Raw genomic sequence first — 72089 nt, forward strand, 5'->3', positions numbered from 1 at the left:
AAACTCATCCGAAGAGGGACGCTCCTAGGGTGCCACGAAGGAGTACAGAATGATCTCACGGTGTGAACCAATGACAGAGACCATAGAACATGTTGACACACACCCTTCACCCACTTACTATAAACACTTTTTCCGTCCACCTTGATATTGACTCATGCAAACACCGTCCGAAGGGGGATGCTCCCAGGGAACCACAAGGCTAAGCATGAATCTCACAGTGTGAATATATAAGGAGAAACATGAGTGGAATTATAGACATATCAGATACATCTCTTCCTCCCACTAAGTATTTTATAACCTAGGGTTTAGCTTACCTAGAAAAAACACGGCTAAGAATTTTAACTAAGTGACTTTTAGGTTCGCCCAAGAGTAACTTTTACCTTGGTTAGTTAAACAAATTTTGATCATCATCCATTAAATTCTTTAAGGAGTCTTTAACCAAAATTTCGCATGCTTGTTAAAAATCTATCTAATTCACCTTTCCAAGTAGGTTCCCAGGTAGGGGTGTTACGTTTCCGTCAACTTAAGAACCCCAGCCTAGCCAGAACCCGTCTTAGATAAAAGGTCCTTTATAGATAGATTTAAAAAAAAAGTTAATCTTTTATGCCAATCAATTTAATCCTATTAAACTGATTTTAAAAGATTAATCTAGGTTACTAAACTCTTTAGAACCATTTGAACTTAGGTCTATCTTAATCCAATTTTAAAACCCTTTTAAAAAAAAATTGAATTCACCCTAAGTCTGCATTCAACTCTTTCTTATTGATTTTAGGTCTAATTTTCTTTATAACACTTATAAACGGAAACAACCAAAACCACAATGGAAAGCTAAGACATGCAAGGCATTCATAACGATTATAAACAGCCTAAGTGTCATGTTCAATGCATTGTTCATACATTGCTACTTCTTTTATATAAACTTATACAAAAACAACAACGAAACAAGCACAACATGCTTCCATTCACCCTTAGACTATAACACTTATAATAAAAGGATGATGCATGATAATGCTCACTGCATGCAAAATATAACTCTTATATTTCATGATGCATGCGTATGCTTTCATGTAATTTCTTCATGCTAAATTATAACATTTATAATACATGATGCATGAATAATTGCACAACTCAATGGAATATGGAGGTAATGAATTAGTCACGGTAGGTAATGGTGATAAATTAGAAACAAACTCAGTTGGTAGCTTTGCTCTTTTTTAAGGAAACTGTCTACTGAAACTAAATAATGTCTTATATGTGAAGGAACTCTTAAATAAGAGAACATTAAACGGAAGCAAGATCATTCCAAACCCATTGTGAAATAATAAAAAATTTACAAACATAGAACTATAGTTATACATTATCGAGTAAATTACAACATGTTTTTCATTTAAAACAAAGGGAATTGAGTAACGTACCTTTAAAGAACTCTTCTTCAAATATTTCCTCGATGTACACCAGTCAGGCGTCCCAGCAAACTCGATCACGAGCATGAACGCAACGAACAACCAGTGATTTCACAAACTGTCCGATCCTCGAACCCAATCGAATAAGACTCGATCCTTGACCCTCAAACAGCAACACTCGACACTATCACTCGGTTGCCTTGGTATTCTCGGTGTGAGAATCCAGGAGATGTGGGCTTTGTGTGGATTTGGTAGAGGGAATGAGGAAGTATACGATCGAGTAAGTGGGAGAAAGGCTTAAGTCTATCGTATAAACTGGGTACTCGATACCCGATCGTTTAGTAAATGAGAAGTTGTCGTCTAGTAAACTTGCTCGTCGTTCACTCTTTCAAAGGCTATCATATAGCTTTTCTTTTCTCTCGATCGAATGTTTTGCGATACTCAAAAAATGAAAACATTTTTCCTTTTATTCATCCGTTATTAAAACTGATCAAAGCTTCCCACTTGTAGTCGGTTAAATGAGAGAATAACCAACTAAACAATTATCTCATAATTGTTTTTATTATAAATAAATATAATAACTAATTTATCATATTATATTTATAACCTATAGTTTTAATATCATATCATATGTAATATTTAAACCATAATTATTTTCTCTTTTATTTAATATAAAACATATTTATATTAATTCCTCCAATTAATGTATCAAATATATCAAATCAATTATATCACATATAATTTAATTAATTTAATTATATAATATATAATCAAATTCCCTCTTGTTAATTTGAACACTTCAAACTAACCCAAAAACTTATTCTCAACTTGAATCCATTGAGCTACTAAGAAGACCTTATGAACCTGTAGCTTGAAGCTCTAATGGTACGTTAATAACTGACTAAACCCTTTAATCACGATATCTACCATCCATTAACTGTCGGACATTCCGATAAAGATCGACAACTGCACTCTTCGCACTACAGATATATTTTTGTGTCCATTGGATACAATCAATCAATAGTACGATGACCCTTCACAAATCATTCGTAAGTACAGCTGGGTCAATTTATCGTTTTGCCCCTGTAGTTACATCTAACTCCTTAAGTACCACTGAATCCTCTAATGAACAATACATCATAGTCCTACTATGAGTGAACACTTCTTGGGCCATGAGAAGGTGTGGCGCCACATTGTTCAAGCCCCAGAATCAGTTCTTAAGGGAGCAATCTATCTACTTACCCCTGCTTTGGGGAATGGGTGATTTTCGTCTTGTGTAGTTGAGTTTCCAGCTCCCCAATCAGACGAATCCCCAAAGTGGTAGGTTTGAGTCGACGATCTGGCCACTCACACCCATGTAAATCAAAGGATTGCCCTCATAGGCAGGAGTTTCTAACTCACTCAAGATTAAGGTCATGTTACCTATGGTCATCCTAGTGAAATGAAAGTCTCTTTCATGAACGGCGTTATATAACGAGACTAAACATTTCGTGGTCTGGTCTTATGCAAACTCCTTTGTATAGGATATCCCCGCTCACATATCTCCACATGAATGATTAGGATCAAACCATCTGTAGTACTTTACAACATTTGTAATATCTATAAAGCGGGTTGTATCCGTAGTGTCACTAGGATAAGGTTTCCCTCCTTTATCCATATACTACAGACCATTTAGGTAATCACTTAAGGCATGATCCACTTGTATGTCTCCACATACATGCTTAAATTACAACGATAACTAGGGATATTAGTTTATTGGCTTGTGGTTAATGCAACTAAAATATCTCATATTTCATAGACAATAGTGAAGAAAATATATCAGTACATCACAAATGTTTGTTCATACACGTGTTTACAAATTACAGAACCCTATGAGATTTAGGGCATCAACCCCAACAATATGTTCCTAACATTACTAAGAACCTAGTAAGTGGTTCTAAATTAGCACAAGACAATAATATTTTCGTTGAATTTCATGACCATTATTGTCTTGTAAACGACAAGGATTCAGGTCGAACAATTTTGAGGGGGACACTTAAAGAAGGACTTTATCATCTAGAGGTCGCAGCCATGAAGTCTTCATGTGAGCTTAGCCCTCCCAACCTTGAGGTTCAGAAGGATGTGAACATAAATAATGAGGTCCATCAGCCTTTCCATGAGCTAATATATCTATCAATAGTGTTGTGTCCAAGAATACATGGCACCGGCGTTTAGGTCATCCATCGTCGCGAGTTCTTGACTTAGTAACCAAAAGTTGTAATATGTCATTTAAACGTGAACCTACTGAATATTATCAATCGTGTCAATGGGTAAATCTCATTCTCTTCCTTTCTCACTGTTTGAATCTCAAGCAACAAGAGCTTTTAACTTAGTTCATACGATGTGTGGGGACCTGCCCCTGTGTTATCATTAGATGGTTTTCATTACTATAAACTATTTGTTAATGACTTTAGTTGATATGTATGGATCTATCCTCTGCGTTTGAAGAGTGATGCAGCTGCAACCTTTGATCACTTTATGACACTGATTAACTTAATAACAGTATAAAGGTCCTTCAATATGACAATGGGGGGGAATATAGAAAAATTCATCAGTTGTGTGGAAAGTTGGGAATAATCATCCGAATGTCTTGACCCTACACCTTAGCCCAAAATGGATGTGTCGAACGAAAACATCGTCATGTTGTCGAAATAGGGTTAACAATGATGGCTTAGGCTTCTCTCCCATTAAAATTTTGGTAGGATGCGTTTTGTACAGCAACTCAACTTATAAATGGATTGCCAACACTTGTTCTTGAAGGCAAGTATCCAATGGAAGTATTGTAGAATAAGAAACTTGATTTTCATGCTCTTAAAATATTTGGTTGTGCATGTTATCCCTATTTACAATCATACCAAACTAACAAGTTTTATTTTCATTCAAAGAAGTGCATTTATTTAGGCCCAAGCTTACACCACAAAGGTCATAAGTGTTTAAATGCAACCAGATGACTTTACATCTCAAGACATGTTAAAATTGATGAAAATGAGCTCCCATTCTCCAGACAGATTGACACAAGATTCCTCAATACCCGTTCAAATAACCAAAATTCTTGTACATCTATAGTCCAACCACTAATTCAAATAAGTTGTGATTCACTTCAGCCCAATACTAGCCCAACATGTTCTCCTTCACCTAGTCTAACCCAAATTCCATCAATTTCTCTACGATCTAATGAGCAAATGGATCTCTATCCTTCAACTATGAACTGAACCCTACCAACCCATTCAGCCCAAAACCCAACTCGGTTTTCACATTCTAGCCCATCTCAAGCCCAATCGGAGGTATGAAGAAACTCTTATTCAAGAGTATCTACGAGCGAAAGCAGATCTTTCCAATTCATTGTGATAGAATTACCACATATACATTCAAACATAATTTCATAATGCTAAAGGGATCAAGAAATCCTACCAAATGAAGATTTCTTCTTCACAGCGAGTCTGAAGTCCAACCGTCTATCTCGAACGGTCACCACTCGGACAGAAGGAAACAGAGAAGACAACACCACTCAGAGCCTTCAGTATTCTTGGAGTGAGAATCCAAAGTGTGGGCTTTGTTAGGATTTGGTAGAGGGAAGGAGGAAGAGAGACCGTACACAATGATCAAGCAAGTTGAAGATACGGTCGTCTATCGCATAGACAATATGCTTGATCGTTTAGGTGAAGTATACGATCGTGTAGTAAAAATAAGCGATCGTCTAAACAATCGTGTAGGAAAAGGTAAATGATCGTGTAAGAAAAGGGTGAGCGATTGTCCAAATGATCGCTTAGGAAAAACTAAGCGATCGTCTATACGATTGTTTAGTAAATACCGGGAGCTAAACGATCACTTAGGAAAAAGGTAAACGATTGTTTAGATAATAGCGCGAGACGGTGTAATTAGTATGCGATCGCTTAGTAATATCGTATATTTAAGCGATTGTACAGTCACTATCGTATAAGCACTGATTTTCTAAACGATGACACTATCTTTTTCACAATATCTGCGCACGCCAAGATCAACATATCGTCTGCTATTTATAATGCACTCATCTGTTATTCAGAACGAAGATGCGCCTTCCCATTTCCTTTATAACCGTCCAATGAATGTGATCTTATCACATTCATAACTTATAAATTAATATCATATATTAATTATAATATTTTTTCTCTACTGGATATAAATCATATTTATATCCAATTTCCTCCAAATTAATGTATCTTATACATAAGTTAATTATATCGTATTTAATTAACTCGATCAATTATATCATATATAATCGAACTCCCTCTTGTCAATTTGAACATTTCAAATTGACCCAAAAACTGACTTTCAACTTGTATCCAAGCTACCAAGGGGACCTTATGGACCTATGGCTCGAAGCTCCAACGGTACATGAATAACTGAATAAACTTTTTAGTCACGGTATCCACCATCCGTTAACTGCCAGGCACTCCACTAAAGACCGACAATTGAACTCTCCTTGCCATAGATATATTTCTATGCCCATTGGATATAACCAATCATCAATACGATGACCCTTCACAAATGCTCGTAATTACAGCAGGCCAATTTACCGTTTTACCCCTGTAATTACATCTTCCTCCTTAAGTACCACTGATCCCTCTAATGAACAATACAACATATTCCTACTATATGTGAACACCTCTCGGGCCGTTGTCCTATAAAAAGGCAATGGAGGATGTTGACCAGGATGAATAGGTCAAAGTCATGAATCTCGAGATTGATTCCAGGGCTTGAACGATGTGGCGCCACGCACCTTCTCATGGCCCGAGAATAACAAGGCAACCGAGTGATATTGTCGAGTGTTGTTGTTCGAGGGTCGAGGATCAAGTCTTATTCGATTGGGTTCGAGAATCAGACAGTTCGTGAAATCACTGGTTGTTCGTTGCGTTCGTGCTGGTGATCAAGTTTGTTGGGACGCCTAACTAGTGTACATCGAGGAAATACTTGAAGAAGAGTTCTTCAAAGGTATGTTACTCAATTCCCTTTCTTTTAAATGAAAAGCATGTTGTAATTTACTCGATAATGCATAACTATAGTTTTATGTTTATAAATGTTTTATTATTTCACAATGAGTTTGGAATGATCTGGCTTCTGCTCAATGTTCTCTTATTTAAGAGTTCCTTCACATATAAGATATTATTTAGTTTCAGTAGACAGTTTCCATCAAAAAGAGCAAAGCTACAAACTGAGTTTATTTCTAATTTATCACCATTACCTACCGTGACCAATTCATTACCTCCATATTCCACTGAGTTTATGAGATTGTTGTAATCACAGGTCACATGATTGGATGCCCCACTGTCGACATAGCAATTTGAATCGTTCATGTTTTCAGAATTGGGGACAAATGAGTTTCCACTTTGCGTAGTCATCAGTGTTATAAGGGACTTACCATTGTTGTTCTTTGAGTTGTTCCCTTTATTAGAGTTGTGATTAAGGCCAAATTCCTTATTCTACTTGTTGTAGCACACATCTATTGTATGTCTGATTTTTCCACAGACTTGACATATAGGTCGAAATCATCCTCTGTCACAGCCTCAAGTTCCATTCTGATTACCACAACGACCGTGGGGTTGTACCTAATGATTTGATGTAGGTCTACTACTGACCATGTTAACTGATGGGGCATTGTTCGCAGCTCCTGCTCTTTGAGCATTTTGAGCTTCCAGGCGCTTTACATATGGCAGTAACTCATAATGCATTTGCAACTAGGTGATGTCTGGCTTGCCTTAAAGAGTAGCTACAATGGCATTGTAATCTTCATCAAGTTCGAGGAGAACTTGTGAGATTAAAGCTCTTGTTGGAACATGACTTCCAACTTGACCTAGATTATCATAATGAAGTTTCATTTGTCGTAAATACTAAAACATACTAGCATTACCTTTTCTTGTCTGCTGAAAAGTTTGGCAAAGGTAGTCTTCCTCTGCCCGAGATTGAATCCCAAAGAGTTCTTGGATTGCATCCCACAAGTCTTTTGATCATGCATATCCCATGACTATGTAGTTACTTCCAGTGTCATTGAATTATAGTGTCATCCCAGGAGTAGCTGATCAACAATAAGTCAGGTTTCATAGGCAGGATTTAAAACTTCTTCTGCTAGTAAATTTGTGGTGTTGCTTCCTTCGGTTTGAGATTTGAGGCTTCAGTGGTGGTTGTTCCACTTGCGCTGGTTGTGTTACGTCTGAGGAACATAGGAGGACAAACAATTTTTCCTAGGAGGTAGCCTTCAATTCTGTATCCACGAAGGATAGGGAGGGTCAAATTCTTCCAGAGGAGAAAGTTCCCTCGATCTAATTTGATTGTGGTGATCTGATTCAATAGTTGGTTGAGTGGAGGGCTGCTGAAATTGGGTGTCCCAGATGATGAGTTGCGAGAGGCATTAGCCATGATTCTCTAATACCAAAATAAGAAAAATGGACAAGCAATTTTGTATTTCTTTCTCACAGAGATAATAGCCTTACGACTAATTTATACAAAGGGCGCCTTAAATTAAGGCAAACAATTGAAGGAAAAGAATAACAAATATTACCCCTCTCATACAATAATTGGTACACAAAAATATTCATAAAAATAGAATATTAATAATCAGAATCTTCTGGAATTAGTCTAACATGGCTCCTGTTGTATAACTGGTTGAACACTTGGACTTATTTTTGCTAATTGTGTTGTTGACTTGTCTTTGGGCTGACTTTTTTCTTAAATAACATGGTCAATGGACTAGCATCTAATGAATATTTATTATCATAATATTTATAATACATTTAAACTTTTCAAATAGAAAAATGGAAAATTTCACCCAAAAATGACACACGAAAACCACGTGCTGATCACGTGACGGAGAAAAATGATGGCGAATTCCGCGTTTCCTCCTCGCTCGACAAAGCAAGCAGTCAACTAATTTATCGCCGTTGTATTTCAATTACTCGGCTCCTTTCCCTTTCCTCCAATCGGCCGTCACTTTCTTCCCGGAGTCCCGGCGGCCGGAATCTCATCCTTCCAACTTCGGACCTTCCGATGATACTAAACTTCTATTTCAGATCTTCTCCTTCTTACTAATTCTGTCTCCCCAGGTACTCTCACTGTTGAACTCTTCAACGCATTACTCTCTCTCAGCAACTTTTTATAAATATTGTTTTCAGTAGTCTTTGGAAGCTTAATTCTCATGGAATTCTGTTTCTATGAAGCTAATTTTTGGAATAATTCATTGTCTTAGCTGTTTCTAAAGATGGTAGTAATTAGCATGAGTTGATAAATTAAAGCTTAGTTGCATGTTTTAATTTAGAGCTTACCGTAAGCAAATGAGTTGTAGTTGAAGTCACTTTCAGATTCTGAATCTGTCAGAAAATGGGAAAGGGATGAGAAATGGAAAAGGGATGAGAACATTAACTTAAGTAAATGGTGTTTACACAAACAAACTGGATTTGTGAATAGTGGATAGATGTTGTTTGCTGTGTGGATTTTGGTATTTCTAATGTTTTATGAATAGAATTAGTAACTGCAGAAGTTCTGATGTGAGAACATAGTAGTTATGTGGTATTTTCAGTACATGAATGGATTGGGATGCTTTGGATTTGGAACATTTCCTTCATACTAGATTCACTTTTTCACCTGAAAGAATGAGGATTTCATTTTTCTACTTTTTCTGTGCTTATTCTTTGTGTTTTTAGTGTCAAATGATTGATCTGCCTTAGAAAGTAAAAGTGAAAAAACTTTTCCCGTTAATCATAACAGCTCAGGTTTGTTTTAGGCTCTTTGGGCTGCATCAGTGTAGGGGCATGTCATTGTTGAAATGTATATGCTGGATTTTCTACATTGTAAGGTAATGTGGAGGCTCAACACAAACTGAAGTGTAAGACTGTTCTCAGACAAGTTTGTGATAACTTGAATGCAAAACTTTGAAAACTCAAGAACACAGTTGTACAAGATCTCTTGTTCAAATTAACTATTAACTTGAATGATTTTTTTTTTTTAAAAAAAAAGGGACTTTTGGAATCTTTAGATGTAGGTGATGCCTACTTTAGAAAACCTGAACAAAAGTAAGTAGTAGGAAAGAGTTGGAAAGACTCTTCACAAAAGATAAGAATATAATATTTAAAAGAGAGATGGAAAAGAGCCTTGAGTGAGAATAACATCTGAATGTATTTTGAGTGAATGAGGATGAGGACCTTAAGACCTTTATATTGGCTTGCCATGAAGAAGAATTAGATGAAGTCTTGAAAGTTTAGAAAATCAAGGTTAGATTCTTTCTGCTGTGTCCATTAAGAATGTTCACCATTTGTCAACTGCCTGCAACATGGAAATGTTATAGTTGTGGACCTTGGTCTTCAGTTGATTTAAAGTCATCAGGTAGTCCATAGATGGTCTTTGATCAAGTATGTTCATCATAATAAACAATAGAGTTACTTTGATTCTGGCTCTGCAGTCGTCAAATAGTCTGTCTTCCCACCTGAAGGTGCATCTGATATGCTTCAAAATTTCTAGAAGTTAAGTACTAGTAGAACTTTGAGTTGATCTTCATTGTATTTATTTTGATCAACTGACTATTCAAGTGACTCTCTTTAGTCATTGCGATTTTTTTGGTTCTGTAAAGGCTAAAGATTTTAGCAATGGATCTCTCATCAGCTATCTTGAAGATGTATCAATCACCACTGTCTAATGAATGATGGAATCTAAAAAAAAAAAAAACATGATTTTTTTAATAAAAAATTTAAGTAGAAAATTTTCAGATTTTTGGATTCCAGAAATTTTGTAACTCTGGAAGGCAGGCTTTTTTTAAGTTCCTGTTTAGAGTGACTTTCCAAGTCTTTAAAACCACTGTCTAACACTTAAAACCCTTTTTAAAACACTGGGTAAGTCATTCAAATAAGCTTTAAGTCTAGATCACTTTGAACTTTGAAGTCCAAAGACAGCTTTTCTAGTTCTTGCTAGGTCTTATCTTATTCTTTTCAACCATATCTTCCTCTTTCAATCTCATTTTCCTTCAATCCTGGGATAGAAGGGCAGAGGTCTTTGATATTTTCTCCAGTCAAGTTTTGGTCGTTCTTGAAAATTTGTTAGACCTCCCATTATAAATACTTATTATGCAAGGAAATGCAATAGTGAAGCTTTAGTTGGATAAGAGAGATTGTTCTATTTAGAGTAAGGGAGGGGTTGTAAAGAGAGAACTATTGTGAATTAGAAAGGGAGATAGTTGTATATGGAGTAGTGATTGAGGTCATCTTCTCTATTTGTATCCGTTGAAAGTCCTGCTTGTACATGACAATGATATTGAATGGGAAGAGATAGAGCTTGAAATTGAAACTGATGCCGTGAACGAAGTAAAGATGTCCCTCAATTTTGTCATTGTTCTTATGACACAGTAATATAGCAAAGTGAGGCACTGGTCCTAATCCGTCGTGAAGTAGCTAAAATTTTAACCCATGGCTGGATTTTCTTATCTAGAAGAAATTGTGAAGCAGCACGATTTTTATCTCCCAGCCATGGGATAAAAAATTAAATATTGAAGTCTCTGAGGTTTCAAGTTATGGAAATTTTTGTGGAAGGAAAATGAATTTGTAAAGGAATGGTTCTGTTACTTCAAGGTTCTACCTTTGTCCCTTGCTGATGAATTTTATCATTGGATTTAGGGGACATTGATATCATTTTAGGGATACTGCAGCTTAAAATATCAGGCACCAATGATGAAGATTATCTTGTGAAGTGAGGCAAGCTTACCCTTTCTTCTGAAGAGGAAGAGCAAGTCATTTTTATACCCAAGGTTTGCCACCCTAGAAAGAGAAGCATAGATCACCAAATTTAACTATTTGCAGGCACACTTCTTGTTTACCTCTTTTTGTTGGATAAGTCTTTTTGTATGCCTTCTTTCTTTCATTCTTAACTTATAACGGAAGCTTGACTTTCTATCTGGAAAAATTTAAAAAAAAAAAAACAATCACAGACACATCCCCAATTAGCATCCGACCGACTATATAGGGATGCTAAATTACCAACATGCTAGTCCCTTTTCCGCTCCTATTTCACTAGTTAAAAAAGTTGGAATTTGGCTTTTCGCATTAATTTTCAGCATGTCAGGATATTGGTCCTTCAAAGTTCAAAATTTTCTATCATCGTAATCAAGGAGCTCTTAGATGAATTAAAGGGAGCCACAATTCTTTCCTTGCTTGACTTAACTTCTGGATATAACCAAATAACTAAGGGCCAGAGAAGATGATTGTAAGACTACCTTTTGTGTGCACGAGTATCACTCTTAGTGAGCTTTGGGCTTAAAACTGCCTAGCTTACGTACCACTTATTAATTTCCTCCTCTCTCTCTCTCTCTCCCCATTAAATTTTAAATGTCTTCTCATCTATCTCTTCTATGTGTTATTTTTCCTCATTTTACTGTTATCATACTTCTGACCTACTGCAGTATTTATATTCTAGGGGCACAGAATATTGTATACCTTCTGCAATGGTAAAGGCATTCTACTAAATCATAGCTTAACAGATTGTGATACTTCCTACAGACAATGGTTCGAGGAAGGGATGCTTGCTGGGAACATTGTGTCCTTGTTGATGCAACACGACAGAAGGTTCGCTGTAATTATTGTCAGCGGGAATTCAGTGGAGGTGTATACAGGATGAAATTTCATTTGGCTCAAATTAAAAACAAAGATATAGTTCCATGTGCTGAAGTTCCGACCGATGTTCGAGACCATATTCAAGGTATATTAAGCACTCCTAAGAAACAGAAAGCACCTAAGAAACCAAAGGTGGATATGGAAACTGCAACAAATGGACAGCAACATAGCTCCTCAGCTAGTGGTGGTATCCATCATGGATCCAGTGGTCAGAATGAAAGCAACTGCCCATCGACGTTTCCGTGCCCTTCACCAAGTGCACAACCGCCAATTGATGATGTGCAAAAGCAGAAGAAGGATGAGACTGATAAAAAAGTTGCCATCTTTTTCTTCCATAATTCTATTCCTTTCAGTGCTGCTAAGTCCTTGTATTATCAGGAAATGGTGAATGCAATAGCAGAATATGGAGTAGGATACAAAGCACCAAGTTATGAGAAATTAAAATCTACTCTTTTGGATAAAGTGAAAGGTGACATACATAATTCTTACAAAAAGTATGGAGATGAATGGAAAGAAACAGGCTGCACTATCCTGTGTGATAGCTGGTCAGATGGACGCACCAAATCATTTCTAGTCATTTCTATTACGTGTTCTAAAGGAATGCTGTTTCTGAAGTCAGTCGATATATCGGGTCATGAAGATGATGCGACTTACCTGTCCGACTTGCTTGAGACCATCGTCCTCGAGGTTGGAGTGGAGAATGTTGTCCAAGTTATTACAGATGCTACTGCCAGTTATGTCTATGCTGGAAGGCTTCTCATGACCAAGTACACTTCCTTATTTTGGTCTCCATGTGTTTCTTACTGTGTTAATCAGATGTTGGAGGACATAAGTAAAATCGAGTGGGTCGGTACAGTATTGGAGGAGGCAAAGATCATCACCCGCTACATTTATAGTCATGCATCGATTTTGAATACAATGCGAAAATTCACCAGTGGGAAGGAATTGATCAGGCCGAGAATTACTAGATTTGTGACTAATTTTCTCTCCTTGAGGTCCATTGTGATTTTTGAGGACAATCTCAAACACATGTTTGCTCATTCCGAGTGGCTGTCCTCAATTTATAGCAGGCGGCCTGATGCACAGGCAATTATTTCCTTGCTGTATTTGGATAGATTTTGGAAGGATGCACAAGAAGCTGTCAACATTACTGAACCACTTATAAGAATTCTGAGAATTGTTGATGGAGACATGCCTGCCATGGGCTATATATTTGAAGGAATAGAGAGGGCAAAGGTTGAAATAAAAACATATTACAATGGCATTGAGGATAAATATGTGCCTATTTGGGAGACAATCGACCGGAGATGGAATTTGCAGCTTCACACAACGTTGCACACAGCAGCAGCATTCCTTAACCCGTCTGTTTTTTACAATCCAAACTTCAAGATTGATCTGAGAATCAGAAACGGATTTCAGGAAGCCATGTTGAAGATGGCAACGACTGATAAAGATAAAATGGAGATCACTAGAGAACATCCTGCTTATGTAAATGGACAAGGTGCTCTTGGTACTGACTTTGCTATCTTGGGGAGAACTATAAATGCCCCAGGTATGATATCCATTGAGCTATGCTCGATCCTTTAAAAAAAGAAAAAAAAAATCCTTTACAAACTATGAAATGTGGGTGTAGAAGCATTTGAATGAACCCATTTTCTATAAATTTTACATGGCTGCTCAAGGATTCCATTGGCCTACTATGGTACTTTTGTTTTTTCATTTTCATTTTCTATATTGCATCCTCAGGTGATTGGTGGTCTGGGTACGGTTACGAAATCCCCACACTCCAGAGAGCGGCAATACGAATACTAAACCAACCCTGTAGTTCTTATGGGTGCAGTAGATGGAACTGGAGCACGTTCGAAACCTTACATTCGAAGAAGCGTAGTAGAGCCGAACAAGAAAAGTTGAATGATTTAGTGTTTGTACAGTGCAATCTTTGGTTGCAACACATTTGTTTGACTCGGGATGGTAAATATAAACCCGTCGTATTTGATGATATAGATGTGAGTTTAGAATGGCCTACCGAGTTCGAAACCTCAGCTCATGTTTTAGATGATTCATGGTTGGATAATCTGCCTCTTGAATGTAGAGGCAGCCCTTAATATTTTCAAGGCAATCTGGAACAGATAGTTGATTCACCTGATTGCATATCATCTCCAAATATTGCATTCAAGGGTTCATGTATATCAAAGAGAAGTCAATTAGTATTTAACTCAAACTTAAATTTGATATGTAAATTAGAGGACACAAGTTCTTTGATCATGTATAGAGGGGTACAATCTGATCTCAATTTTTTTTAGAAAAAAAAAAAAATTAAGTGGGATGTTGTCTTTATTGGATTTTATAAGAGTTTGACCCCTTTAGATTTTAAGTCAAATTACAAATGTAATTAGTTAATTACTTGAAACCTTAAAAATTTTACTCACTGTATTTAGAACTGACTCTTGTGATTCCAAAGATGGGCAATTTTCTAAAAATGCTATGAAAATCTTAGTTAAATTTCAAAAACTATAGAGAAATATTGAAAGTTGTCTTTTTAGTCTTTGAGTTTTAAAGAATATGTGTTTGGTTAATGAGTTTTCATAACATACATTTTGGTCCCGGTGTATACTTAAGTTTTCAAAATGTATCTTTATAGCCTCTGAGTATTTAAAAATAGGTGTAAAAGGTTCATGTAGTAATTTTTTTATTATTTTAAATTAGAAATAAAATTTTAAAAAATTAGCTATTCTCTCTCAAATTAACTTTTAAACTTTATTTTTTAATTTAAAATGTCATATAATTATGTAAAATAATAATAATAAAGTACTTTAGAGATCTTTTAAACATATTCTTAAAAGCTTGAAGACTACAAATATATTTTGAAAATTTAGGGACCAAATGTACTTATTTTAATAAATTCAAAGACTAAAAAATGTATTTTTTGAAAACGTTATAAAAAGTCTATAATAGCATTTTTTTTTTAATGTTATTGTATGTGATATTTATTGTAGTACAACTACATAATTACATCAAGAGAAACAAGAGACTCAAAAAGGATAAAGAGACCAGAAGAGAAGATTGCTCCATCAACATCTTGGAAGCCGACGAATGGACCAGAACATTGCTCAAACGATAAACATGGTTAAAGAAACATTTACTTTTTACTTTAGTGTAAAAACTGTTAACATATTATTATTAAAATAATGTCACAAAATATTATTATTGTTAAATTTATGCCATTTTAGCTTAAAAGTAAAAATATGTCTAGTCAAGACTACATAATAAAAAAATTGATGTAAGGACCAAAATTGTTGACGATGGGACTAAAAAACAAGATTATCTTAAACATAAAAAGCTAGCGCCCTGATTGATATCTATTTTATTTTTTATTTTTATTTTTGAAGATTAAATTTATGAATACTATTTTTACCTCCAAATTTCTTTTTTTGTTATCTATTTTTCAACAATGGTTTAAAAGATAAAGCCAAATTTTGATAACTAAAAAAAATAACTTCAAAAAGTTGTTATTGTTTTTGGAATTTTGGCTAAGAATTCAACCATTGTAAATAAGAAATATGCAAATCATTGTATGAAATATGAATGAAATAGATTTAGTTTTCAAAAATAAAAACCAAAAACTAAATAGTTACCAAACATGACCTAAAATATCAAATTTAAAAACTAAGACCATGTTTGGTAACCATTTAGTTTTATGTTTTTGTTTTTGGAAACTAAGCTTATTTAATTTACATTTCTTACAATGATTTGCATCTTTCTTAAATATAATGGTTGAGTTCTTAGCCAAATTTCAAAAACAAAAACAACTTTTTGAAAGCTACTTTTTTTTAGTTCTCAAAATTTGGCTTGCTTAGTTGAACTATTGGTGAAAAGTGGATAATAAAAGAAGAAATTTGGAGGTGGAAGTAGTGTTCATAGACTTATTTTCAAAAACAAAAGCAAAAAATAAAATAGTTATCAAACATGATCTATGGAATTCAAATACAACCTAAGATAAATCTTAGGGACCAAAAGTAATATTTTCTTTTTATTTATTTTTTAGTTCAATAATTATAAAAGTGGATATTCGAACTTAACTATTTTTGTCAATGTAATAATTTTGTATACTATGTTCAAGTTTACAAAAAAAAAGTTAAAAAATGTATTTGGTCCCTAAATTTTCATAAAAGTAACAATTTAGCCTTTGAACTTTGGTTTGTAATGATTTAGTCTCTATACTTTCAATTTTGTTATAATTTAGTCCCTGAAATTTCATATGTAATAATTCAATCCTTGTATTTTTTAATTCATAACAATTTAGTCTCTAACATAAATCAATTTTTAAAGTGGATGTCAATTTTTATTAATTTATAATGTAGACTTTATATTTTATAAAAAATTGAGTCTCTAATTAGTTTATCGATTTATTTAGGCAAGAAATCTCATTAAATCTTAACATTAATTTCTATAAGAGTGACTAAATTATTACATAATTGAAAATTCAAAAACTAAATTGTTACGTTTATGAAAGTTTAGAGTCTGGTTTTTAATTAAAAAAATAAAAAAGAAGAGGACAAAAAGTTTATCATCAAATGTGTCTTATTTCCTTAAATACCCTTTTTCCCATTCTTCCAATTTTGTTGTGATGATGAAAGCAATTTTGTGGGTGGTGTGTTTTTTCTTTTTCCTTCTTCTTCTTCTTTTTTTTTTTTATTTATTTATTTTTTTTTTTTTTTTTGGCTCTTGTCTATAATAATAATAATCAACAACTAAGACAACCCTAACTTAAATTAGGAAACAAGATAACTTTCCCATATTCTCATGCCCTTTTGCCTTCTTTCCAAGTCTCTATAATTATCACCATTTCCACCCACAAAGGAGCAAAAGGTGCCCTCTTTTTATACATGTTTGATCTTTATTATTTATTATTTATTTTATATTCTCAATTTTACTATTACATTTTCTCAATCAAGTTCTTTCTTCATACATTTTTAAAAAAATGGAGGTTAAATTATAAGTTTATTCGTCTTAAATTATTTTCAAATTTGTGATTAATAGGTTTGTACAGATAGATTCCTAAATTTTTAATTTTGTCTATATATACAAATTCATAAACTTTCTATTTTATATTTAATACGCTTTTTTACACGTCTGGCATTTAAAAAAATGAATTGGTTAATTAGACATAAATTAAATTTTGTGTTTAATAGAATCTTAAACATTAAATTTTGTATCTAATTTATTCGTGAATTTGGAAAAAATATATATACTCTAAACATGGTGAAAATATATTGGATATATAATATTGAAAGTTCATAAATTTATTAGATGCTTTTTAAAATTTTGAGACCTATAAACGTTCTTTCTAAAAGTTAAGAATTATCGATTAATTATTAACATATTTGGACATTTGTGCAACTGAGATGTTAATTGACCTATACAACTTATCTTGTCTATCAACAAAATTCAGTTATTTCAAATGGCAAGTTTAAGTAAATTTTAAAACAATTTGCTAACAAAATAACTCAACACAGAATTTTTAATATATTTCTTATAAAAATTGAGATATTTAAAATATCTAAAAAAAAATTAAAAATAACCTAAAAGAATTGTGGAAGATATATTTACTTTAGGTGCACTAACTCTAGTTTAATTTCTCTTTTGTATTCTGATCTAAGAGTGAAAAGAGTGGTGTGAATGGTTCATAAGTTTTAAGAGAGTGTTATTGTGTAATTGAGATTATAGTGATAAATGATGTATATGTGATTATAATTGTTTTTTATATCTTTTCAATAATAATAATAATAATAATAATTTTTTGCATAGTAAATTTTTTTTTTATAGATAATTTTCTTTTGAGTTTTGAGTTTTGAATTTTGAGTTCTCTATGTAAATTCTTGTGTTTCTTATTCTTATTATTTTCTTTTAAGATTTTTTTTTTTCTTATTCTAGCTATAAAAGTGGAGGATTTTTGCCGATAAGTGTATTAGAGTTTTAAGTTTGTAGTTTCTTGGATTATGAATATGCTTTATATTAGGTTTTATGTCCTAACACTCGTGGTTTGTAAACATTAAACTTATTCTGAAAACTTAATAAATTGTTATTGAATATATAAATTGCTTATTTCGTTTTAGAAATAAAACCAATAAACTAAAAGATCCATGACTATTACATGAATACTTAAACTTTATGTGGAGACATAAAAGTGGATCGGGTTCGAGTAAATAGTCAAAATGGTCAATAGTATATGAATAAGGTTGGGTGTCTTATTCTGGTAACACTATTGGATGCAGCCCACTTTGTAGTTGTTACAAGGAGTTGTAAACTGCTACAAAGTGATCCTAATTCGTACATGTAATGACATGAGGATTGGGGGCGTTATGTGCAATGAGTTTATACAAGATCGGATCACGAAATAAGTCACTCTTACTTTATAACGTTGTTTACTGCTTAGGACTGATTCTTTCAAAGCGATGACCTAGGTAACTTGACCTAAATCCTGAGCTAACTATGAACTCCTGTTTATTCGGGATTGTCTTTAGATTTGCATGGGTGTGGCTCAACAACGCCGGCTCAATAAGCCTCCCATTTCAGAGGCAAGACGAAGTAGATAGCTGGGAACATAGGGTGCAAGATAGAATTCACTCTTACCCTCTTTTAGGGATAGTAGAGAGGTTGTTTCCTCTAAGTGCTGACTCCAGATCTTGAACAAGGGGCTCTACCCTCTCATTAGTCCGAAAGGGACTCAGTTTGATGATCGGATCGCAAACCAATTGTTCATTAGAGGATCAGTGGGACTTAAGAAACAAGAGGTAATCTTGGGGGTAAAATAGTCATTTGATCTAACCGTTATTACGAACAATTTGTGAAAGGTTAATTTACTAAGCATGATTATATCAAGTGGACACAATATATCTACAATGGGGGAGTGTAACTCTAGGCTTTAGAGGAGTGACCCAGTAGTTAACGAATGGGGGCTAATTAGCCAATTAATCTCAGATCGTTGGAATCCATGATCTGTAGGTCCACGAGGTCCCCTACTAGCTCACAAATGGTTTGGCCTTACAATAGTGTGATAAGTTGATTTGAAACATTCAAATTAGAATTAAGGGAATTAGTAATTATATGTGATATAATTACGCATTTAATTTTGGAAGTAAACGAAATTGGAGAATCAATTAATATTTAAATATTAAATTCATGAAAGTGAAATTGGTAATAAATTAATTTAATATTTGATATTAAATTAATTAGAATTAATTAAATTGTTTAATTATTTATTTATGATTAATTTTATTAGATAAATTAATTATTTATTATTAATTTTATTAGATAAATTAATTATTGAATTAATTGTGTAAAATTAATAATAAATTTTCATTTTTGAAAAGAAAATTAATTTTGAAAATCAAAAATTAAAAAAGAAATGAAAAATGAAAAAATCCCAAAAAGTGGGATTTTCCACTTTCCAACCTAGAAATTTACACACTTTCCACTCTCCAAATTCAGTCATTAATCCAAGCATGAGCTACAATTCATGCAGCAATGGTTCTTACATGATTGTCACGTAATATATACTGAAGAATCTGAGTGGAATTGAGCATGCATTTGGGTGGAATAAGCTGAAAAACTTCAAAGGTTGAAGATAGATTTTCAGCTGGAAAAACCAGAATCTCTCCTCCTTGTTCTCTCAATTCAAACTTATTTTGAGTCCCACAACTCAATCCAAGACACCTAGAAGATAGTAGGGAAGCCCTTGTGGTGGTTCACAAGCCAATTTGGAGAAGATTTGCAACTGGAATCGTGATTCAAGTGTTTCTTCAAAGGTATATCATGAAACTCTCTTGATAGTTTATGAGCATGCTTAATTCAAAGCCAAAATTAATGAATTAGAATGCTTAATGATTCGTTTTTCTTCCGCTACATGTTTCTAACTTTAACACTTTATTATTGCAGAATTTTCTGAAACTTCCACGTAAAAAAATATTTCTTGAAATGAGTTATGATACGATGGATAATCTGGGTTGTTTACCATTTGCAAAATTTCTAGGAATCAAGTATGTATGTCGAGCTTTATGAATCAAGTAAATTAACATGAAGAAAATTGATGGAAAGATCAACTTTAGCTTGTGTCGAATCCAAATCAAGGATATGCTGATACAATATAGGTTATAGAAGGCCTAAAGGGATGATCGAGTAATCGTGTTCTGAAGAGCTAAGCCATAGATATAGATTGAACAATAGGAACTTAAATTTAAAGATTATATATAACAAGGCATGGACCTAGAATGAGGAGAAGTCCTATCCTTGTCCCAAGTCCCAAATATAACATGTTTATCATTGTTTGGTTAATCCCATGCAAATCATGATATATGAAGGGAGGTCATGCTTCCAAATTTAAGCCTCGGCTAAGATTGAATAACATAACTAAATACCCATAACTTAGGCATTCTCTTGCAGACCTAATCACCATGTTTTATCCTCACCCATGCTCTATAGAAAAATTCCCTATAAAATGACAATCTATAATTAGGGGTGTTTAGCTTTTGAAAGAATTTTTTTTTTTCACCATTCCCTATCCCATTCCCCACCTAAACGGGCGAAACATAGGTAACTGCGAATTTTTATGGAGAAAATAAACATCCCTAGATAAACCTAACTATGAAGTTAATGTGAATGGAATACAAAAGAAATAGGAGCCTAATATACTTGTACTTGTCTATAATTCCTCTAATTTTTAGATTGATATCATTTCTTTCCTATACACCATTTGAACTAAAATCCTTCTAATAGTCACTCTCTATACATGCTTTTTCCTCTTATTTAAAATATCATTTTGATCTCTATAGTTTGAAAATTCTTCAATTTTAATCTCTATATTTTTTTTATAGATGTTTGAATCTAGTTTATTGTTTTTTAGAAAAAAAAAATTGTTTTTCATTTATTTTTAGTACAAACTTTTTGTTAACTATTAGCATTTTGTATATGGTTCAATATTCACATGTATTTCGTTGCATGAAAATTATTGTGGCTATTTAACTAATTTCTATAAAAATTAAAATTTTTTGAAAATACAATAATTAAAATTGAAATGTCAAGGTATAATATTTTTTAAAGAGAGATAATTGTAGGGTTGATAATAAATCTTGCAAATATGCATAAACTACATGCGTAAATTTTAAAGTTAAAAAGACAAAGTTTAAAGATTAAATTTATAATTTAAACTCAATTTTATTGAATTCAACTTCAGAATAATAAATGGTGCAAAATTTCCAAATGTTAAGCTTTTATTACAAGAATCATTATTTAAAAAAATATTTTCAAATGTTAGTCTTTTAGTACAAGTATCATTATTAAAAAGAAATAATTCCACATGTGTCCAATAAATTACAAAGACGTGTACTGATGGGGCTTAAGAAAAGATAATGCTATGATTAAATTTTTGGACAAACTGATGAATTATAATAGACATTCAATTGGATTTTAAAAGTTCTAACATTTTTTAAAACATTAAAAGTTTTAACATTGAAGAGTACAAAATCAAATTCTTAATTTGACTCTAATATGTAAGAAAGTTCAAGGGTAAAAGTTAGTTTTTTTAAAAAAAAAAATAATTGAAAAAGAACTTCATTAACAAACAACACTAACAACACGCAAGTTTCTCATTAAGAATAGAGGAACCACCATAGATAATCGACCTCCCAATAGGTAGCAAGATCTTTCTCCTTGGAAGAAATAAAAAAGATCTACAAATATGCTAGAGAGTGAACAACAAAATTACATGAACACTTGCAAGAAACAAAAGAAATCACATTCTTGGTTTCGAATAGATCGACTAATCTCGTTAAGGGTTCCAATGATATTTGTCAAATCTGACTCCACAATCAAAGGTGCACTGCCCTATTAACTTGAGGAGGGAAGTTAAGCCAACTCAAATAGTCTCCCCTTTTAAAGTCTTGAGAAGCTACCGGACGCAGATAGGAAAGTCCTGAGATTCACGAAGAACCCACGCACAAGACTTCAAAATCCCTCGTGAGACCATTTCTCCTGACTTCAAAATTACCTAATGACAAGCCACCATGTTTAAACCTAATGAAACCAAAATTACCATAGAGGGCGAATGGAAAATACATGGGAAATTGCAAAGAGTGAGGCAGTGTTACCTTAATGGGATAGATTTTGAATCTAAGAAAAATCCACACCCTTCAATTGAAAAAGTCAAGCAGTTGGTCAATAAGTCAAATAAGCCTCCACGGTTTGTTTCTATCGTCACTATTCCAACCCTTTCCTTCTCATTCACTCCCCCTTTTCTCCTTCTTTTTTTCCTTTTTCCTTTGCCTTTCTTTTTCCCCCACCAACACCCAAATCAAATCTTCCACTTCCAGGAAGAACCAACCCAATTGATAATGGCGATGAAAACCCACCTTTCATTCTGAAATCCCACAAACCCCTTTTGTTTTCTCACCAGCCAAACACTTTCTAGTTTCTACACCATAAATTTCCAACCCCAACTCCCAATTTGAGATTGAAGACGTTTTCATTTTGGCCAATGTCACAACAGAAGACCATTTCCCACATCGATCACTTACCATCAACGCCGGGGAAGTTCAAGACGGAGAAATCGCAGCCGTACATTCACCGGTTGAGGGTTCATTCCGCCATTTCCAGGCTGACTCTATGGTCTTTCTTGTTCTTGATTTTCATTATCTGTTTTTTCGTCCTCTCCCCTCCTTCATCCTCCGCCGCACCTCGCCGAGCCCTTGGTGGGGACTCTTGGGGTGGCCATAATTGGGAGAAAAAGGTCAGCCGCTCTGCTCAAACTGACTCTGGCCTCACCGTCCTCGTCACCGGCGCCGCTGGCTTCGTCGGAACCCATGTTTCCATCGCCCTGAAACGACGAGGCGATGGGGTTCTTGGACTCGATAACTTCAATGACTACTACGATCCACAGCTTAAAAGAGCTCGGCGGAAGCTTCTTGATCACGCTGCTGTGTTTGTTGTAGAAGGAGACATTAACGATTCAGAACTGCTTCGTAAGCTCTTCGATGTTGTGGCTTTCACCCATGTTATGCACCTTGCGGCTCAGGCTGGAGTCAGGTACGCAATGCAGAACCCAGGTTCTTATGTGCACAGCAATATTGCTGGGTTTGTAAACCTTCTGGAAGCCTGTAAGTCAGCAAAGCCACAGCCCGCCATTGTTTGGGCATCTTCTAGCTCAGTCTATGGATTGAATTCTAAGATACCCTTTTCAGAAAAGGATCGAACTGATCAACCAGCTAGTCTTTATGCTGCTACAAAGAAGGCCGGAGAGGAGATAGCTCATACTTACAATCATATTTACGGGCTTTCAATCACTGGTCTGAGATTCTTTACTGTTTATGGACCTTGGGGTCGCCCTGACATGGCGTATTTCTTCTTCACTAAAGATATTCTTAAACGAAGGCCAATAACAATCTATGAAGCTCCCGATCATGGTACAGTTGCTAGAGATTTTACTTACATTGATGATATAGTGAAAGGGTGTTTAGGGGCTCTGGATACTGCTAAGAAGAGTACAGGGAGTGGTGGGAAGAAGAAGAAGCCTGCACAGTTGAGGATTTTCAATCTGGGAAACACATCACCAGTACCAGTGAGTGAGCTTGTTTCCATACTAGAGAAGCTGTTGAAAGTTAAGGCAAAGAAGAAACTTCTGCCAATGCCCAGAAATGGAGATGTTAAGTTCACTCATGCCAACATAAGTTTGGCTCATAAGGAGTTTGGTTACAGGCCGACTACCAATCTCAGAACCGGACTGGAGAAGTTTGTGAATTGGTACCAGGATTATTATTCTGGTTCCAAGAACAGAATTGCCCGGGCTTTCTCTAACATTTAGATTCTTCACAATGTTGTTCGTGTCCACTGATCATCAATCTTTGATAGTTTGCTGCATTTTTTTAGTCATATCGTGCTTTCAAAGAAGCAGCACCTCCTCCTGCATTAGATTTGGTTTTTGCTCTTCGTCAGCAGGACTAGAAGCCTCTTTTCATAGCTGTCCCACATGTTGCTTCATTGGTTCTGTTCTTTTTCTGTATTTTTCCTAAGGACTATATTCTGTTGAGGCTTACAATTCATGACTGAGAGAAATGAAACATGCTGGCCGGTTGGTGGACTTCACTTATCATCTTGAATAGGTACCAATATATGAAATGGCTTCTGTTTACGGCAATACATATTAAAGCTCTAGCCAGTTCTGGTTAGCCATTCAGTTCTATAGTCAAGTTGAGGATGTACTTGTCCATGTTTCTGAACTCGTAACAATTCTCGAAAACTTCATGCCACTGTATCTCAGGCAATCGAAAACAAGTTCAGCCATTACATCTCATATGCATATAATTCACTCCGAACTTTGAATAAACATGTCATGGAAGTTACAAACAAGATTTTGGGAAGTCTGTTTCTTTGATTGTGAAGAATCCGTAACATGAATGGTCTAAGATTTCTACTGAGTAGGCAAAGATTTCAACCTATCTTCTTCAACGTTTGTTGTTTCCTGGCCAAACTTTATGAATAGCATACCATTAGTTTTCAATTTCTTTAACCAAAAATGGGTTTGGATGATATCTAATAATGGTTCCCAAATCCCTACAAGTTTTCAGGCCTCTTTGAATTTTTAAAATTACTTTCGACTATCAAACAAAATCCTAAAATTTGTTAAAGGATATTTAACAGGTTGGAAAACACTTTACATAATTCTAAAATTCTATCTCAAACCGCTCAAAACAATGTCCAACAATAAGTTCTAGGGTAGTATTCAACTAAAGATGAAGCAACAGGCTATGGTATTGGTAGAACTATTTTTGGTAGAAATATGCTTGAAAGGAGTCTGCTTATGCAAAGCCTATTTTTTTATTATTATCAAATGCAAACCATATATTCGCATATATACAAATCCAATCTATCATTTGATTTCTATTATGAACTCATTTATAGATTATAACTGAACCATATCACCCATGTCTTCAATTCAAAAGTTACAGAATAGAAAGAAGCCTTCAACACAAGGGAATTTGAACCATAACTTGTATAAATTATAGAGAGAACACGAATCACAAACCAAGGATACATGCTACAGTTAAGTCATTTCCATGACGGGGACGAAACAGTTTCAGTTTCAGCATCAGAGTTGAGATCCCACCAAGCACCCCTGTCATCATTTTGCATATTCTCACAAAGTCCCCCATCATCAGAACCTTCTTCATCATCTTCACCCGCGCCCACATCATCCAAACCAAACACTTCCTTCTCCAACTGAGGTTTGTATGTCCATTCCAATCTCTTCAAAACATCCCGATCCTTCCATTTTCCCGCAACAGAAACAGCCTGCTTCTTAGCCTTCCCCATTAAAATTTCCTTCCAAGAAAACCCAGTATCAGCATTTCTCTTCAATGGCCCATCATTGAGATCCCCTACAACAACTGTCCTGAGACATCTTAACTTGGCCTCCATCAAAACATTCACAAAATCAGAATCATCTGATACAAGAACCAGACACTCTGCTCTTCTCCTATCCATAATCTCAACCATGTCGTTTCTCAATTCTACATCAGCGGCTTCAGGCTTATCCGACACAGTCTTCACAAAAAACCCTGCCCTCTTCAACTCATCTGCTAAACCATATCCCACTTTTGGAGTCAAAACATCCCTAGCAGCATTCTTATACTTCTGTATTTTCATCGAATACTTAGCAAGCAACTTCACTCTTCTACTACCCTTCGCAGATTCAATCTGATTCAACCTCTTCTTATGCTCACTCTCATGAATTTGCTTAAAATGATTCACTAACTTCTCATTCGTATAAAAATTCCTCCCACAGACACGACACAGATACGGCTCGATCGATTTAATCACGCCCTTTCTCTCCAATTGATTAAGCATCTTCCTCTCTCTTCTCCGCTCTCTAACAACTTGCGGCACATAGCTAAACGCATGCCGATTCGCATATGCCACCATGTATCGAACCGCGCCGAAAGAAGCTGCTGCAGCCTTGAGCTTAACAGCGGCTTCGTAAGGCGGTAACGATTTCGGTGGTTTATTATCCAAATCCCAGAAAATAGCAACGGTAGAGAAGGAAGAGTCCGGAGAATTGGATTTCAGATTCGTTCCGGAATGAAAACATCTGACTAAATCAGTTTCGTTTCGGAATTTGTATGATAAATTCCGAAATCTAATCAACGCTATCATGGCGAGAAACTCATTTTACATATTCGGAGGATGAGCGGAAATGGATGAACGGAGGAGAAACGTGAAGAAGAGATGGAACTAACCTCTAGAATAGAAGAGTGAGTAGCAGAAGAATCGGCCGGTAGGGCCTTGACGGCGGGAATCTCGGAGGTGAGCGGTGGCGGGGGCTTTGTAGGGCGGCGCTAAGGAAGCAGATCGGTGGATTAATCGAGTGCCCAAATTAGAAGAAGCCCAATTTCAAACAAAGTTTGGGCTACTTTTACGTGGCTTTTTTTTACATACAACATATTGCTACTAAAAAGGGTTTTCTAACGTATAACCTCTTATTACACCATTGTTGAAATTTGAAAATGATGTTAATAAGAAAGAAGAAATTAAATGTTTCAAAATTTTATCGATGAAAATTAATATAATTAATGATATTTCAAAAAATGAAATCTTTATATAATTAATAATAAAATTTAAAAATGACATTTTTTAAAAAGAAATGTTGTGAAATTAAAATATGAGAGAATCTATCCAAATGTTAAAAATGTCTTAAAATATTGCTTAAACCTAATTACCTAAATCTTAGAACATTCGTGAAATAATAGTTATTAAGCTATAATTAAAATCTCATTATATATATATATAAACAAATAACCGTAAATAACCGAAATCTTAGATGCCTAGAATTATATATATTAGGTATTTATTTAGTAGAATTTCTACTGGGGAATATCTTAAATTTACATTAAGTTCCAAGAATGCCCTTACGACTATTACTTTATAATTAATTTGATTTAATTTGAACTTATATAACATATTTGTTTTTATCAATTTGAATTTCTTTTAAAATTAATTTAATTTATATTATTTTTATATGTTATTTTTCTCAAGAAAAATATATGATATACATGGCTGGCTGTGTGAATGTCCTCAACTCAAAAATTTGGAAAACTCATGTTTCAGGAGGACATCCAAAACTCTCCAGATGCCCTCCATCTGGACATTCTAGGATATTTGAGAATCTTCAGATGTCGGAGCATCACACAATACCACGAAACAAACATACTAATCTAAATGCCCACTCCATAGAAATCCAGGATGCCTGCAAAACAAACGGCCCCGTAATGTTTACTTTTATCTTTCAAGAAAATAAGTATAATTTTACATGTGTTTATGACTTAATGTAAATCAAAGAGTGTGCTTTGAAGATGAAGTTATGTTAGGGGGTGGCAAAGCTTTAGAATTGCAATGGGATGGCACAAACCTCCGGTTGAGATCGATTTTGATGTTCTGGAAGTTATTAAGCTCCTCACGAGGGAGCATGTTTCTTTTATTGAAATCAGGACTTTCATTGAGAACATTATTATTGTAAAGGATTTTGTTAACATTGTGCGCTTTTGACATGATCCTCAGGAGGAGAACAAAGTTGTTCATACTTTTGCAATTTTGACAACTTCTCGAGGTTACTCTTTGTCCTAGAAAGATGATTTTCCATATTATTTCCTCCCTCTCCTACTCGATGGGATGTTGGGTTCGTAGGTTTGTCAAGCTGTTTCCCCTATGCTTTGACCTAAAAAAAATATAAATTAGAGAGAAATATGGATATCAATTAGATAGTAGCAAGTTTCAATTGAATTTGAGTGATTTTCATTGATTCATTTTCTTTTATTTTACTTAGTCGAGTTTGAGTTTGATCATAGATGGAATAAAGTAAGAAAAAATAACTACAAATCATTAACAAAGTACTTGAGTTGATATATTATATAGGATAAATTGATACAATTTTCAATGTTTAGAATATAAATTGATAGTTGCTCAAAAACTTAAAACCTGTCACTTTTCTATTAAAAAAAAGTAATTTCATTTTGCTCTTACAATAGTATCTATATAGGCTAAATTATAAAAATTACCCATAAACTTTATATTTTATGTCAAAAATGACTCTGAAATTTCAAAAGTTTCAATAATACTTCTAAACTTCCAAAATGAGCTTAAAGATACCCTTATCATTAGTTTTAAATGGAAAATATAAAGAGCTTCAAAATATTATAAAAGTTTCAAAAATACACTTAACTTTCAAAAGTTTCAAATGAAGTTTGTAATGTTTTGAGTTTTTTTTTTTTTTCTTCCTTCAATCAGTCAAAAAGCTTCTGAAAGAAATGTCATTTAAGAGAAGAAATTTGAAACTTCCAAATCTATGTTAGAGAACAAAACATACCTTTAGCCATAACAAAAATAAAAATAAAAATAATAATAAATTTAAAAAAAATAGAAAGTAACTTAATCAAGGACCTTTAATATATCAAGAGTAACTTTTGAGAGTTCTATAATGTAAAAAATCAAATTGAAAATTATCTAAGAAACAAAAGAAAAAAAGCTAATATTCACTCTACTTACATTCATGATTGGATATATATATATCATTATGCAATATATGGTATTCGACTTTTACATCGATTAGTCCTTTAATACAATAGATTGACATAAAGGTTAACCTTAACCCATTAAAAATTATACACTAGTTGTGAAGTATTTTTAAAAATAAGATAACCAAAAAACAATTAATGAACTCCAACTTTTGATTTTAAAAAATATATATTGAACTTTGCCACAAATTGCAATTTCATCATTTCACAGATTTTGACGAGTGTTGCAACTTATGTTCGTTTCTATGTCAATTTACTCACTAATTTTAATTTTTTTTAAAAAAAAAAAAGTAAAAATCTCAATTAAAAAAAACATAAATTTAAATGGATTCAAGTTTTGTACAAAATTAGATTCCATCGATGCGAAAGATTGGACAATTCTGTGATTCATTAAATGTGCATATAATAAATAAATGAATAAATAAATATACACGGGATTCTTCAACCAAAAGCTTATAGGATATAAGTTAATACACTTATTCATGTTGACATTCGATGAATTGTCTTGATTTCAAAATCATTATAAAGAATGACCAAATATTCTAAAATTTTTACATGCAATTTGAAACCTTAAAAGATATGAATAACATATGTAACTTAAAAATATATCAACCCAAGTAAAATAAACATGTTTTTTAGCTCAAATAAAGTGAAATTTCAGGGGCTAAAAATTTAAATCGATGCAAATTTACTAAAATATGTATCAGCCATTGCAATAATGCAAATAACAATAATGAAAAAGATACTACTGTCTCAGCCGTAGTTTCTACTTTTCTACTATATTACTCATTATCATGTGATGATAACCTGCTTAAAAACACTTCTAACTCAAGTTGCAAATTATAAAGCTTAAATAGGTCTTATTTAAGTAGTAGTTAACTAAGGACCTCTTCGGATTAACTTTTCAAGTGTTTATAAACACTTTTACGCACTTGTGGATCCAGACTACAACTTACCGTACTGCCTTAACTGGTTCACCTCATCTGGAGGAGAGTACGGGGAACCTGAATGAATGTCTCAACACACGTCAGGAACAAGCTTATTTAGAAGAGAACATCCTTTCCGAGAACCTCAAGAACACCCCTAATCACAACATAAACCGAATGCACGCTCTGCAGAAGATATGCCCTCCCACATGACAGACAAGTACAAGAAGAGGTGCAGTGTAGTTATAGCATAAGGCACCCGATCCCACAAAGCCCGATGTTTGATAAATCAAAAACTAGTATATCATATATAGCCCGATGTAGTTATAGTTATGAATCATCTTTCTTTACCATGGGATCGGAACTATTAAGTTATAGACACAATTTTTTAAAAAAAATAAAATAAAATAAAATCCCACTAAGCTTGAAATTTAAGTACGCCAATTAGCATACTTATGCAGGGGAAATATGGTGCAAAATGCTTCAGCAGAGACCACATTTTCAATATTGAGCTCAGAGGAATATCAATTATAATTAACACAGAAAAACTATCATGTCCAAATTAGACGGGGAACAAACTACAAAATCATTATGAGAATGACTAAAATTTAGCATTATGTTTCTGTGATACCATGGAACCATTCAATGTCTAATCTAGAACCACATAATGGAAATACCTTACATCGAATAGAGTAAATGAAAAGAGCTGAATCGCCCATAAGTGCAGCAGTCGACAAAATCAGGCAACAAGTGTGCTAGCAGTAGTTGACTCGCTGAAACAAAAAGAAAAATCCAACCAATCAATCACCGAGGAGGAAGGATGATAGTAGGAAGTTACTGAATATAAAAGAACTAAGCTTCAAATAACAAATGCAGTGAAAAGTACAATTCCTTTAATGTGATTCTGTTAACCATTTAGTTTTTCGTCTTTGGTTTTTAAATTTTAAGCTTATTTCCTCTCAATTTCTTCCTATGATTAGCATATTTCTTAAGTATATGAGTTGAATTCTTAGCCAAATTCCAAAAACAAGAAAAAAATTTAAAAACTGAGGTGAAAGAGGTGTTTATATGCTGAATAAATAGATATCAAAGCAAGAAGCAAGAAATTTAGAGGTGAAAGAGATGTTTGTAGGCTTAATTTTCAAAAACTAAAAATAAAAAACCAAACCGTTATTAATCAAAGTCTAAGCAATACAATACTTTGCATGAAGAGAGGAAACTTAAACCACCCTAATAATTAGTAACAACAATGGCTTAAAACAATCACCAGCTAACATAGATAACAAAATAAACTACAAAGAATTAGATAAGTGACCACTTACTATTTCCAAACAGGTGGGAGCTTCTTGGTCTTCTTGTAGTAGCGGGCTAGACGGTGAATCCTGCTCTCCACAAGAATCAACCTGAACTTTGAGTCTTTGTCCTTCCTGTTCCTTTCCAAATGCTTTCTAATCGAGACAGCCTTCTTAATCAAATGGTAAAGATCCTCAGGAATCTCCGGAGCAAGCCCTTTTGGAAGTAATCCAAATCACAACCATCAAAAAACACAAATTCAATTACCACTACAGCTAAAAGCTTAAACTAAACACTCTTCTCCTATATTCAGTTCATATAACATAAAATTTCGAATTGAGAAACAAGAGGAACAAATACCATGAGCTTTAAGAATGCGCAAGATCTTGTTGCCAGTAACGCTCTTAACCTGAGCAATACCATGAGAATCACGAAGAATGACACCGATCTGAGATGGAGTCAAACCCTTCTTCGCGAACTTACAGATGTTTTCCTCAACCTAATCAACACAAACACACAACACACATTCCAGAACTGTTCGTTCCAATCAAAGTAAGTCGCAGCTTAACTATTTCAGGTAAAAGGGACTTACATCTTGAGTAGAAATCTTGAGCCAAGTCGGTGGAGTCCTCTTGTACGGCAATGCTGAAGCCGAAATACCTTTTCTGCAATCGTAGATGAGAGGAAGGATTGAGTTATTGAATCGGATGAATAAGAAGATGGGAAAGAGAGAAGAAGATGAACTGACCCTCTGCTATGCATACGACCCATTGTAGACGACTATGGAGGAGATTCGAAAGCTCTCTCTGCTTCAGAAATTGGCAATGGCCTCAACTGGTAATCGACGAGCCTTACAGAAAACCCTAGCTTTGCTAAGATGGGCCTTCTTTTACAGTTTTATAGTTGTGATTTGCAAAGTTTATCCCTTGTGGGCTTACACTTCAAACGACGACGTATCATGTTTAATCCATTTTGTTTCTTTTTTCCGAAAATTTGATAAAATAGCAAAATTCGATGGTTTAGATTTCTGGCAAATTTGAGAATAATAAGATTTTTAATAAAACGTGTACTGAGATCGAATTTTATAATATCGAATTTGTCCTGGATCATCCATAAAAAATATTGAATATAGTTTAATTGATATATCATGAATCAATTCTAATTAAAAATATATTGTGAATGAATAAACGTCGGATATCAATTCTATTAAAAATAAGGTGTAAATGAGTCTGACGGTTATTTGATTTTATATAACTACTTTTCTGATTTTTATCTTTACGTTATCTTATTAACCACTCTTCAAAATTCATTCAAAAGAATCCATATTTGATTTTTATTTCTTCATTTAAATTCTAATTCATAGTTTTACATTATCTTATAAATTTTTTATTATTTTAAATTCTCATTATCACATCTAATTCCGGTTGAATCTTCAAATGTGTTGTTATCTTATTAATTTTTTATTATTTTAAATTCTTATTAACACATTTGATTCTGGATGATTCTTAGTGATGTATTTTATTCATATTCTAATTAAACTAAATGTATATTTCATTCAAATTTCTCCATTTTTCAGTTTTTTATCACTTATCATTTTATTATTGTATTATATCATTTTAAAATATATTATATATACTTTGTTTTATCAGTATCTTAGTAGAAATATGTCTTGTTGACAAACAAATAAGTAGTCGGTTTTCTTATTTTGCTTTTTTTTTATATGATTTTACGAGTTAAGCTTCTTTTTCATTATCAAGTTAGATTATATATAATTATTTTGTAAATTAATCACAATAAACAAAAACTTCTTGATTTTCCTCCAAAATGTATTTTTTTTTTAGTATCGAATTTGTTTAGATTTGTTCAATTTATTCCATCTTTCTGCATATTTCCATTCTTCTTCTTTTCTAGAGTCGGTGAAGAATATAAAACTTTTCAAGTTTTATTTAGATATTTAGCAAAATCAAAAATCAGTAAGAATTTTAGCAAATTGATTGGAAATCGAAGTTATATATACAATGTAATCGTTGAAGCTTCTGTTATCAAATTTTAATCAAACTGATTCGGTAAAATCCGACCTACTTTTCTTCATAATTTATCTCCTAAAGATTTTTTTTAATTAATCTTTTATGATTTATCTCCCCTAATATCTCTTTAAATTTATCTTTTATTATCAAATCTCGTTTTATCCAGCTATTTTTCATTTAGTCTAATTTTTGTTACAAATTCAGTTTATCTAAATCTTTTTGTTTTCTGTTTACCCAATTCATATTTTGTATATTAGTTTTCTAGTAATTAACTAATATCCATTTTGCACATACAATACAATAACAATATGATCTTGTAATTGTAATCTGAATTATGAGGTTTTATATAATGGCCCAACTTTTTTGGAGTAGTTATTTTCCATTAATAAAAAAAGTAATTATGGATTTTTGAGTTGTGGGTGGAATGAAATCAGATTTTGTCTTAATTTGTTTGGAGGTTTGAATTCTAATAAATTAGATTTACAATAGATTAAATTAAAATGTTTTAGTTTTCAAATTTTTGGATTGAAGAATTTTATTATAAGTCTTGAGTTCATAATTTAAGATGTTAAATGAATTTCTTTTAATTTTGGATTTTTAAAATCTAAATTGAGTCTATTGAAGAAATAATTATTTTATAAAAAGATGTGAAGAAGAAATTAGTATTCTTGTAATTTAAAAGGGAAGATATTGGTTAAGGATATATATATATATATATAAAAGTTTAAAAAGGGGGTAATTCCAGAAGTAATTTAGATTTTTTTTTTAAAAAAAAAAGACAAAAATAGGATGGGGTGAAAACTTTTTCTGAAAATAATGTGGTAAAAGAAACAAATAAAAAAAGGGGTTAATTCCACAAATAATATAGTTTTCTTTTAAAAAAAAGGACAAAATTTGGGTTGTGTGAAAACTTTTTATGAAAATAATGTGGTAAAAGAAACAAAGTCTCATTGACAAAAGTAGGTGAGGAAATCGTGGATGGGTCTACGATTTCCTTCAATTCAAATTTGGTCAAATTTTTCGTCCATGTCATATCACAACATAATACTCGTCCACGAGTAAGGTGGAACTCTTGGACCCTATCCACGATTAAGCCATTATTAAAAAAAATCAAATTATATTTTAAAAAATTCTCAAATTTTCCATATAGAGAACCCCCTAGACTTTAGAGACAAAGATCAAAGAAAAAAGAAAATCCAACTCAAAAAAGCTTCTCAAAGAATCTTAAGTGAGTATTCACAAGTAGAGAGTAGAAATTAAATGGAAATTAGAGAGTAAGATGATGAAAAATGGATATTGACTAGAGGTAAAAGAGATGAAGGGATGAAAGATTGTTGAGGGTGAAGTATGTGGTGCTAAAAGTTAAAATATAAATGTTTCACAAAAAATTCGAAATATAAAAATGTCGATAAGTCAGAAATATAAATGGGGAGAAATACCAAAAAAACAAGGGAAAATAGAGAAGGAGAAATCTATCCTTTCCCAAAACAAAGAAAATTGGAGGAAGAAGAAAACAATGGCAGATTGAGATTCCCTCCGACATGACAGGTAGGTAGTAGACGAATGGGACGTGGTGCATGCTGTTAGGAATGACCCACATGCATTTAGATCTAAGGCCTACAAAAGCCCACATAGGAGTAACTCTTCACTTGTTCCACATCGGAGAATTAAGGAGTGGGTAGATAGGGTATATATAGAAAACTACTTCTAAGGACTTGCAAAAGTGGATAGAGAGGGAGTAAAGGCCTTTTTTGACATGTGTGTGTCATGCTGTCGTTCAGATGGATGGTTGGCGGGCTTAGGCAATTGTGCTTGTGAAAAAAAGAAATAGTTTTATTTCTTTTTGTTTTAAATTTTTTTACGAATAATTACTTTAAAACAAAAACACTTACCATTTATTTTCTATATCCGATTTTAATTTTTTTCCAAACGTTTTATTTTCGTTGAAACTCTTCTTCTTCCTCTTTGTGGCTTTACAAAACCTTAGGTCTCATATGTGAAAAATAAATCTTTAGCAATCACTATTTTTCACTTTCCCGATTATGAGCAAATCTGTTTTCTCACTATTCCAACCTTTCGTCTGATGAGTGCACGTCTGAAGGGGGTGTTCTGTTAACCTTAAGGAGCAATTGGCAACGACGATTTGCACTACGGTCGTGCTGAATTTGCTTTCAAGAGAGTGATTTCCACGACACAACAAATAAGTTTTGGATATATCAACTACTAATAATTTGAAAGCAAATGTTCACATATGTCGATCAAATCCGAAAAAGTTCTTATAGATCTGAGTAAGTTTGAGCCACTCGATGGAGCCAATTTATTGCCACTGGTCTTAGAAGTTGTTGATCTTCTTTAAATAGCTGAATGTGGATTACATTCTCAATAGGGATAGCCCTGACAAACCCAAGGATGTTGCTGTCATCACTGATCCAGCAACTTTCAAGGATACCGCTACTGATCCAGTTCATACCATGGATGCTGACAAGTTCGAGAAGGACAACAAGACCATTCGTGACCATCTGCTCAACCATATGAAAAATTCTCTATTTGACCTGTTTTTCGCCCAAAAATTTGCTTAAGTTATCTGGATTACCCTAGAATCCAAATATGGAGGCGACGAATGGGGCATTTCCAAATGTAGTCGATAAATGGTTGCAGTTCCATATGTTTGATGACAAATCGTGATGGAGCAGGTTCACGAGTACGAAAGTTTAGTGGCCGATGTATTGTCTAAGGGCATGAAGATGTGTGAGATCCTTCAAACCAGATGTTACTTGAAAATTTTCTACCATTTTGGCGTGACTACTGTAACCACCTAAAACACAAAAAGAAAGATCTGATACTTCAGGAGTTGATCAATCACATTGCGTACTAGAAAGGCGAACAGATAAAAAGATAAGTTGAATTCTCCATATGTTAATTCGGTTAACGCTAACCATATTGAATCTTCAAATGTGAAAGACGGGTTCAAAAACAAAGGGAAACAAATAGTAAAGACATCACAGAAGAAGGGCCAATTTAAGACAGTTGGTGGACGAAATAAAAAGTCCAAGGTGATTTGTTATATTTGTGGAAACTTGGACATAAAGCCTACCAGTGAAATCAGAAAAAAATGGAGGCCAGATCAAAACTTAGTCGCTACCGAACCTACTCCATAAGGCAATGCAGTTGAAGATGACATTGTTGTTGCAGTTGTGGTGGAAGCAAATTTGGTGGAGAACAAGTCTAATTGGATCTTGGACACTGATGCATCAAGGCATTTTCTATTCAAACTGGGATCTCTTTCACAATTTTCAGGACACCAACAGTGGTGAATGTGTTTTAATGGAAAATTTGGCAACTGTTGGTGTTCTTAGAAAAGGGAAGATTTTATTGAAACTTACTTGCAGAAAGACTTTGTCCCTTAGTGATGTATTTTATGTTCCTTCTTTGCGTAGGAATTTGGTGTTGGGGAGTCTATTGAACAATATGGGGCTTAGAATTGTGTTTGAGGCTGACAAGGCTATCATCACAAAAAATGGTGACTTTGTTGGTACGAGATATCTATCTGATGGCTTGATTGTTCTGAATGTTGTTTATGCTCTTATTATCACGAATGAAAACGCCTCTCGTTTTGTTTATATGGTCGAATCATTTGTTGTGTGGTATGGTAGATTAGGACATGTTAATATTGCATCAATCAAAATGCTTAAAAATTTGCATCTTATTAATGTATCTAATTCACATGAAATTTATAGATCCCCAATATGTGTGAAAACCAAATTTACGGGAAAAAAAACCTTTTAAATCAATAACAACTCGTAGTATTGAATTACTTGAGCCAATTCACACAATTCTAACTGATTTTAGAAGCACTGTGAGTGGAGGTGGTAAAAAATATTATAAATCTTTTGTTGATGACTGTTCTAGATATACAAAAATTTACCTTCTAAAATTAAAGGATGAAGCTAATAGCATGTTTGTGAAATTTAGAGCTGGAGTAGAAAATTAATTATATTAAAAAAAAAAAAATTAGATCTGATAGAGAAGATGAATATAGTGACATTTTCCTTAAGGAATTCTTTGAATTAAATGGTATCCTTCATGAAGTTATCACTCTGTATTCACCTCAACAAAATGGCATAGCATAATATAAAAATGGAACTTAAAAAAAATGATGAATGTTGTGTTATTAAGGTCTGGACTGTTTGATAACATATAGGAGGAAGCTATGCTTTCTACCGGTTTTATTCTTAACCGGGTTCTTCACAAAAAACTGGATAAGACTCCCTATGAATTATGGAAGGGATGTCCACCTAATATAGATTACTTAAGAGTGTGCGGGTGTTTAGTCAAGGTAGTATATTCATAATTCAAGAAACCTACAGTAGGATCTAAGACTTTTGACTGCGTTTTTATTGGTTATGCTAAGAATAGTGTTGCATATGGGTTTATGTCTTTAAATGATAAATCATTGTGTGAATATAGAGATGCAGTGTTTTTTAAGCATATTTTTCCCATGAATAAAATTATTGACAAATTAGTAGATAATTTATCAAGTAGATATTTGATAAATTAGTAGATATTTGACCCATCTTATACGACAAATTTGGATGTGTGGGACTTCTTTGAATCTTCTGAAGAGAAAATCGGCAGAATTGATGGAACATCAAGTGTTTCCTTTGACTTTGAAATTATCTAGGCTTAATGTTATTTTTTTTATTCATCTCCATGTTTTTTTCCCTCTTAGTAGATGTTAATTTTTGTATATTTCAAATGTTTTTCTTTATTGTAATTATTTTCTTTTAATGAAGAAACCTATATCATTTTCATATGTTGGGCGACTCGAAAATGAGTAAAGAAGATCTATGTCTGGTAGACAGTACAACTACACATAAAATACTTACAAGTAATAAATATTTTTCCAAACTGACAATTATGGAAGTAAAAATCAATACAATATCAGGTTCTGCAAACCTAATTGAAGGGTTTGGGGAAAAAAATTATTTTGCCTAGAGGAACAAAATTTACAATTGAAAATGCATTGTTTTCTAGTCAATCAAAGAGGAATCTACTTATTTTTAAAATATACGTTGCAATGATTATCATATTGAGACTAATAAAAAAATAATATGGAGTATCTTTATATAACATCTACTGTCTCATATAAAAAACATATATTGGAAGAGTTGCATGCTTTATCTTCTGGATTATATTATACTCATATGTGATCAATTGAAACATATACAACAATGAAATTAAAGTTCATGAATCCAGACATATTTACAATTTGGCATGACAGATTAGGTCATCCAAGGTCTATAATGATGAGAAGAATTATTGAGAATTCAAATAGACATCCATTAAAGAGCCATAAAATTCTTCAATCTAATAAATTATCATATGATGCTTGCTCTCAAGGCAAATTAATTATTAGACCATCACCAATCAAAGTAGGGATTGAATCATCTACATTTTTAGAATGAATTCATGGTGATATATCCAAACCTATTAACCCATCAAGTGGATCTTAGATATTTTATGATATTAATAGACGCATCCAGCAAATGGTCACACGTGTACTTATTATCAAGTCTTGTATTTGCAAGATTACTTGCCCAAATAATTAAGTTAAGAGCACAATTTTATGATTATACAATTAAGACCATTCGTCTTGGTAATGCTGGTGAATTTACATCTCAAGCTTTTGATAATTATTATATGTCAGTTAGGATAAGTGTTGAACATCACATAGCTCGTGTTCATACACAAAATGGTTTAGCAGAGTCGTTCATAAAACGTTTGGAGTTAATTGCTAGGTCATTGCTTATAGGAGCTAAGATTCCTACATCTCTATGGAGATATGTTATTTTGCATGCAGCGTCATTTGTACTCATTAAGTCAGTATCTTTTCACAAGTACTCGCCATTACAATTAGCTTATGGCCATGAGCCAAATATTTTCCATCTAAGAATTTTTTTGATGTGCAGTATATAATTGCTTCACCACAACGTACTAAAGTGGGTCCTCAAAAGAGGTTAGGAATATACATTGGATATGATTTTCCATCAATTATCAAATATCTTAAACCCCTGACGAGTGATGTATTTACGCATGATTTACTGATTGTCATTTTAATGAGACAAATTTTCCAATATTATGGGAGGAATTAAGAAGTTGAAAAAATAAATTACATGGAATGCATCGTTATTGTTTCATTTAGATCCCCGTACAGATCAATGTGAACTTGAAGGTCAAAAGATAATTCATTTGCAAAATATAACATATCAATTACCAAATGCATTTATAGATGCAACAAAAGTAACTAAGTCACATATACCAGCTGCAAATGTTCCATCAAATATTGATATCCCAACACAGCAAGTTGTCACTAATGAGTCTGAAACATGGTAGAAGTGTGGTAGACTAGTGGGTTCTAAAGATAAAAATCCTCGAAAAAGAAAAATAATTGTCAAGAAGACTTGGTTGAGGATGTAAAATATCCATGAAGAAATTCATGGCATGACTAATGAGGAAGGTAGAATACATAAAGATAATAATGAAATTTTAATAAACTATGTCATGACAGGAAAAAGATGAAACCGAACTCATGTAGTTATTGACAACATTTTTTCATATAATGTTGCTCTTATATTATATCTGAAAATGATGATTTTGAACCAAAATTTGTAGAAGAATGTCGACATAGAAAAGATTGGCTTCAGTGGAAAGAAACAATTGAGATATAATTAAACCCACTTTCAAAATGTCGGGTTTTTTTTACCAGTAGTCTGAACACTATCAAATCTATAGGATACAAATGGGTATTTGTAAGGAAAAGAAATGAAAATAATGAGGTCACGAGATATAAAGCAAGACTAGTTGCAAAAAGTTTTTCACAAATACCTAGTATTGATTATAAGGAGACGTATTCTCCGGTGGTGGATGCAATTACACTAAGATATTTAATTAGTCTGACTATGTATGAAAGTCTGGATATGCATCTTATGGATGTAGTCACAACATATTTATATGGATCTTTTTTATGGTGATATTTATATGATAATCGCATAAGGACTTAAGGTAACTAAAACATATAAATCAAATTCCCTGGATTTATATTCAATAAAGTTATAGAGATTGCTATATGGATTGAAACAATTAGGATGAACGTGGTACAATCTCCTGAGTGGATATTTGTTGAAAGAAGAATATCAAAACAATCCAATATGTCTATGTGTTTTTATAAAAAAAATCACAGCCAGAATTTGCTATTATAATTGTATATGTCAATGACTTAAATATAATTGAGACTCTTGAAGAGCTTTCAAAGACAATATAATATCTTAGGAAAACATAAAAATAAAATTTTGACGTGGCTTGCAAATTGAGCATTTTGTAGATGGGATATTTGTTCATCAGTCAAGGAAAAGTTTTGAAAAGATTTTATATGGACAAAACACATCCATTGAACATTCCAATGAAAGTTCATTTACTAAATGTGAAGAAAGATATATTTCGACATTGAGTTGATAATGAAGAACTTCTTGGTCAAGTACCATATTTTAGAACAATTGGTGCAGTTACGTATCTTGTTGTTAATAATACAAAATCAGATATTACATTTTTAGTAAATTTATTAGCAAAATATAGTTATTCTCCAATAAAAAGACATTGGAATGGAATTAATAATATACTTTGTTATCTCCGAGGAACGATCAACATTAGTTTATTTTATTCAAATAAATCAAATTTTGATCTAATTGGTTATGGAGATTTTGGATATTTACCTGATCCATATTGTGATGTCCCAAAATGTTAAGGTAAATGCAATTCGTTTTAGCTTAGGTTAATTGAGGATTTTGCTATTGAAAAAAATTGGGTTTTATTTTAGGGTGGAGGAAAAAAAAGTAATAATAGTATATTTATGTTTGTTTTTTTCTAAAATGTGTTGAAGATTTGAATTGGAGTTTTGGGTTGTTGGTTGAAAGTTTTGGGGGATTTCCTTTTTGGAATTGGAAAATAAGAATAAATATATATTTTATATTTGTTTTATGAGGGAGTTGGGGTTAAAGTAAATAATATATATATATATATATAAATATGTTTATCTTAGGGTTTAAATAAATAAATAATATATAGGATTGCCTTGGGAAGTGTGCCAGAGAAATATTTTCATTTTTTATTTTATTTTTCTTCTTCTTCTCCTCCAGCCCACGACGCCGAAACCTTCCTCATCTCTTCTATTTTGTTCGTGCTGTCGTGAGGGTAGCTGTCGTTCGTTCGTGGCCGCTGTCCAAGTCGTCTCCAACCGCGCCGGTTGTCGCTTCCCATGCTCGGTCTGATTCGCGCAAGCTCGACTCCAGCCACTGCCTGGCGTCGTGATCCAGTCGCGACCACCTGATCTCCAGCCACCGCCGTTGCTGGAGTTTAACCACTAAATCTGAAGTCGCGCTGCCATCCGTAGCCTGTGCTCAGCGCGGGTCATTGCCGTGAGTTTTCGTCGAGTTGTCTATTCTGCTGAACCAACTTTATGAGGAGGGAACTTTGAAGGAACTTGAAGCAAGATCATCCCAAAGTCATTTTTCATATATGCATTTACATAAATTATAGTTGAATTAATAAAGGAAAAATTAGAGTTTCAGAAACCCTTATTCTTCAAGAATCCTTCGAACAAGTCATGTATTCTTTTTAGGAATTCTCGTATTCTCCTTAAAGATTAAGAATGACCCTGACTTAGGGTTTTAGAAGAGGAAAGGAGATGGAGAGGAGGAGAGGGAGGAGAATAACTTTTCTTCTGTTTTCGTCCTTTGTTTTAGAGAGAACTATTCTCTCTTTCTTTCATAGAGAAAGATGAATATTAGCAAGACAATGCCTTTCTCTCACCCCTCTCTTCACGTATTTGGTTGAGGGAGTCAACTCCCTCCTTTAATTAATTACGTATCATAATTACCTTATTATACATATATAAACTATATGTTATATCCCATATAACAAATAATCTATAGTTATTTATTGTATCAAATATAATATAATCTTTAAATGAATTTTCTCTCAACTATACATGAAATTTAATATAAATCATATTTACAGAAAACTCACTTATATGAATCTTATTCATATAATGGATATTTGGATCAAATTCAAATATTTAATTTCTCTAAACTTATTTATGGTATTTAATATAAATCATATTTATATTAAATTTAATTAATTCTTATAATTAGTATTTGAATCATATTCGAATTCCTCTCGTATTAACTTATATTATAATGTATCAAATACATTATATTAATTATATCACATATATAATTAATTTAATTAATTATACCATATATAATTAATTCTCTTAATTAATTTGAACATTTCAAATTAATCCAAAAATAATTCTCAAAATCTCTGTTGAGCTACAGATAGGACCTTATGAACTTGTAGATTGTAGATTGAAGCTCCAACGGTACTTGGATAATTAATTAAACTATTTAATTAAATTACCCAACATACATTAACTGTCGGTCATTCCACTAAAGACCGACAACTGCACCATTTGCAGTACAAATAAATTTCTGCGATGATCCTTCATAAATTACTCGGAAGTACAGTTGAGCCAAAATTACCGTTTTGCCCCTATAATTAAATCTAACTCCTTAAGTACCACTGATCCCTCTAATGAACGATAAGTCATAGTCTCTAATCAAATGAACGCCTTCATGAGCAGGAGTTCATAATTCACTCAGGATTCAGGTCATGTCACTTATGGTCATCCTAGTAAGGTTGGCAAAAAAACCGGGGACCCGCCCTGTTCAGGTTGGGGATTCCCCGGTTCGACAGGGGATGAGGTTAAACCGGGGAATTTATTCAGGGCTCCGTCCAGGGACGGGGACAGTATCCCCGCCTCTACCCTGATTAATCCCCGACCCCGAATATATATATAATTTTATAAATTTATTATGAATATATATAAAAAGATCCAAAATGAAAAAGCCCAAAAGCCCAAATCCCTAAATCCCTAAACTTATTACTGCTACTAAAAATTGAAATGAAAAATCCCAAAATTCCTCCACTCTCCAGCCTACTGCTTCCGCTCTACAGCCTCCACTGCTCTGTCCGTCCGCTCCATTTTATTTGGAACTTGAAGACCCCGATTCTGTCTGCTCCACTACTCCAGCCTACTGAAGTTGAACTTTGAAGTTGAACAATCCCAGCCTCCGTTGAGAAGTCCCATCCTCCGTTGAAGTCTGCCTTCGTTTTAAAGTCCCAGGCTCTAGCCTCCGTTGAAGACGGAACGCGTTGAAAAATCCCTAAATCCAACCTACTAAATCGAAGTCCGTCTGGCGACATTTCAGGTGAAGATCTAACTTCTGTGTTTGGCCATTTGATAATGAGTCTTTGTTTTTTTATATATTTTGACTGTTCTAACTTCTGTGTTGTTTTTCTTTTGAAAAAAACAGATTTGTGCTATTTCGAGAGGCGAGATCTTTCCGTTCAACTTTCAAGACTTCAAAGTTCAAGTTGGTGCCGATAAAAATTTCCTTTTGTTCTCTTCTTTGGCCGTTTGATATTTTTGAAAAGTATGCTTGAAATTAGTAAATAATATGTTTGAGAAATATGTTTGTGTATGTTTGATATTTGAATGTTTTGAATTTTAGGCTTGAATATATTTGAAAATATGTTCGTGTATATTTGATATTTCAATGTTTTGAATTTTAGGCTTGAATATGTTTGTGTATGTTTGAAATTTGAATGCTTTCAATTTTGGGGTTGAACCATTGAATGCTTTGAATATGTTTGAATGCTTTAAAAATAAAGTCCAAGTCTGAAGAGGGGTTTTTAAATTAAATTTTTGGTAGGTTGAAAACAATGTCGTCATCACCTTCTACAAATAAAGATTCTTCAAATTCAATTCCAATTCCAATCCCATATCCAACCCCAAATTTAACTCCATGCTCATCGAATGATGATAATTTGAATGTTGATAATTGTGTTGTTCTTGATGAGGATATTGAGAAGGGATATTTAAAGAGGAGATTGACATCGGTTGTTTGGAACCATTTTAAGAAACAAAAAATAGATGGAGTAGACAAAGCGATTTGTAATTACTGCAAACGAAAATTAGGGGTGAAAGTAAAAATGGAACCAAACATTTGCACGATCATATTAAGATATATCTATATAAAGGACAAAAGGACATACGACAATCTCTATTGAATCCTAATAAAGAGAAGAACAATACATTGAGTTTATATAACTTCGATCAGAAAGTTGCAAAAAAAGCATTAGCTAGGATGATAATAAGACATGAATATCCTCTCTCAATAGTTGAGCATAAAGGTTTTAGGGAATTTTGTAATGTCATCTAACCATTATTTAAGATGGTGTCAAGAAACACAATAAAGAAGAAGATTTTGAAAATTTATGAGACTGAAAAGTTGAAAACCATGGCATTGTTGAATGAGATCAAAGGAAAGATTGCCCTGACAATGGACATGTGGACTTCCAACCACCAAACAAAAGGTTATATGGCCGTCACTACTCATTTTATTGATGATAGTTGGGTTTTGCAAAACAAAATAATCAGGTTTATATATGTCCCTTCTCCATACACTTCTGAGATGCTTCATGAAGAAATAATGGAATGTCTGTTAGATTGGAATATTGATCGAAAATTGTCATCAGTAACTGTAGATAATTGTAATATCAATGACTCTTTGGTTAATATGCTTGTTGATAGTTTGTGTGGAAACTTAATATTGGATGGGAGTTTATTTCATATGCAGTGTTGTGCTCATATTCTGAACTTGATAGAAAAAGAAATTTGAGGAAACTGCTCGACAGTTGAATGTTTATGATGGTCAGATGTTGAGTTTTGATTGTTGTACTAGGTGGAATTCTACCTATTTTATGTTAACCACTGCATTAAAGTACAAAGCGGTTTTTTATCGATTAAAACAATGAGAACCAAAGTACAAGTGTTTGCCTTTGGATCAAGATTGGGTATTACCAAAAGAGATATGTGAGAAACTGAAAATATTTCATCACGTGACTGAAATATTTTCTGGATCCAAATATCCTACTGTTAATCTTTTTTTCCCAAAAATTTGTAAATTAAAATTGGCTATTTCTGAGTGGACTAATTCTGGCATTCAAAAGATCAGAGACATGGCTTCAAATATGATGTCAAAGTTTGATAAGTATTGGAAGACAATTCATGGGGTAATGGTCATAGCTGCAATTTTAGATCCACATTACAAATTAAAGTTGATTGAGTTTTACTTCCCCAGAATTTATGGAGATAGTTTTTTTCTTGAAGTGGAAAAGATTAAAAAAATTTGTTCAGATTTGGAAATAGAATATTAGCTGAAGCATGAAGGTGAAAGTGATGATTATCACGCTAGAAATTTAGATGAAACCTCACAAAATATCGAATTTGATGATTTTAATGATTATGACTTGTTTGTATCAAATTCCAATAATATGAATCAGAAGCAACAGTTTGATGTATATTTGGATGAACCTGTCTTACCTCGAACATCCGATTTTGACATTTTGAGTTGATGGAAATTGAATGGTGTCAAGTATCCAATTTTACAAGAAATTGCAAGAGACATATTAACCATCCCATTATCTAGTGTTGCATCAGAGTCTGCTTTTAGTACCTGTGGTAGGATTGTGAGCCCACATCGTAACAAACTTCATCCAAAGACGATAGAGGCTTTGATGTGCACTCAAAATTGGATTGCAACTGAAGTTTTGACAGGTTAGTTTGTTTATTTTGTTTTACATCTTTCTATCATTTAATATATTAATAAATATTTTCTTTTATTGCAATTTTTTGACAATGTAAGGTACTAGCACGAAAAAGAAACCTACAAAATATCGAATTTGATGATTTTAATGATTATGACTTGTTTGTATCAAATTCCAATAATATGAATCAGAAGCAACAGTTTGATGTATATTTGGATGAACCTGTCTTACCTCGAACATCCGATTTTGACATTTTGAGTTGATGGAAATTGAATGGTGTCAAGTATCCAATTTTACAAGAAATTGCAAGAGACATATTAACCATCCCATTATCTAGTGTTGCATCAGAGTCTGCTTTTAGTACCTGTGGTAGAATTGTGAGCCCACATCGTAACAAACTTCATCCAAAGACGATAGAGGCTTTGATGTGCACTCAAAATTGGATTGCAACTGAAGTTTTGACAGGTTAGTTTGTTTATTTTGTTTTACATCTTTCTATCATTTAATATATTAATAAATATTTTCTTTTATTGCAATTTTTTGACAATGTAAGGTACTAGCACGAAAAAGAAATGGTTACACATTTAGCAACTGTTTTAGAAGATGCAGACAATTCTGATGAAGATGGCGTGGTGACTAAGGTATGTTCAATGATTAACATTATTTCGTTGTCTGTTTTTTTTTTTTTTTTTTTTTTTTTTTTTTTGTAACATTATTTGTTTATTACATTTTAAATGTAGGAATGAATACAACTAAAGATGGGATGATGCCAAAAAAGGTGAAAGATTTGATTGTGAAGTTGTTGAAGAGAGAATGACGAGTTTTATTGAATTTTAAGCTATATAATTATTTGAATGTATAAGATGTTTGCCTCTAATTGACTTCCTTATTCAAACTTTATTGAATTTTAAGTTGTAAAATTATTTAATGGATTTTTTAGCTTTTAAATTGTCAATTGATTGGCGATTATTTTTATTTCATATGATAGTCTACTGTTTTTTGTTCATTTGTTGTGCATTAGTCAAATTTTAAATAAAATCACTTGAATTAAAAAAAAAAAGGAATTCGATAAACTTATTTAATGGATTTTTTGTGGACTAATCAAATTTTAATTAAAAAAAATGGGGAATCCCCATGAAGAATCCCCGCGGGGACCCTATTTCCCCGACGGGGAATCCCTGCCCCTGTCCCCGCCTTCAAGTGGCGGGGATGAGGGATAATTTCCCCCACGGAGCCAGGGACAGGAAATGCCCCCCGCCTCAGCCCAGTCCCGTTGCCAACCCTACATCCTAGTGAAATATAAGTCTATATTATTAATGGCGTTATATAAAGAGACTAATTATTTCGTAGTCCGATTTATACAAACTCTTTATATAGAATATCCCTGCTCACATGTCTTTACATGAATGATCAGGATCATATCACTTGTAGCACTTTACAACACTTGTAACACCTACAAAGCAGGTCATATTCATAGTGTCACTAGGATAAGGTACCCAACCTTATCCATCTACTACAAACCGTCTAGGTTATTATTTAAACAATATCTACTTGTATGTCTCTACATACTTGTTTAAATTACATAAAATAACCTAGGATCTTAGTTTATTGGATTGAGTATATGCTTATAAAATAACACTTATTTTATTAACAACAATATGTTTATACAGAGTTTATAAACTACGAGGTTACAAGGAGATTTAAGACACCAATCCCAACAATTGCAACATCCGATGTTTGGTCCGCCGAACTCATCCTTCGTCGGTCGCTGGTTGCTGCCACTGAGTCATCACTTTACATTGTCGAATTTTTAGAGTTTGATATGTTTTTGTGAGTTGATGAGATTTCGTTAGGGTTTTTTTCGATCTGTTGGTGTGGTTAGTTTAATTGAGTTTCAAGTGTGTCCATGGCAGGTTGGTCTAATTTCAGTTTTCTCACGCCACCTTGATCTTAGGTTTAATGTTATGGAAGAATTGAAGAATTTTGAAGAAATTTCCTTGGTGAGTTTTGTCGGTTCTTGTTTAATTGTAGATTACCCATTAAACTTTGCGTTGGTTTAAGTTTGTTACTCCTAATGCTTGTGTTAGATTGGAGCTTTGAAGGACTTTGAGACACTGTTAAGAAGCCGTTGAGTTTTTGAAGGTCTTAAGGCTTTGGGACCGTTTTATCTTAAGTTTGATTGTTAGGAAATAAGTCATTAAGTCTTACTGGTCATTTGTGCATAGGTTGGACTACTTGGTGGACGTCTTTAAGTGGAATATTGGATTGATCTTATTTTGATCTCCATTTGGTAATTGGTTTAAAGATAACTGAGGTAAAGTGTGTTGAGAATTTATGCTTTATGAGTTGAAACTGATTATGGAGGCTTTGGATCAAGAAGTTTGGTAAGCAAATGGAAGAGATCATTTGGATTTACTCTAAGGTAAGTGATTTACTATCGGTCCACTCTCAAATCCAAGTTGGTGTTAAAATTGTGATTGCACTACAAACATCATTCTATTTTGATTGGTTGAATTGCTATGACTTGCCATGGTTGGACTATTGAGGGTATTCTGGAAATCTGTATTTATATTACGAAAAATATGTTACTATGTGAACTATGTTTGAATGATGGATGGACTGTTGAGACTAATTTGAAAATTATTGAGTATGTTCTAAGACTATGACTGCATGTTTATGACTATGTTAGATTGATGGTATCTGTTAGCATTCCTAAGGAGTTGTGTACATCCCCTGTGCATGCATTGACGTTCTTATGGGATCGCTACCTATAATTATGATTTTTGGTGACTCTTCGAAGCCACTACCTATGAAAGCGTGCCTTCAGGTTTGCCCCTTATACGTATGCTCATGCCTATGTCGGGAAGTACACATTTGTCTTGTTAGGAAGACTAACACGTTCACCTAGTGGGCCCAGTAGTGAGAAGTATTTTTATACTTAATATTTTCTCTTCATGTTTTTTTTCTAAGTAAAGGTAAAGATAAACTGTCGAATGACAAGAGGAATCTGTGGCAGAGCCATTGAGACTTGACATCGCTTCCGCACATGATTTTCTTAAAGTGTTATATTTTGTTTTAGAGTCAAATATTTAAATTATTCAATTGTTTTGGTTATTTATTTATTTATTTTATTTTAGAGTGGATTAGGGGTACCTCAAATAGTGACTCTATTTTATTTTATTAATCTAGAGCTTCATTTAATGATTTTTTTTTCCTTTTTTGAAATTTTCTTCTAGAAATATGTTTTCAAGTGTATGCATGCATGTAGAAGCATTCTAGAAGTATATTAGAAAGTCAGGTCGTTACACACACAAAGCTAGATTTCAAAAGATTATCTGTTCACATGTGAAGGAGCTGTTATATCACGGCGATCAGTGAAACAGACCTTAACAACCACTCCCTTAAATCATGCTGAAACTCTTACAGTTCACGAGGCTAGTCGATAATGTATATGTCTAAGATCAATGACTCAGCATATTTGTGAAACATATGGTTTGTCTTATAGTAAAAATCTTCCAACGATATTATATGAAGACAACACGACATACATATCCCAAATCGGAGAAGGGTATATTAAGGAAGATAGAACAAAACATATTTCACCGAAGTTTTTCTACGCACATGATCTTGAAGAAAATGACGACATCACTATACAACAAATTTGTTCGAAAGATAACCTGGTAGACTTATTTACAAAGACATTACCTATTGCAACATTTGAAAAACTGGTGCACAACTCTGGAATGCGATGATTTAGAAATCTCAAGTGATGTTTCTACGAGAGGGAGTAAATATACTTTTTAAGAGTATCAGATTATATGAAACATGTACTCTTTTTTCTTCATTAGGATTTTTTTTTTCAGTATATTTTTGGCAGTAAGGTTTTAACTAGACATATTTCATATATATAATGGGTATCTAAAGGGGAGTATTATAAATATGTTAAATTAGGTATAATATAGTGCCCATTATTAATGTCCATTGGTCATGTGTCACTTATCCATTACCTCTTGTGTTATCCCATATTGGTCATCAATCCAAAAAGATTGAAGAAAGTGAAGAAATCCATTTTTTGTTATTTATTTATTTTATATATTCGTATATTGTATTATATATTATTATTATATTACATTTTCTCTATATTTGTTGTTGCCTAGGATTATGTTTATCAAATTCAAGACAATCAGAACTATTTCACATTTTTGTTTTCTATTTTGAATATTAATGACACGTCCTTTGTTTCACTGTTTTAAAATTTATTTTTAAACGGCAATTGCAGTACCACCACAGCCAAGCTTTACTCATTATTATTTTTAATTTTTTGAGTCTTAATTTCCATTTTCCCGTTCCTTTAAACAAAATCCAATCCAAAGATAAAACACAAAAAATAAAAAAATAAAAAAAAGGAAGAAAAAAAAAACGTCTCCTCCCACTCTCAGACGAGCGTCAAAGGGAAAAAGAAAAAGAAAAATTAAAGCTCTGTGAAGATTCAAACCTAAATCGAAACCGGAGATGGGGAAAGATCTGAGCGATGATCAGAAGTCCTCCATGAGAGAGGCCTTTACCCTCTTCGATACCGACGGCGACGGCCGGATCGCCCCATCGGAGCTCGGGATTCTAATGCGTTCTCTCGGGGGCAACCCCACTCAAGCCCAACTCAAAGCCATAATCGCCGAAGAGAATCTCACTGCTCCTTTTGATTTCAATCGCTTTCTTGAGATCATGTCCAAGCACATGAAGCCTGAACCCTTTGATCGCCAGCTTCGCGACGCCTTTAAGGTTCTCGATAAGGACAACACCGGCTATGTCCTCGTGTCGGAGCTCCGACACATTTTGACGAGTATAGGTGAGAAGCTTGAGCCGTCGGAGTTTGATGAGTGGATTCGAGAAGTTGAGGTTGGATCCGATGGAAGAATTCGGTATGAGGATTTCATTGCTCGAATGGTGGCTAAATGAGGAGGGAAGTAATGCAAAATTGGTTTGATGTGCTTTACTGGAATGAATTTATGAAGTAATTTGTGGTGATCTTTGTTGTTGTTTTTTCTTTTCCTTTTTCCCATTTCTGTTAATTGGTTTCAGATTACAAGACTTGGTTGGATTTTGGTGGGATGGATGCGGGTGATGTTCGCATTCTTTCCCAAGTAATGCTAATATTATTTGGAAAGATTTAGGATTATGATGAGATATTTCTGGATGGATTCGAAGTGTATTGAAAACTGTGGTTTTCTGGGTAACTTAGAATTTGATGATTTGTATGTGTTTCTTAGCTTGAAGTGCAGAAAAATGAGTAGCTTCTCCCACGATTTATTGTCTTGCAATGGTTTGATATTTCTTGGGGGTCTTTAAATTAGAGAGATTGAGATGGTGTCTTTATGTTCACCATGGCTTGTTTAGTTTGTAAGATTTGAAAGATTAATCTTCTCTTGTTTCATTTGGTTTAGCCTTATCTTTCCATATTAGCCTCATGAGATTAAAAACCTATGTGCATATGTTATATATTTAAATCCTCCCGATATATTTTAGGTGTCTTAGGGTTAATTATATTGTATGTGTTTAAGATGTGTAAAGGATTCATTACCATGATGTAAGAGTATCTAATGCATTGGATCGAGTCAAAAAATTTGCATCTAAAGGTTGGTTCTAGACCCCATTTCTATTCGATATAATTTTGCTTTTTTGTGAAAAGGAAAATTAGTTTACTCAAGGTAGATCCCTCTGAATTTGATGTAGAAGGGATCTCCTACGCGTGGGCGGGTGCACAGATGCTTTTAAAACTTACACCTTTCTGTATTTGAGATACTATACCTTCTTTGAGGTTCTGCGATGACAAAGTTTAGTTTTTAGCTGTAAGGCTGTGAAGCTGCAGGAAGTCAGTTGTAAATCTTCTTTGTTCTCCTTTACCATTTAGCTTTTGAACATTCTTTTTTGTTATGAATTCTGAGGAAACATTGTAGTTTGTAAGTTTTAGTACTGATTTACCACAGGACCATGGTTTGTCTCTCTGTTGGAAATCTGTGCATTCCTTGTATTTATAATGAACCAGATTTGAAGGTTTTAAGTTTGTCTTCATTGGATACCGTGGTGAGGTTTGTGGTGCAGTGTAGATGTTTGGGATGTTCCATTCCTAGCATGTTATTTTGTATGCCAACTTATGAGAATCTGTTATCCTTTGCCTTGTTAAAGCACATGCTTTGGAGGTTTATAGCCATGATCTATGACCAAATTCAAGGATCTTTTAAGTAGGTAGAAGGAATAGAAATTCAAATAGAGTCCTTGCTTTAAAAATTTTGGTTAGCCCTGTACTTAAAGGAATTAGTCCTCATTCCTGAACTTATAACTAGTAGGGTCAAGATGTCTTCAAACATAGGGGCAGATGTACATAAATTCGAGGCATTGTTATTTGTTACGTAAAACATTATCCGCATCTTATGGATGTCAAGAAATAGGGCCGGGCTGTGGATCATGTGAATGACTCTTAAGTTGTTGGATAGACTCCAGTCAGGTATAAAGGCTTCAGTTTTGAGTTGTTAGACCAACTGTGGAATGTATTGATGTTGAATTCGACAGAAGAACCCGCTTATTTTTCTCCCTTCCCATCATGTGTTAACCAACTTCTTCTCTACTCCTCTTTTTGCTTAAGCTGGATCTATCTCAAGATTTCTGGCCTCTCATGGTGTAACCCTTATCTCTGTTCTTATAAAATATATTTTTTCTTTTACATATTTTACGTATTTCTCTTTTGCTGGTAAAGTAAAGGGTTTTATGGTGTAATGTGAGCAAAAGCTCTTCCCTTCATGACTTTTGTTCAGCTTTTCTAATCAATCTCGATTGGAAAGTACTTTTGTAATCTTCCTTTGGATCTTTAAAATTCATTTCCTAGTTGTTTAACATATATCTTGATTATTGTTCATCATGGAACATGTAGAACTGGCATGTGATTGAGTTTATTTTCACTTCTAGTGCTTGATGATCCAGAAGCACTGAAGGATTGTATCTGGCATCTACTAACTATTTCAATTCTAATCTTTTGTGCTGTTTATTTCTTTGACCAGTTTAGTTGGTTACCTTGTGTGCAGAACTTTATATATTTGACATGCATCACCTAGATAAACCATAGACCGGAATTTCATTTTCTACCCTCTTGAATGTTTGCTCTTTATGTTCCGTAACTTACAACTGATAAAGTGATACATGAGATGTCAAACCAATTGAACAATTCTCAGGTTAGTAGTTCTTATGTTAGTTAAGAAACAGAAAAAGGTTTTACGGGTTCGTAATTTGCTATAATTTGAACTCATTCATATATTTGATGCTCCAAAAAAATGGGCAACTACTTTCGTTTTATTGAATTGGCTATTCTTGTGTATTGGTTCTCTTTTTCAAAACTTTAAATTGTATTGTAACTAAAGTATGCATCTGACCCAAGCTGTTCTTTGTTTTTTGGAAAAAGAAGAACAAATGAAATATTCATTTTATGAAGAAAAAAGAAGTCTTTATCCTTATTAAAGATATAAGTGTCTCTTTATTTTCTTTTTCATGTGGCTGGAGCAGGTTGAATCAGAGAAAAATCCAGACCAAATTGGTAAATATTTATTCAAGTCCAATCAAACTAATAAATAAACATTTTATACTTTTTAAGCAAGTTAGGATGTTAGATTATTTTTATACTATATTTACATTTGTGTCGTTTCGTAGATTTTTTTTTTTTACAATATAACCAAAATATTGGTATATTGAAAGATTAAACCTTTAATTTAACTAATATTATGCAAGCAACATTTAGTGGTTCATCAATCACACATTAAACCTTTGGTGGGCCAAATATTATGTCAACTTGTTTGTTGTCTTTCAAATTGGGAGATTCCATAAGTCAGGAAACAGAGTGTAAAGAGCGAACCATAGCATAGTTTTGAATAAAATTGAAGTACCTTTTCTTTTTCCTTTCCAATCTTTTGTTTGGTTCATTTTTAGCTTAGCTGGCTTCAGAGAAACTAGCAAAAAGACTGATTGACAGTCTGCATCCATCCGAGCGACTATATCTATTTCTTGTTTCTCGTTTTTAAGAAATGTTTTTAAAGTCGTATTTGAACTCCTAGGAGTGTTGACTTAGATAACATGCCAAATAGAGAATTTAATCTTCTTTGAAATTTTTACCTTCTACAGGAAGAGAAGTCAGAGTGGCTATAGAGGGAGAAGTGTCCAAACAAATAAAGAACAAGCTACAAAAAAGAGTTTCCATAGGGCTAGGACTCCAAAAATGAACATCCATTCTCCCTGGTCTAAGCTCAAACTCCTGGATCAAAGATAAAAGAGTCATAACATCCATTCTTTCCCAATCAAAAAAGGGATGAACAAAACCAAATGAAAGGGGAGAGCTCCTAGAAGGATCCAAGACATCAACCACTAAACAAGATTCAATGTCAGAATTTAGAAAATGGGTCAAATGAGAAGATTCAAAAAAGGAAAAAAGACTTCTAAAAGATTAAAACACCATATGAAGCTCTTAAAGCCCAAAGACTCTTAAAAGACAAAAAGACATTGATGATCATAAGCTTCAAAATCAATATCTTCTTTGAAGACTCAGAGACTTTGAAGGCAAGTTGAAGACATCCAAAGCAAGACTTTAAGATTTCGATAAAGGCTTCCAACTAGATTAATACGTCAATGGTCGATTATTCAAGAAGATCAAATAAGCCAAAGGTCGATTATCCAAGAAGATGAACAAACTAATAGTTGATCAAAGTAGATAAAGGAAACCAAGGATCAATCAATTAAGAAGATTAACAAACCATCGATCGATCCAAGAAGAACAAAAAATTGAGGGTCGATCTAAGATTAAAAAAAAAAAAGAAAAAAAAAAGCCAAGCTTGTTCCCATCTTACATAAATGCTAATTTTAAATTTTCGTAATTTTTTTATATAAAACTTTTACATTCATTAAAAAATATATGAATTTTTATTCAAATTTCTAAAATAAAATTATATTTATATATACATAGTCTCCAACATTTGGCTAGATTTTGAAAAATTATATAACAAAAGAATAAATAAATGTGAAAGTAGTAGTAATTTTTTTCAGTTCAACAATTGCAAAGATGGAGCGGGAGGAATTGAACCATCATCTTTGAAATAGTAATAAGTAGTATTGTTTTTTTTAATGAACTATACTTGAACTGACGATGTGAAGTATTTGTTAGCACGAGGTTTTTGGAGAAACATTTTGTAGAGTTAAATTTGTGTTTATATAGATTTATGCAGATGTGGTTCAATATCTAATATTTGATCATTTGATTCTCTTTATTGAATGTGTACACTTGACTTGAAGAGGCATAATGCGTGGATGTTCTTGAAATTGAAATTTTGGAAGAATGTTTGTGTATCTCCAAAGAACTTTAGTCTTCACGTATGATTTAGTTTAAGAGTTAGAGAGTCTTCTGATTATTTAGAGAATTCTCTCTGAGCTCTCTCAAGTGTAAAATTTTTAAAACTCGGGAGAGCTTCTCCATTTATAGAGTTTTTATGTGCGCTTTATGAGCTTGGACTTGGTTAGCCCATGAACGGCCATTAGACCCAACTAATTGTATTTGGACTAGTTGTCTTTGAGCCAAATTAAACTTATTTTTGGGTTGAATAGGAATTGAGCCAAAATATTAATGCTAAATTGGACCAAATTATTTTATTCAATTCAACGGTCACGATGAAAATACGTGGAAACACCGAGATTTGTCAATTTATGTCTTCAGTTTCAATTTCGAACATATGTCTAATCTTTAATTAGTCCCAAATTTGATCATTTATAATATCGTAATTAATTTCAGAAATAACATGATAATTTTTTATTATTTAAAATTTCCCATTCAACATTAATGTTTATAAGAATAATTTTTTTAAAAAAACAACCAAATACTATCATCATATGCTAATGAAAAGGCACAACCAATTGAACCTCCAAAAGTAATGGAGCTAAAGAAAGAGGTACAGAAGGAAAAGGAAAAACTCATGATTTTTATTTCTCTTTTACCCTTTATGAATTCTCTCTCTTTTCCCAATTCATGATATTTTTTTCACCCTGCATATTAAACACATTATATGATATTCTAAAATAAGGTATAATTTAGGCTCCACTTAATCTCACATTCCTCAATTTTTTATACGTAAAAAATTAAAATTTTAATAATTTTTTTAAAAATAAAAACAAACTACCAGATGACAATTTTCTATTAGATGTAGTAAGGGTTAAATGCACCCAAGTTTTTCTCATCTAAAATTGGATAAAATTTGTAATTTTTTTTTTTTTTAGAAAAAACCAATTAATTAATAGATTATACGTGTATGTGTGTTAATTAGAAGAAAATAACAATTTAAGATTGCAAAGTAGTCAAGTATATATTGGGAAGATTAACATACTTATTTATAATCTTTTAATGTTTGATTTTTACTTAAATTTTATCGCTTTAAATTTGGGATAGATGGAATAAACCAATCAATTTAGTTGGACACCCATCATTGTCAAACATAGCATTCAATTACAAAGTGGGTGTAAGAAAATCTTGGTGCTAATTTAATAAATTCACAACTACTCGTAACAATTTAAACAATAATTATATTTACTTTTTAGTTTAAAGAATTAATTAGTTAAAGAAGGGAAGGAAATCAAGAAAATTTCTAGTTAAAAATTTGGAGTCCATAAAATAAAATAATAATATTATATCATCGTATCAAATATTTAATAGAAAGAGCATAAAACATTAAAGAAAATACATATAACTAATTATAAAATGTGACAAACTATCGATGAAACTTGAAATTTCAGTAAATTGATTTAACATTCTAAAATCTATACTTTACAGTTTTATACTTTTAAATTTTCAATTTTAATTCCTATTAATTTTCATGCACAATATACGTGTTCACTAAATTTAATAATTATTGAAAAGTATAGAGACTAAAATTAGATATTTAAAATATATAAATTAAAATTAAATAAAATGGATGAAAATACTATTTTAACCATTGATTAATTAAATATATATATTTTTTCAACTTATTTTTCCACTCTCAATCATATCGCAAATGGTGGTGGTGCCTTTGAAAATTTAAGCACCATATCAACTTTTCCACGTTACTTGCCACTAATAAATCACCCAATTAATTTCCTCTTTCTTTAATTTAAACTATCATTATCCCTAATCTTAAACAAATTTGAACACAAAATCAATTTTAATAAATTTAAAAAGTTTTGAGCACGGTGCATGTATTAAATATATTTGACTTATCTTATCTATCCATTTATTACCACAAGATACTTTATAAATAAAATCAATTAATACTTTATACGAGGCACGAGAGTCTATGATGATAAATATTTGAATACATGGATATATTTAGACATGCACTTTTCGTCAATTACTTTATCATACATAATTATTCTTCAATCCAATAATCTTATAATTATATAATTAGTTATATTTAAATACCCTTCCTATGAATATAGAACCTTCATTTACTTGGCATAATAATCAATTTCACACAAATACAATTTTTTTTAAAAAAAAAGACCCATTTGAATATTCTTACAAATTAAATTTCTAAAATTAACTACATATAGTGAAATATATATAATATGTAGTATCGTAATAAAGAAAAGTCAATGTCATAAACGATCTGATTGAACTTTCCATGATTTTTTTCTTTTATCACAAATTAATGTTTTTTCCTCAAATCATTTTGAAATCATATTCTCATTCTCTCTCAATGTAATTTGAAAAGAGAAATAATATATATATATATATAATAAAAAGGAAAAATATTGATAAAGTGAAGAAGGAAAATGATGGGCATAAATTTTTCTTTGGTGCCATCAACACAATTCAAACAAGGAAAAAGAATGGAAAGCCATAAAACAATAAATTTACTTTTCAAGTGGACCATTATAAAAATGAGCAAATTTGATTCAAATAAAGTGTTTTCTAATAATTTTCAAATGCATTTCAATGTCTATATCCTATAGTTGGGTTGGCAACATTACATTAATAACTAATCCTTTATTCTATATATCTGTCACATTTATATACGTTGATTATAAATTTAATTGCTTCTTAAATAATTTTAAAGATATGTTCAATCTGAAACACTTCATATAATAATCATTTAAACTTGGTTTCTATACAATATAATATTTAAAAGTATAGGCCGAATCAACTTAGTTCTCACATAAATTAAACTCTTTTTTATAATTCCAACATTAATTATTCTACTTGGAAAAAAAAAACATTGAATCAAACTACTTTACTCATCCAAACACAAATTAATCTCTTTTATATATATATATATATATATAAAACTTTAAAATCTACTACCATGTTCAACTACATATATACACACGCATTAAAATTAAAATAAAAGTTGAAATGCAATTTTTTTGAACATTCCAATTTTACCCCTTGAATGAGGGTTTCATTTGAAAGAGGTTTCTTAAAAAGACTTTGCCGCCAGAGAGTTTGTTGTAAAGTAACTTTTCCTTAGCTTTGTGTTTTTTCTTTAACTTTCCACTAAATTAAACAAAGAGAATCCAAAGTTTCATAGATGCTCCTACTTTTGTCCTTTTAACTGATTTTTAATCATTTCAATACTTCAAATTCAAAAAAATATTAAAGATAAAATATTTGAACCAAAAGGAATATCTCTTTTTAAAACTTATTAAAAGCTATCTATTCTTTAAATGAAAAAGGAGAAATTTGTGGTGTGTGTATATATATATATAATATTTGATACATCTTGAGCTATATTCGTCTTTGTACATTCCACTTAAGTGTCCAATCACAAGTTGTTGTTGAGAATGCAACCAAAGTTCCACATGTATTAGATAAGGGATGATCATGGATATATAAGTGAGAATAACTAAATCAATTGATATAAAGCATTTTGGGGCGAAACAAAAAACAAAGCCATGAGGACTTGTACCCAAAATGGACATTATTATACCATTGTGGAGATAGTTGAGGGGTCGTTGTTCCTAACAGGTAGTATCAGAGCATTAGGTTCATAGTTTTAGAAAAGAATTCTTGAAACGAATAGCAATTTGTGAATAGTTTGGGTTGTTCACTATTCACTGATTTGCTAGGAGTGAAACAGATGTGTCAAGCTTAATGAGTTAAATAAAGTTTGATGCGGGAAAATTTGATGGCTGAATCAACTTCGACTTGTGGCAGGTGCAAGTCAAGGATGTATTGATACAATATGGGTTACATAAGTGCTAGTTAAGCAGTGATGGTGGTTTAATGCAGTTCATGGGTGATTCTAGTAAAGGTGTCAAGGAGAGAGTTTTCAAGCAAAAGATAGGCTGTTGGGAATCGACAGTTTGGGCACATGAAAAATAGAAAAAGTTCGTCAAAGAGCTCTGGATTGAATGCTAACACTGTCTTTCTCATCAGGGAAGACAATGATTTTCTCTAAAGAAAAAATTACCCATCCTTCTAGTACGTTCGGCTTACCATGATAGAGGATGTGGTGTTAGCAGTTCCATAAGTTTACATACATACATTAACTTGGAGGGTATGCAAGTTGTGTGGTGGAAGTTACATCAATGGTTGAAGAACTTCCAAGTGAGTCAAGTAGGTGAAAGTTGCATCATAAATTTTAACAAAGTTTATCGACAATTTTCTAGTGGTCTATTCTTTATGGTGAAGTGAGTTACAATTCTATGAGATGAGAATTATGATTGTTGGTAAAGACAATGGACGTTGCAGAAGCCGTAGATTCTTCAAATATTTTGCCAAGGTGAAATTTGTTGAGTTTTGACAAAATATTAGAAGTGAAGTTGTCCCACATTGAAAAAGTTCAAAGAAATCATGAGCTCTAAACACTATAAAAGAAATCTATGCCTTTGGTTTCAAATTGTCCTAGTTAGAAACACTTTAAACTCAAGTGTGCTAATTATAATTAAATTCCCTTTTGTATTCTCTAGCTTAAGAGTGAGATTAAAGGGTGTGAGTAGTATAGCTCTTATAATTGGGGTTGGAGAGCGAATTATTTTTTCTCCAAAATTAAGAGTTTTCCATGCAAATTCTTGGATTTCCTAGTTTTATTGTTTTTTTTTTTTTTAAAAAAAAATTCTCTATTATTATTATTATTTTACTTATTCATGCAGTAAAGTTGAAGATTTTTCTCAACAAGTGGTATCAGAACCATGGTGCACACCCATTTAGAAAGATATCAAACTACTAAATCCAAGTCATTGGATTTGTTCGTACCATTTTGTCATCGATCACTACTGGGTCGTTTGGTAAGTCAACCCAAAAAAAGCATCGAGAAAGATAATGATCAACAGTCTCATTTATGTTATACCCTGCATCGTGTTTGGACCTGGTTTGATTCAGCTGGTAACTCTTTCTTCGAGCATTATACAGAAAACCTAGAAATCCTTTCTCTAGGTAGAACACCTATCTGATGTTGATAGGCATCGAGTTAAGCTTTTCTTCTTTGAGTTATCTATCATTTTCTTTAGGGTGGATCATGATCATCTTTGAACACATTTTTCATCAGTTCAATCTTACTAGTAGCTATCTGATTCATAAAGATGTATGGAGCTTTAAGTAGTCATGGTCTGATCCGTGGTTGAACTTCGTTGGATAGGCGACGTGCTTTGATGAAGAGGAGTTAACCAAGATAAAAGTGAGACGAATGGATGACTATTTGAGGGGAGACTCAATGGTTCTTTGTTCGAGAGGAGAATTGTTGGAAATGCGATCAAAGTCCTATATTGGTTAGATAAAATGATGATCATGGGTACATAAGTGAGGATAACTATCTCCATTGGTATAAGATTTTTTCGAATGAAACCATAAGCAAAGTCATGAGGGTTTATGCTCAAAGTGGACAATATCATACCATTGTAGCACGTGCAGAAATTTAGTCCCTTAATTTTGAAATTTGTGTCATTTGGTTTCAAAGCTTTCAAAATTACAAATTTAGGCCAATACGCTTATTTTCTAAAAACAAAAAATAAAAAATGATTATTAAACGAGATATTAACTTTTGAATTTTTAATTTTAAAATTTAAGAATCTACTAGACACAAAATTGAAAGTTTAAGGTTCTATTTGACATATATTCAAATCTATATCAATTAATTTTTAAAAAATTTAAATTTGTCAGAAACTTATTAGACACAAATTGAAAGTTTAACAATCTATTGACACAAAATTGAACGTTTAAAGACCTACTAAACACTTTTGAAAGTTCAACAACTAAGTAAGTATACAAAAACTTCAAAGTTCAGAGACAAAATTTCCAATTTAACCTTAGTAATTTTAATAATATCGTCGAAGTAAGTGTCTATAATGTAGATATGTGAATCTACCTAAATATTCCAACCATTTATACTTTAGATCACTATGTTTTTTTTAAAAAAATTTATGTTAATAACAACCAAAGGGAGTCTTATTTTAATGAATTAGAGCACATAAAACCATCTCCCTTTTTTCTGTTTAGAAAAAATATAGTAGACTAACTTACTTATATTTATAATAGTTAATGAAAGAGTCTAATGCAAAAAAATGCATGTTGGGTCTTTGAACCAATTCAATTTTTTTTTATAATAATAAATTTGATCTGTTTTATCGAAAAGGTTTACGGTTCGAGTCATGTAAAGAAATAGAAAAATTAATATTGTTTAAATTTTGCTCATATGTAGTTTTATTTACCAAGACACAACGAGTGTGTAATGACTTTATAATATGCTAAATTTTTTTAGTTAAGAGTTAAGACCACTTATCTTTTAAATGCAATACAATTAGACACATGAAAGTACATCCAATTAAGAAGTTAGTAGAAAATTCCACTAGTTGTTACATATCATCCTAGGTCCAGGATTTAGATCTAGTGGCCCTAATACTTACTTGCGATCTTACTATGGTCCTTTTAACATGCTTCTTAGAAAAATTTCTAGAAGGTCACCGATCAAAAAATTGTCCTTAGTTAAGCATGCTTGACTTTGAAGTTCCTATGATTGAGCCACTAAAAAAGAAAGATGCATCTTGTTGGTATAGATAGTAATTTTCAATTTTTTTTAAGCCTTTATTAACTATACTTTCATCAATCTCTCTCATTCAGAGGTTGTTAGGGTTGATGCCTTAATCTCATGGGTCTTATAGTTTGTAATTGTAATGTACAAATAAATTTATTTATTTGGTAAAATATGCAATATTTTATTCGACATTTAATAGCATTAACTCACAAAACTAATAAACTAACATCTAAGGTTATCTTTTGTAAAACTAATAAACTAACATCTAAGGTTATCTTTTATAGCTTAAACATGTATGTAGAGACATACATGTGGACTTACATTTCACCAGGATAACCATAGGTGACATGACCTGAATCCTAAGTGAGTTGTGAACTCTTGCCTATAAAGGTGGTCATTTGATTTGTATGGGTGAGAGTGGCCAAATTTCCGACTCAATAAACCTACTATTTGGGGGATTTTCGTCTGACAGGGGAGCTGGGAACACAACTACACAAGACAGAATTCACTCATTCCCTAATATTGGGATAAGTAGAAAAATTACTTGGCTGATTCTGGGACTTGAACAATGTGACGCCACACCCTCTCTTAGTTCGAGAGGAGTTTGGTCATAGTTGGATTATGACTTATTATTCATTAGAGGGATCACTACGTAGACAAAATGGTAATTTTGACCTAGTTGTACTTACGAGCAATTTGTGAAGAGTCATCACTTTGTTGATTGGTAATATCCAATAAATATAGAAATATATTTGTAGTGTGAAGAGTGTAATTGTCGAGCAGTTAATGGATGTTGAGTAATTTAATTAAAGGACTTTAATTAATCATTCAAATACCATAGAAGCTTCAATCTACAGGTCCATAAGGTCCTCTTTGTAGCTCAACTGGGAATATTGAGAATTAATTTTAGATTAATTTGAATTGTTCAAATTAATTATATGTGATATAATTAAATTAAAATTAAAATTAATTGCATGTTATATAATTAATACATTATAATATAGAGTTTATTTTGAGAGGAATTAAATATTTGAATATGAATCAAATACTATTTATATGGATTGGATTCATGAAATTAAATTTAGTATAAATGTGATTTATATTAAATGTCGTATATTATTGAGCAAATAAAAAGTATAGGTTATATTGTATTTGATAAAATATAAAAACTATAGGTTATGTGTTATATATGATATCATATATATATGTACATATATAAGTTAGTTATTATATATATAATTATTATTTAAATTAAATTAATTTTAAAATTTAAAATTAAAAGGAGGGAAATAACTTCCCTCTCCTTAATTATCTCAAGACGTATGGAGAAGGGGTAGGTTTTGATGAATTATTCGTCTTCTTCCTCTTAAGTGAGAAAAAAGGTTTTCTGTAAGATTTATAGAAATTCATCCGAGAAACTTTTCCTCTCAATTTCTTCTCTCCCATTTCCAGAAGAAGCAGAGCCCGCACCTCCTGCCAATTCTCTGCCCAAAAGAGAATACGGAAGACTTCACTTGGTGGTGTAAGGCTTCACTTGGTGGTGTAAGGCTTCACTTGGTGGTGTATTCATTGGGTGTTAGTAGTCGGGTTGTTCGTGACAGATCGAGGAGGGATTTCGCGAAGAATCGGTTCTTCAAGAGTATGTAATTCCTAACATTAATTCTTTCTTTTTGCGTGTTGTAAAATTAGTCTGTGAATTGCATAATATTTCCTTTGTATTTTTAATTATATGAAAATTGGGAATTAGAAACGATTCCCGCTTCTACAATGGACCTCACGATTCCTTCAGAGGTGATATTGGTTCATTCATATCCCCTCCTAAATTCAGGGTATTACATGTTGTACAGATAATTATTTTTCTTTTTATTTTATAGGTCAGTTTTATGTCTATTTCATCAAATTAAAATGTAAAATGTAGTGCATTTGCAACTCACTCAAAAAGCAATTTTTGACGTTAGTTCAACATTTTGTCAATGAACTTTTAGGATTTTGTTACATTAAAGATTTAGCTGGAAAAAGAAATATATTATAAAGGGTGGATATTAAAATTTGCTTAAGAAATATTAAGAAATCGATTAGAAAATATATCAAAATATCATAGGGACTAAATTATATATTTAACCAAATTTTAAATCTTCTATACTTTGATCCTTAAAACTTTGTCAAAAAGTCATTTTCCCCGACCATTTATTTTCAATAAATCATTTAACAAAACTTCGATATAAAATTGTATTGATCATTGGACTATAAGTATATATCAAGACAAATATTTAAAGTTATATATATTATGTCTTTTTTAATCGATAATGATAGGTGATTTAAGATTTAACTATAAACTTTTGAAATAGTAATCAATAAATTATGTTCGAATTGCCCTACATAACAGGTTAAGTTGATTATATTTTGCTGAAAAATTAATAAATTTTCTTTATAGGTATCTGGAGCCCTAACTCAAAAAAAGATGCCTAAATACTAGCAACAAAAAATATATTATGCAATTACAGGAAGTCATTTACCAAATAAGTTACAAACTTTACTCCTCTCGAAAGTAAATAGCTCTAATTTGGAATTAAATCGAAAGTCAAGTAATATGAATTGAAGTGAATGACGCTAGTAAATAATAAACTCAAATTTTGTTTCAAAATTTGAAGATTAATCAAACATATAGTACTATCAATTGAATTATTATACCAGGGCTCAAATATCAATTTTAATTAATTTTGAAATAAAAAATGTAATAAATATAAAAGTCAAATTTCAACCAATCAACAATTGAGACTAACTAATGAAGCTGGAAACCAAACAAAGGTCATTGATTTTCTAAATGGTACATAGAAATGTCAACACCATGTGGAAGAAAGCCCATACTATATTCTAACAAATTAAATGTTAGGTTTCTATTCAAAATTTAAAAATAAATAAATAAATATTCTTTTAAATAATAATAATAAATAATAAATGTTAGGTCCCCTTGTTGACCTAAAGACTATCCCAAGAATGTCAGCTGCCTAGAAGACTGCTGTCATTTTATACTTTTTATTTTCTTTAAATTTTAGCATCTTTCATAATTGTTTAGGGTTATTTTTATTTCTTAGAAAACTACCACTTTAGTCTTCAAATTTTTAATATTGAGTTCTTTTGTTTCTAAAATTTTCAAAAGTTTTTTTCTTCTTTAAATAGCTGCATTTTGTCTTTGAATTTTTCAAAATATATTTTTTAACCTTCAATTTTTAATAATAGATCTAAAAGGTTCTTGAAGTAATTTTTATTATTATTTTAAATAATTATATAACTTTTTTAATTAGAAAAATAATTTTAGAGAGAATATATAATTTTTTTTATTTAAAATAAAAAATTGCTATAAGGATGTTTTAAACTTATCTTAAAAACTCATGAACTAAAAATGTACATTTAAAAATTTAAGGACCAAATGTACAAATTTTTAAAAATTTAAATACACAAATTCTTAAAATTTTAAGGACTAAGAAGATACAATTTCGAAAATTCATGGACAAAAAATAAAAAAAAACTTCCCCATATTTTTATCTTTATATAGAATAGCTTGTTTTTATGTCGAATTTACAATTTTAATATTTGATTGCTTTAAAATACTTTAAATTTTTATATTTTTCAAATGGTATTATTTTATCTTACATTTTTTTTAATTTAATTTAATTTATTTATAACGATTCGCATTAATTTTGATTATTAAATACTAAATGATTAGTAAATGTTAACCTCCTATTTAATATGAACAAGTTTTTTATGACTTAGAATCCCAGTCTTCTTTTGAAATTTTACATGTAATACATTAATTTATTATTATTAAGTAAATGGAATATAAATAATGAAATTTAGAAAACAAAAGGTTTTAATTTTATTTTATATAATTATAAATTGTTATTTTAATTTTATTTTTAATTTGCTTGTTTGAAAAGTTAATTTGAAAACATCCCACCAGTTCCTTTTTTTTTCAAGAATTAGAAATGAGTCCATTCGAAATTAATGAATTGAATAGGCTTTTTTTTTTTTTGAAAAATTGAGAAAATTTATCTTCAAAAGAGCCTTGTGATATATGACGTTTCCTTGTTTCTAACATATAACGACATTTAAGAAATTCATATTCATATGTTTTGTCCCAACAAAAAAGAAAAAAAAAAAACTCATGAGTACTTTTTTAAATTGATTTAATTTTTATTTTGTTTAAATTTCCATCAAGTTTAAAATTTTATTTTTATTATAGTTTAGTTCTTAAATTTTCAAACATTCAATTTATAATATTTAAATTTTTACCACTAAACTATTTAACACAAATTTGAAATACCATTTCTTCGTTCTTTTACTTCAAGTTCGATAGTTTCAATGGTTCAAATTTAGATTTTGTATTTCCAAAAAATCTCAACTTTAGTTCATTATTATATTTTTAAAATTTATGAAAGGAATATCGATACAGATGTTAACTCTTTTTTTTTTTTTTTTAAAGAAAAAAACAACAAATATTAACCTAAACTAAATTTGAAATGTATGACTATGAGAGTATTGACTAAATTTGGACAATTGAGAGTATATGGACTAAAATGTAATAAAACCTAAAATACATACATTAAAATTATATTTTAACCTATACTTTTATCTTTTCCTTTCTGATCCAAGTGAGTATAACTTAACGGTATTTGACTAAGGCCTTTGATGCTAGAAGTTGGAGGTTCGATTTTCCATCCACATAGTTATTGTACTTAAAAAAAGTAGGTATAGCTTGACATTAATTAATATATCTAATTCTTACTTATTAAATCCAAGGTTCAAATCTCTATAATCTTACTTGTCGTAATTTTTTTTAAAAAAAATCCCTTTCGATTGGTTTATCTAACAAATAAAAAAATAAGATGTAGTAAGTTAGTTCTTGAATTGTTTCAAGAAAAAAAAAGTTAGATTTCTTTTTAAATGGGCTTGAGTTTTTGCTAAATGAACAATGAAAAATTTAATGGTGAAAATTTAAATAATTATTAGAAACAAAAATATTTGAAATTTGATTTAAATTAAAATGAAAAGATATAACATTTTTTTTTAATGCAATAGAAGTATGAAATTTGTACCACAAACCTTTTAGGTTGTGTTTAGTGCACAGAACTGAATTGAGTTGGTAATTATTATAGAAAATGAGTAATTGAAAGAGTTGACGCGAATAACGATGTAAAAAATGTGAGTTAACTCAATTAACAAACTAATAAATCTATTTAATTATTGGTAAACCAAACACTAAATGAATTTTTTTACCCGCCCATGATCCGACCTAACCCAACTTAAGGGATGAAACGTCCCCTAGTAACTAAGACATTTGTATATCACTTGCGTGATGTTTGATTTTGGCAAATATAGAATTTTAGGGACACATTTGAATCAAACTTTCTTATATATATATATATATATATATATAAATAATGTTAGAAGATTTTTTTCCCTTTTTAAGAGGATCTCTAAAAAGTTAGGCAATAGTTGAACTTTCTATGATGGAAATGATGGGCTGTGAAATGAAGCAGTTGGATGGATGGATATTTAATACCATTACTTTAATTTTTTTTTAAAAAAATGTTTAATATTGTCACATTGATAATTTGTGGATAAATTGACACCAAACTACATTAATAAAACAGGGAGTAAATGACATTGGAATCTATTTCTCAATTTAAATTCTAACAATATTTATTGAATAATGTTAAAGAAATATTAACTGAATAACTTTTATTTTTTTATTTTTATTAACTTTTAACCTTTACAATGTATTTTTTAAGATTACTCAATTTTCTTTTAGTATTTTGGTCTAGTAAATACTCAAATTTTAAGTTCAAAAACTAAAATTAATATCTTAAGGATTTAAAACTCAATATAATTATTTTTTTCAACATTAAATGACAAATAAAAATTTTAACATCTTAAAATTATTTATACATCGAACTTTGACATTATATGCTTGAGTAGTTGAATTACTTATATTCTTTTTAGACCCTTATACTCGATTTCTATCACGAATTTATGAAGAAAAACAATTAAATTATAATTTTAGTCTCTAAATTTTTAAATACATACCCGTAATTAAACTTTTAAGAGTATCCAATGATCTCATAAACTTTAATTTTAAGTTTAATAAGTCTTCACATTTTTAAAACAGTCTAATGGATCCTTAAATTTGATATTTTGTACCATCATCTTTTCTTGTTCAACATATTTCATTCAAAGACTTACTAGACATAAAATTAAAAGTTTAGGAATTTATTATATATAAAATTCAATAGATTAATTAAATTTTAATTTTTTTTTACTATATTAATGAAAATTGCGATAATATGTTAAATACCCTTAAACTTAGAAGTGTTTTAAACGATCCAATAACCCGAACAATCAAGACTACTCAATCTAAATTGTAAGAGTTGGATTGGAATTTTATATGTTTTTTTGAGGTTGGATTGAGTTCGTGTTACACTTTTAAAAATTCGGTTGACTCAACCCAATCCGAATTTTCAATATATATATATATTTTGATGTTTGTATTAAGTTTGTAATAAATATCTTTGATTTTGATATTTAACATTTGAGTTTATGAAATTTTAATTATCAATATGTTTTGTATACAAATTTAAATTTTTTAAGTTAATAAAAAATGAAATAACAAAAGAAAAAAAAAATAACCCGACGATCCAACCAAACCTGAATTTTAAGAAATGGGTTGGATTGGGTTGAAAACCTTATTCGATCATTCGAGTAGTCAACCCGACCAATCCAAATTTTCATGTTGATTAAAAAAAATATCGAATCCATGTAAACCCCTACTTAAATTTAATAATTTAGCCAAAAGAAAATGAAAAAAAAAAGTAATAGTCAATAATATTTATTACATCATAAATGACTAGCCTTGAAGTCACGACATCAAATAGTTGCAAATAACACTTGCCAAAATTGAAAGACACCCGACGAGCACTTCAACCTCAAAAGGCACAAAAATTGAAACACCCAATTGCTGCCACGTCAAAGCGTAAAATTGCAATCGACGGCTTAAATTGCATTAAAAGATCACAGCCATCGCATCCCCGGTAACGTTAACTTCTCTTTTTCCTTTCAAATCTAAACTCGAATCCAAATGTGAATTCGTCAGCAACTCCCACGACTAAACGCCCACAATGTCAAATTACCGAATTACCCCTCTTTTTTGAATTCCCTTTTTACAGCACTCTGTTCTTCTCTCTTTTTCTTCTCATTCCTTCCTTCTTCCGATCCATTTTCAGAGTTCAGAAAATGAAACCCAATTGAAAAATAAGAAGAAATTCAAAGTGGGAACTCAGAGAATCTGAGAAACAGAACGAAGCTCAGAAAAATCTAAATGGGCTCTTCATAGAACGATGAAACAGGGAGTGTTGAATCGCAATCAATTTCCAAGAAGAACAATCATGGGGTTCGCTAATTCCGCCATTTTTATATTGTTTGTAATTTCATTTTCATTTCCACAGCTTGTTTATGGAAATTCCGAAGTGAAAGCGCTGATGGAGCTGAAGGCGTCTTTAGACCCAGAAAACAGAGTGTTAAGGTCTTGGACAATCGACGGCGACCCTTGCGGCGGAAAGTTCGTCGGCGTGGCCTGCAACGAACACCGGAAGGTGGCCAACATATCGTTGCAGGGACGTGGACTCTCCGGCAAGGTTTCGCCGGCGGTGGCAGAACTGAAATGCCTGTCGGGACTGTACTTGCATTACAACAATTTATCTGGAGAAATTCCTAGAGAGATTTCTAGATTGAATGAACTTGCTGATCTTTATCTTGATGTTAATAGCCTCACCGGTGATATTCCTGATGAGATCGGAAATATTTCAAGTCTTCAAGGTTTGTTCTGTTCTTGATTTTGAATTCAAAACTTGCAACTTTAGAAACAGAGAACCAAATTCAAAACCAGAGAATTGAAAAGAAAAGTTTGTGTTGTGTGCAGTGTTACAGGTTTGTTGCAATCAATTGAGTGGGAAAATACCAACTCAGATAGGATCTTTGAAGAAGCTAACAGTTCTTGCTTTACAACACAATAGATTAAGTGGTGAAATCCCCACATCACTAGGAAGTTTAGAAATGCTTAAAAGGCTTTATTTGAGCTTCAACAACTTAACTGGGACAATACCTTTCAAAATATCAACAATTCCTCAGTTGGAAGTTGTTGATGTCAAAAACAATTCCCTCTTTGGTCATGTCCCTTCTGGTAATAATCCCTCTCTCTTTCTCTGTTTTCTTCTTTTTGATGGGTTTTCTTTGTTTAATCCGTTTGTTTGAATGGAAATGAAGGTTTGAGGAAGCTGAATGAAGGGTTTCAAGGAGAGAACAATCCAGGTTTGTGTGGAGTTGGGTTTACTACAGTGAGGAATTGTACTGTTTTTGACAATCAAAATATGAAAGGAGATGTGTTTCAGCCATTTCTATCAGAACCTAATATCACAGGCACAGCTCAAAAGAACATCCCTGAATCTGCTGACTTTTACAATGCTAATTGTAATCAACTTCATTGCTCAAAATCCACAAGAGTTCCAAAAATTGCTGTTGTTTCTGCTGTTCTTATTGTCTCTGTGATTCTGATGGTGTCTTTGTTTCTCACTGTGTTTTGGTACCGTCGTCGTAAACAGAAGATTGGCAACTCGTCTGTTTCGTGTGATGATCGGCTTAGTACGGATCAGGCTCGGGAATTCTACTCAAAGAGTGCTTCGCCGCTTGTGTGTCTTGAGTATTCCCATGGATGGGATTCATTAGCTGATGGGATCAAAGGATTGGGATTGTCTCAGTATCTCAGCAAGTTCATTTATAATATTGAAGAGGTTGAATCTGCAACTCAGTACTTCTCTGAGGCTAACTTGCTTGGTAGAAGCAGTTTTTCAATGGTTTACAAAGGAGTTTTGAAGGATGGTTCTTCTGTAGCCATTAGGAGCATTAATATGACTAGTTGCAAGTCTGAAGAAGCCGAGTTTCTTCGAGGGTTGAACTTGCTAAGCTCTTTACGACATGAAAACCTCGTTAGTTTGAGAGGCTTCTGTTGTTCCAGGGGCCGAGGTGAGTTCTTCCTCGTATACGACTTTGCTTCGAGAGGAAGCTTGTCTCGGTATTTAGACGTCGAAGACGGTAGCAGCCTTGTTCTTGACTGGTCTAAGAGAGTTTCTATCATCAATAGCATTGCAAAAGGTTTGCTTCTCTACACAGCCTGTCTATTGACCCTGGCATTATTAGATTGTAAAAACCTGAGCAGTATCTATGCTAACCACCGACGATCCTTTCGTTATTCATTCTAAGACTGGTTTCTTGTTTTCTAAACAGGCATTGCATATTTACATCGTGAAGAAGCAAACAAACCAGCCATGGTTCACAAGAACATATCGATTGAGAAGATTCTCATTGACCATCAGTTCAATGCATTGATCTCGGACTCCGGCCTCTCCAGACTTCTTGCAGATGACATTATCTTTTCGTCTCTTAAAACCAGTGCAGCCATGGGATATCTTGCACCTGAATACATTACGATCGGTCGTTTCACAGAGAAGAGCGACATATATGCATTTGGAGTCATCATATTTCAAATTCTTTCAGGGACACGGAGACTTACAAACTCTCTTCTGCTGGAAGCGGAAGTATGCAAATTCGAAGATTTTATTGACAAAAATCTGAAAGGAAACTTCTCAGAATCCCAAGCTACAAAGCTAGCAAATCTTGCTCTATCATGTACCAATGAGCTCCCCATCAATAGGCCAACCATTGAAGATTTGATAGAGGAGCTTACCAAAATTTAGTTACCTTCAGCTTTAGGAGCAGCACATTCTGGGTAGTTGAGAGTCGATGCTTGTTTGAGAATACACCGACAGGATGCTTGTTTGAGAATACACCGACAGAAGAGAACGATGTTCAATGAAGCTTCCATTGTTGGAAGCTTCAAGAAAGGCAGGAACTGAAAGTTGAGTCTCCTGCAAATTGAGATGCACATTAATGAGGAAGAAGGGCATGTAAATTTGGGAAAAATCTGTCTCTATGGTTCAAGATGTATAATAACATGACTTCGCAATGACCCTGCAATTTAGAACTTCACTTTGTATTCCTATAAAAATTGTACTAAATCTTACTTTTAGTTCCTGAATTTCATTTTTCAAAGTATAAATTTAGTCCTTAAATTATACAAAATAATATAATATAATTCTTGTTATTTTTCCATAACTGATTCAACCTGCGTAATGAAGGTTTAAAAGGATTCAACGTGCTGAAAGATGGTTTAGAGTTCCCCCTTTGTTTTAAAATACCTTTGGATTACAAATCCCTTGGAAAGTTGTCCCAATTCTAGAAAGGAAATTGAGACCTAGACACCATTCAAAACTCTATCGAACTACTTGAGTGTAGACTTG

At 32.3% G+C, this 72089-nt stretch overlaps 7 protein-coding genes across 10 annotated transcripts in view; 4 read left to right on the forward strand and 3 right to left on the reverse strand.

Annotated features, from left to right (window-relative positions):
* Positions 1–8261: 8261 nt before the first annotated feature.
* On the forward strand, positions 8262–14208 carry LOC120069237 (uncharacterized). 3 transcript variants are annotated; one of them, XM_039020949.2, is made up of 3 exons: positions 8262–8518; positions 11871–13619; positions 13814–14208. In XM_039020949.2, exons 2-3 carry the CDS (start codon positions 11957–11959, stop codon positions 14170–14172), a joined length of 2022 nt encoding a protein of 673 aa, XP_038876877.1. In that variant the 5' UTR covers positions 8262–8518; positions 11871–11956; the 3' UTR covers positions 14173–14208. The 3 variants fall into 3 exon arrangements, with proteins under 3 accessions (XP_038876877.1, XP_038876878.1, XP_090163768.1); XM_039020950.2 differs by having other exon boundaries at positions 8327–8518; positions 11954–13619; XM_090307642.1 differs by having other exon boundaries at positions 8333–8518; positions 11857–13619.
* Positions 14209–21693: 7485 nt separating this feature from the next.
* On the reverse strand, positions 21694–26269 carry LOC120069203 (zinc finger (C2H2 type) family protein). 2 transcript variants are annotated; one of them, XR_016524428.1, is made up of 3 exons: positions 25152–26269; positions 22213–24296; positions 21694–22112 (listed from the first exon to the last, which is right to left on the reverse strand). XR_016524428.1 is itself a non-coding variant. In XM_039020887.2 (2 exons), the coding sequence occupies exon 1, from the start codon at positions 26267–26269 to the stop codon at positions 25166–25168; it is 1104 nt and encodes a 367-aa protein (XP_038876815.1). In that variant the 3' UTR covers positions 23810–24366; positions 25152–25165. The 2 variants fall into 2 exon arrangements, 1 of the variants encoding a protein (XP_038876815.1); XM_039020887.2 differs by lacking the exon at positions 21694–22112 and having other exon boundaries at positions 23810–24366.
* Positions 22599–26406, forward strand: GAE5 (UDP-D-glucuronate 4-epimerase 5). The gene has a single exon (XM_039020886.2). The coding sequence runs from the start codon at positions 22599–22601 to the stop codon at positions 23919–23921; it is 1323 nt and encodes a 440-aa protein (XP_038876814.1). The 3' UTR covers positions 23922–26406.
* Positions 26407–30107: 3701 nt separating this feature from the next.
* On the reverse strand, positions 30108–31889 carry LOC120069197 (small ribosomal subunit protein uS15-like). Its single transcript, XM_039020882.2, has 5 exons — positions 31651–31889; positions 31495–31567; positions 31263–31401; positions 30932–31118; positions 30108–30382 (listed from the first exon to the last, which is right to left on the reverse strand). Exons 1-5 carry the CDS (start codon positions 31671–31673, stop codon positions 30349–30351), a joined length of 456 nt encoding a protein of 151 aa, XP_038876810.1. The 5' UTR covers positions 31674–31889; the 3' UTR covers positions 30108–30348.
* Positions 31890–49948: 18059 nt separating this feature from the next.
* Positions 49949–50921, forward strand: LOC120069241 (putative calcium-binding protein CML13). Its single transcript, XM_039020954.2, has one exon. The coding sequence runs from the start codon at positions 50168–50170 to the stop codon at positions 50609–50611; it is 444 nt and encodes a 147-aa protein (XP_038876882.1). The 5' UTR covers positions 49949–50167; the 3' UTR covers positions 50612–50921.
* A 17570-nt stretch (positions 50922–68491) lies between these two features.
* The window catches only part of LOC120069206 (Glycine cleavage T-protein family), a 7196-nt gene continuing 3598 nt past the window's right edge, over positions 68492–72089 (reverse strand). Inside the window, exon 6 of the transcript XR_016524551.1 lies at positions 68492–71657. The gene's annotated coding sequence lies outside the window, so the exon portion shown is untranslated. The remainder of the gene's footprint in view (positions 71658–72089) is intronic.
* LOC120069205 (uncharacterized) lies at positions 69075–71871 on the forward strand. The gene is made up of 4 exons (XM_039020889.2): positions 69075–69552; positions 69656–69916; positions 70000–70884; positions 71017–71871. The coding sequence occupies exons 1-4, from the start codon at positions 69075–69077 to the stop codon at positions 71484–71486; spliced, it is 2094 nt and encodes a 697-aa protein (XP_038876817.2). The 3' UTR covers positions 71487–71871.

Source organism: Benincasa hispida, chromosome 11, assembly GCF_027475165.1.
Source record: "Benincasa hispida cultivar pf3 chromosome 11, pf3_genome.v1.1, whole genome shotgun sequence".
Lineage (NCBI taxonomy): Eukaryota > Viridiplantae > Streptophyta > Magnoliopsida > Cucurbitales > Cucurbitaceae > Benincasa > Benincasa hispida.

Excerpts from the sequence above, each read along its gene's own strand:
- LOC120069237 (XM_039020949.2), top strand. The coding sequence starts at position 11,957 with ATGGTTCGAGGAAGGGATGCTTGCTGGGAACATTGTGTCCTTGTTGAT. Across the intron at positions 13,620-13,813 it reads GAGAACTATAAATGCCCCAG|GTGATTGGTGGTCTGGGTAC; the intron begins GTATGATATCCA and ends TTGCATCCTCAG.
- GAE5 (XM_039020886.2), top strand. The coding sequence starts at position 22,599 with ATGTCACAACAGAAGACCATTTCCCACATCGATCACTTACCATCAACG.
- LOC120069203 (XM_039020887.2), bottom strand. The coding sequence starts at position 26,269 with ATGATAGCGTTGATTAGATTTCGGAATTTATCATACAAATTCCGAAAC.
- LOC120069197 (XM_039020882.2), bottom strand. The coding sequence starts at position 31,673 with ATGGGTCGTATGCATAGCAGAGG. Across the intron at positions 31,119-31,262 it reads GCGCATTCTTAAAGCTCATG|GGCTTGCTCCGGAGATTCCT; the intron begins GTATTTGTTCCT and ends TACTTCCAAAAG. Across the intron at positions 30,383-30,931 it reads CTCCCACCTGTTTGGAAATA|CGAGTCAACTACTGCTAGCA; the intron begins GTAAGTGGTCAC and ends TTTTTGTTTCAG.
- LOC120069241 (XM_039020954.2), top strand. The coding sequence starts at position 50,168 with ATGGGGAAAGATCTGAGCGATGATCAGAAGTCCTCCATGAGAGAGGCC.
- LOC120069205 (XM_039020889.2), top strand. The coding sequence starts at position 69,075 with ATGAAACAGGGAGTGTTGAATCGCAATCAATTTCCAAGAAGAACAATC. Across the intron at positions 69,553-69,655 it reads AAATATTTCAAGTCTTCAAG|TGTTACAGGTTTGTTGCAAT; the intron begins GTTTGTTCTGTT and ends TGTTGTGTGCAG. Across the intron at positions 70,885-71,016 it reads CATCAATAGCATTGCAAAAG|GCATTGCATATTTACATCGT; the intron begins GTTTGCTTCTCT and ends TTTTCTAAACAG.